Here is a 71439-nt window from a genome sequence, read left to right as displayed (position 1 = left end):
TCAATTTAACAACATCATCATGCATTATCAAATCCAACAATCAATTCAATCCAACCTATCCTATGGGTCACTAGCCTAAGTGTCCAGAAATATTATATATTACATAGAGAAAATCGAAACCATACCTTGGCTGATTCCCAATATGCACAAAATCACCAATTGGTCACACCAAGCTCAAACCAAGCCACCAATTCAACTACAAATGCTCCCAATTATCACAATTTATCAAGCTATGCACAATTAATTCATAAAATCAATACCTAGGATTTCTAAATACACAATTTCACAAGGGATAAGAGCAAGCTTACCTTTTTCGATGGTGTTTGGAGTACAAATCACTAATAGCCCAACCTTAGACACCACCTAAACAATTAAAAACACAAAATCTATTCAAAATCAAGGCCTAGATTTTTGAATTTTTGGAAGGAAAGTATAAGAGGGAAATCGAGATTTTCTTACCAGTTTGTTGGGTGGATTTTGTAGAGCTCTTCGTGCTGATCGCGTGGTCGCAAACAATGTGGCCATCGGAGCTTCGTAGCTCAAGTTATGAGCTTGGAAAATTTGAGGCGAATGGTGTCAATGGATGGTTTCTCTCCTTCTTCCCATTTCAGTTGCATGTGTTGTGTTTTGTGGCTGAGTGAGGTTCATTAATTGGGTTATATGTGTTGGGCTTAGGTCCAACTTGGGTCTAATCCAACCCGTTAGCATTTTTGGCCTAATTTCTGGCCAAACCTATAAAATTAATGCCTGGTTTCCAATTCTAAATGTTTTCCTAAGGTTTTCTACTATTTTTATTATTCTCGCACAATACCGGACCGATTTAAGCCGGTATTGCCGGTTAATTTATCGGTTCGCATTTTTATGCGGTTTTCACAGAAAAGTACATTTTCTAACTTAGAAAAATCTACTGAGTCCGAATATCATATTTAAATTTCCTAATTAATATTCTAATCCTATTTTTGGGCAATTAATTTAATTTAAATTAAGCGGTTAATTAGTCACGGTTTTTACAGGTGCCTTTCACTACATCCTGGAGTAAGCGGGATAACGCTTCAACCCTTGCATCTACCTAGGCAGGTGCCTCTCACCACATCCCGGAGCAAGTGGGACAACGCCTTAAAATCTCAACTCGGAGCAAGTAGGGCAAACCACAACCCTTATGTCTACCCAGGTGTCTCAAACCTCAACCCAGAGCAAGTAGGACTAAGTCACAACCCTTGCATCTACCCAGTCAGGTAATCAATAATCATAATCAAACTCAAATTCATAATCATAATCAAAACATAAGTCTTTATATCCCGTCTTTATCCTGATTTAAAATCATTCTTGACTCATTTACTTTCAATAATAATATATATTACATCATGCCAAGAATAGTTTTCATATCTCATTTCAAAGCTAAAAATCAATTCTTTAAACGTCATATGGGTTTACAGGGGATCACAAGCTTGCTGGGAAGGTTGAACAATCAAACACGGAGTTCTTTCAAAAAAATAGGATGTGTGCTGCAAAATTTCTAAGTTTCAATTTTAAAGCTCAGTTTTCAAACCTTCATAACTTTGTTTCAAACTGTTCTTCGAACGTCATAAACTTGTCAAACGCAGTTTTCATTCAAATCAAGTTTCACAATTTTCGAAATTCGAGAGCCAGGTTACGGCCTGTCAAGTTTAATCAGAAATCACTTTTTGCCCAAAAACTTAACACTTTCAAAATAGACTCCTTTCCAAATTCATTTTTTTTTTCAAAACTCCAATTTTCTTACATCACACCATTTAACACTTTTCCTCAAATTGTTTCCCTTTAAAACTAATACCACCTTTTATAACAGTTTTTGGAACCTCCAAAGCAACTTTACTTGAAACCCGTTTCTTTTTTATAAAACTCATTTTCACTCAACCAAAATCCCTGAATTAACTTCAAAACCATTTCAAGTTTAAACCTCTTTCATTTTTAAATCAATCACTTACTTAAATCCAAAGTTATAAAAATTTTAGTAGCACCTCTCCTAAAATCCGGACCTTACCACCCTTCAAGGGTTCCATCCAAACCACATTTCGGTATAAACATTCAAATCAGCTTTCCAAATCAATTTTCATCAACAACCACACAACAACTCAAGCAATCAATAATTCAATCAAGTAAACAGTCATATTCATCCAAAACAAACAAGTCAATCCATAAAACTCACATAATTACCTAATATATATTTTTCGCATCAATATCAATTTATAACAATTCTGTAATATAAAATAAGTTTTAAGAAAAACCCATACCTCGAATAGTCGAAACCCGTAAGCCATAAACGTGTCAAAACTCTTTTTCTCCCAGCCCGCAACAGCGGCAGCCGCAACCACAGCTCCCTACTACTTTCGCAGCAACAATAGCAACTTTAATTACGATATGTAACAACCAAAACTCAACCTTATGGAAATAATGCCACAAAAACTTCAGCAACATATAACAGAACAGCGATTAAAAGGGTTTTAGAGCAAAACAACTTACTGTACTTAGAGAAGAACCAAAGAACGGAGTAACAACAGCTCCAGTGATGACAAAAAATCTCAGCGGTAATTGCAGCAACAACGTAATGACAATAACATCCCAGAAATCGAAAGAATGGAAACCAAAAGTAAGAACACCCTTATCAACGGCAGCAGCGCTAACTCAGCCAGTTCTGGCAGTGTTTCTCGGCGATCACAGTGCCATTTTCCGGCAACATAGGCTTCCCCTCAGCTTCGCAGGTGGTGATGGCGACGGCCTGGCTTCAACGGCGGCAAAAGCGGCGAGGATGAGCTACTCCTCCTCCTCGCATGTCAACGATGACGGCGACAAAGATCCCTCTTGCGGTAGCGTGCAGTGCGATGGCGATGGTAACAGAGCTTCGGCAACGAGGCACGACGGTGCAGGACGCAGCTTCTTCTCCTCTTTCTTCGGCACGCCTTCTTCTGTCGGTCTCTCTCTCTCTCTCGCTCTCTCTCTCTCTCTCTCTCTCTCTCTCTCTCTCTGCGAGCTCGTCTCTCTCGGATGCATTTCTCTCTCTTGGTTATGGCCTCTCGACGGCGAGGTAGCAAGCTCCTCCCTCCTTCTCTCCTTCCCCCTCGAGCTCTCTGTCTTCTCTCTTCCTTTCTTTCTTTCCATGTATGGTGAGGGTGAGTGAAAAATGGGGGGGGGGGTGGCGGCGGGTGTGTGAGGGAATGGGTGAGGTGAGTGTGTGTTTGTGTATAGATAGGATTAGTGTTTTGATTTGTGGAAAAAGGGTGAGGGTAGGTTGGTAATTTCTAATAAAAATAGGAATAATGTAGTAATTGAAAACCAATTTTAATCTACAAAATAATCTTTAAAGAAAATAATATTTATTCATCAATTTATAAATTATTTTCAAATAAATACTCTAATTTTAAAATTAGAGATAATCAAATAATTTTTTTTAAAATCATAAATAAATATCATAATCTAATTTCTAAAAATCCGGAGTCTTATAATAATAATAATTATATAAACAGCAGTAAGGCAAAAATTTGCCCCTACCCGCCCCATTATCATCCCTGGTAGCAGTAGCTCTTTGCCTTTCGCTTATCTTTTTTCCATCTTTCTCTTTTCTCCTTCTTTCTTCCCTTTCTCCTTTTCTCTATGGTTATGATTATGCCTTTATCTATCCTTTTTCTTTCTCTTTTCTTATTCTCTTTTCTTTGCCTACTATTTCCTCTTTCTTTCGTTCTCTTTGCTTTCCATTCTCTTTTTATCTGTGTTCAGTCTCTATTTAGAGACTTAGATTTCAATAACTCTTTAATGATTAATTTTTTTCTCTTTTATAGTGTAATATTTCAGTTTTATAAGTATTTTAAATTTGGTTATACATGTTTTCCAAATTTAGAAAAATATTTCAAGAGAGAAGTTTTTTATTCAAGGATATTTTTATAAATCGAATAAATATTCAAATTTACTTCTGAAAAAAAGGAAAAGTATCTCATTGTGTTATAAATTTAAAATATATTTGTGTAGATTTAGAAATAAAAGAAATTCGGCTTATCTTCTTGTGTAAGTGTTTTGGCGATTTTTATGATAAAAGTTAGGGAAGTTCTTTGATGCTGATAATGAAAGTAAACATGTGATGTTTACGCTACGTGTTTAGGTGTTAGTGCAATGCGTGTACGGAGACTAGTAGCTCACAGGACACTGTTTTCAAGTTGACTGTGGAGCTTCGTTAATATTCGTGTTTCTGTTTGGGAGGAGCGCGATTAATTAATATTAAACACATTGTTAAGAGTCGGAATAGTGTGAGCTAGTGAGTGAGACAAAATAGTGGAGTTTAGGGCTTGAGCCCATACATTAGTTTCTCTTATTGGTATAATATGAGTTTCCATATTAAATCCAAAAGAGAAGGGTAAGAGAACTTTAAAAAAATATAAGAACAGAATACGGACGTGATATTGGAAAAAAATAACATGTTAAATTTTTTAATATTTTTCATAAATTATTGATGTGGTTAAATACGTAATCTTTATTTTTTTTCTTACTAACATATTATCTGGATAAGTATAGTGTTATTAAAAAAATTCACTCTTACTGTTTTAATTGTCACAAATTAAAATTATTTTTACTATTTATCATACCTAATTATAATTATGTTAAAATTATTGTTGTACAATATAAAGTAATTAATACATACTATAGAAAGAAAAAAAAATAAAAGAGAATTATTAGTAATAATTTCAAAGATAATATTATTATTTAAGTTGTTGATCTAATTTAAATTAGCTGTATAAAATTAGTGGTAAAATATTAAAAAATTAGTGTAAAATCAAATAAATAAGCATTGTCATCAAATCAGATGTGAGTAAAATAAGAATAAAATATTGATTATAAAAAGAAACAAATATATATTAGTCACATAAAAAAATGATAAATATTAATTTTATAGGATTAAAAATATAAACTTTACTATTTACTCTTTTTAATTAATTTTCAAACTTAAAATTCTGATATTCATTTTTTTGTTCATTTTCTCTATATTTTTGTTCCTACCATAGTTTATACAATAGAAAATTATGTTGTTCAATCAAAATAAATTTTATTTTTTGACTATCTTTTCTCTCTTTTGTTCTAAATAATGACGACTACTAAAATTTATATCTTGCAAAAAATAATACAATCTAAAAAAATCATTTCTCCTACTTTAGCCCACCTAATAGACTCACTACCTAGGCCCCTCTAATTTGTCCAAATATGTCCTATACATCAACACCTAATCATAAATTAATATCGTTAATTTTACTGGTCAAAAACAAGAAACCGAAACTTATAACCACTTCACAATCAATGCATTTTATATGTGTTACAATCCAAATTTGACAGGTAATGTCAATATCACATGTTTATTTTCGGTGTCCTTACCAAAAACATTTTCCTAAAAGTTATTTCTTTTGCTTCACACGCCTGCAAGATTTGTACAACCACCCTTGAAAATCCAGATATTACAATCACATCCCAAAAGAATAACAAATTACATAAATCCAAAGAAAGAGAGAAACCACAAAACAGCCCCAAATCCAGCGATCAACAAAAATTAGAAAAAAAAAACACCTTTGTGTTGGGAAACCCAAGATTTTGGGCCATAAAGACACACGTGCAATTATAACTAACGACCCAATCCAAAACCAAAACCAAAACCAAGATTCTATCTTTCTCTCTCCCTCTTCAATTTCTCTCTCTCTATACACAAACAATAATCTCTATCCACAGTTTTTGCCTGTCACACTCACTCACTCTTTCGCAACACAGATTCTTCAATTTCCGTTTCCCACTCTCTCCAAACCCCATTACATGTTCTCCGCGGAGGTTTTCGGCGTCTTCACCGTCCATGGCGCCGATGTATCTCCGGCTCCCGCCACCGCCACGAACACTAACTACACCAGCTGCTTCAAAAAACCCGCGCCTTCTTCTCATAGCGTGGTGAACACTGTGAGGTTCCCAAAGGCTTCCTCCGCCACTCTCTGTCGTTGCAGCGTTGACTCAAAGTCCGCCGTCGGCGGTGAAGTTTTCTCGGTGACGCCGTCCGGCAAGTCTGACGTGGACTACCTTGGTGAGAGCACCAAAGGCGATTTGAACGTTAAGTTGGAACACCTCGAAGCTTTTGGTAAAAAGAAAGGAAAAATAAAAAATTTTCTCCTATTTTGTTCTATTATTTGTCCTTTTTAAGGTGTGCATTGTTGTGTTAGTTGAAGTGAATAGCTTTATCAGTTTATATGTTAGATTCTGCTATATCATGATGGACCCAACATTCTCTTTTCGTCATATGTTGTAACATATATATGTAAATATTGAACATTCCCACCAAAGGTTGTAGTGTTTCTCGGCTTTTACTAGTTTACTACAATTCTTGTTGACTCCTTTGTTTGGTTGTAATGAGTTATTGGTAACGCTTGTGGTGTTTTCATAAATACCGGACACTATTATATTGAATATGGTTTTTCTTATAAATTTATGTTGCAAACAAAGTGGATAATGGTTTCTCCCTCGTAGGAATTGATGGTAATGGTGCACTAGAAGGTCCAATTGAGGAAGTGGCTAGGGCAGAAACTATTGAAGCAGAAGATTTGCTGAAAGACTTGGGTATTCCGGTACGTAAAGCCTACCGATTTTGCTTACTTGCTGCGTTTTATAGTTTATGATATGTTTGCCAAGAAAGAAACTGTGGTCTCCTTCACCTTATGGGTTCTATTAGTTGATGAATGAACGTGTGATCAATATGATAGCAGTGTGCTGCTATCTGGACTTTTGTGTGTATCTATGTCGTTACTCGTTATCAAATCCATCTCAACACAGGAATAAATTGATAATGTTGGTTACACATACCATAAGTTCATAAGTATGGTTTTGTGAAGATCCACCTTTAATATTTTCAAGTAGGATAGCATAAAGGGGTGTTGTTATAAGGTAAGTTACAATATCCCTGCCCCTAGGTTTGCAAAACCTAAGTGAACCACCTGATTACATTTACAGAGTGTACATGCTTTTCTGATAATTAGCTCCAGTTGTATATCAAAGAAGTCCGGGTCCCTATGATGTGATTAGCTTTTTTATGGTTCCTACTCATGGGAGTATCAACCTTCCATGTGCTCATATTGGATAAATATCAACCTTATTACGAAGGCCAACTAACTTCTTCATTACTTGATATTGTCTTATGTAATCATTGTTTCTGATCGGCACACTGATTTCTTCTCTCTATATATTTTTTTTCTCTTCCCATGGGATGTTGACTGGAGTTATCCTGATTTCGTAAGTAACACTTTTTTTAATCTTCGTGCAGAGTCCTTCTTCAGCTAGAAATTCACCTCGTGGAATATTCTGCAGCCGTACGTTGAACCTGCGGTCAATTAGTGCCATTGGATATGACATGGACTATACCTTGGTCCATTATAATGTGATGGTATTCATCTGTTCCATATTAGTATATCATATAATCTGTATGAACTTACAAGTTTAGCTACTTCCTTTGTTCAATTATCAATTGTATACCATTGCTTTACCATTGTAGTTGAGAGCATAGAAGTAAGAAAAAAGGTTCTGTACTATTTGGTGTCTTGTGCAACTGTAGGTTTATCTGCATTAAGGTTTATGGACCTCTCTGATGACTGATATTGACCTGTGCTGTTGCAGGCTTGGGAAGGGCGGGCTTATGACTATTGTATGGAAAACCTTAGGAACATGGGTTACCCTGTCGATGGGCTAGCATTTGATCCTGATCTGGTAAGATGTTATCTCCAGCATCCTGAAGGCATTTGGCAATTGATGTTCCCTCTTGTTTGTACAAAATGATCTTACATTTCGCCATAAATTGTTCAGGTAATTAGAGGTCTGGTCATAGACAAAGAGAAAGGCAATTTGGTTAAAGCTGATCGATTTGGTTATATAAAAAGAGCTATGCATGGCACTAGAATGTTATCTACTCGGGCTGTGAGGTAAATGTCAGGCCTTGTAATTTGTTTTATGATACTGATAATCCAATCAGAAGCTTCTTGCTTTCTTGTTAGCTGCTTGCTTGTTAGCTTCTGTCATCAAACACTGCTGTAACTTATTGAAACACACATCAGTTTTGCATTCAAGATAAGTGAATATGTACATAAGTTATTAATAAACAATGTAAGTTGACAACTAATTAAATATCCAGAACAATACAGTAATGGTATTTCATTAATTTTCTGTTAATTGTGAAAGTCTGACTTCTGAAATAACTGGAGATTTGTAGCATATCATGATTGATTTCCTTTCAGCACAACTCTTGCATACGTAACACACACATACACACACATGTAAATGTACTTATTTATAGCTCAGTAGATTTCATTTATCAAAAACTGGAGTAATAGTTTCTGTAGTGCTTCTTAACTTTATATGCAATGGAAGTGAGATGTACGGGAGGGAACTGGTGGACCTGCGAAAGGAGAGTCGGTGGGAATTTCTCAACACACTGTTCTCTGTGTCTGAAGCTGTGGCCTACATGCAGGTATGTTGCACTCGCTGTTGAAAATCACTCAACTTTCAGTTTCAGTAGAAGAGATGTATCATCCCACAATATTCATTTTGCACTAGTATTCCAATTTTAGTTTTTGTGGCTTTGTCTTATCTTGGCAACAGGTAATGGGTTCTATTCTGTTGGTGTGTTTATTTGATTGTTCAAGCATTATTAACTGTGTCTTATGAACCTTAATCGGGTTATAGGATAGTGAATGTTTATGTTCCGGTTTCCACTGTTGATTCTCTTGTGGCCATTTAGGCATTCCAAAATTTAAGTAGGTAGTAGAACACAAATGGGAGTTGGGAAATGTTAAGATGTGAGGTTTGAGCATATGGAAGCTCAGATAAACTGCCTTACTCAACCTTATTCTTACTTAAAACATGAATATCAGTGTTTCCCTCACAATAAATAAGGATGTTCCCCCTGTATTTAATGTAATTATGTCTTACTGTGATGAGACTACATTAATGATATATATTTGCTTTCAGATGGTTGACAGATTGGACGATGGGACTATACCAGCTGATCTTGGCCCCCTTGATTATAAAGGGCTTTATAAGGTAATATGGTGCAAATATTTTAAATTTTATTTATCTTTGATTAGAGATGTTTATTCCTTACAATTAGCATAAATCTCAGGCTGTTGGAAAAGCTCTCTTCTGGGCGCATGTTGAAGGTCGCCTTAAGGTGAACACCTCGTGCCAGTTTTTCTTTCCCCTGTATGGTGCTTTAATGGTGAACTTTGTTAACTCCAAATGACTTGTGGAATTTATGCAGAGTGAGATCATGTCTAAGCCAGAACAGTTTGTGGAGCCCGACCCAGAGTTACCGTTGGCACTTCTGGATCAGAAGGAGGTATTGCCTGTAATGTGTTATTGTTTGCATAGACGTGATGCTCTTCTACTACTTAGTCTGTTCTTGTCATGAAACAGGCTGGCAAAAAACTTCTGCTTATTACCAATTCAGATTATCTTTATACGGACAAAATGATGCGGCATTCCTTTAATAGGTTTCTTCCCAATGATATGGGTTGGCGAGATTTATTTGACATTGTAAGTTCATGTTGGTTACTTCTTCCTTAATTCTTTTTGGTACATTGGCAGCAGTGAGGTCTAAACCTAGGATCTCATTCTCATACTACTACTACTACCCATTACCCTCACCACTAGACCATTCCTATTGCTTTTTTCCTGGGATTTTGTTCTTGAATAATTTACAAAAGAAATTATTGTCTTGACATTGGAGGAAAGAAAAATACCGTTTTCTTCATGTCTTGTCTTATTATGAAATAAATTTTGCACTAATGGATGTTTTCCTTTTTGATGGTTAGGTAATTGTGTCAGCAAGAAAACCAGAGTTTTTCCAAACGTCACATCCCATGTATGAAGTGGTGACAGGCGAGGGTCTGATGAAACCTTGCTTCAAGGCTCAAACAGGTAATTAGTATAATTGGTAAACTGTTACATTCTTTTTATGAAGTGGCTAGGGTCTGATGAATATTCCCATTGTTTTATGAAGTCTGTTACATTCTTCAAAAAAGGAGAAAAAGAAAAAAAAGTCAGCGTTAAATAGACACCTAGTCTTATATATTTAGTTATATACTTGTACTGATTCTTGTAACACAGCCAAAATCATTATAAATTTTGGTCACAGATGATCTTTCGGTCAACTGTTGTTTCCTTATGTGTTACAATAAATAGTCATGGAGCATTAGTCATAGAATGTGGATATGTTTACTATTTAGATCACAGTCATTCATTGAATTATTGATGTGCTACATTTACGTTCCACATGATTTGACTACATGTACATGATCTCATATCTTCTGCAGGTGGTTTGTACTCGGGGGGAAGTGCACAGATGGTTGAAAATTCTCTCAATATTCATGGAGATGAGATATTGTATGTTGGTGACCATATTTACACTGATGTCAGTCAATCCAAGGTTCATTTGCGATGGCGAACAGCATTGATTTGTCGAGAATTGGAAGATGAGGTTGGTTCAATCAGTTTATGTTCTGATAATTTTTCTGAGCAAAGAAAGTTAAACTATGAAAGCTTTCCTGATCTTATTTCTCTATGGAAAAGAGCAATAAGATGAGCATAGTGTGGCTTGACTGGATCCTATTATGAAATGTCATGATTTGGTTTTCAAATGTTAAAACTGCAGTACAATGCCCTCATTGGGAGCCGGATACATAGAGAATCATTGGTGGAACTTATAAATCAAAAGGAGGTTCTAGGGGATCTCTTCAACCAACTTCGACTGGCTCTACAAAGGCGGAGTCATGACAGGCCTGCACAAGTAAGTTTTGGCTCTATTCTCCTATTATGTGTTAAACTATTTAAGCTTCATTTTTATTAATGCTGAGTACCTCTTGACATTGTTGAAAAATGAAAGCACTAGGCATTTAAAATCTTCATTTGCGTTATATAGGCATTGTTCCTAGGACCTATGTTGCAAACCTCTGCTCCTACTACTAGTTTGTTGCCTCAATCAATCCCCTTGACCTTCGTAAGCTAAATATGATATCCAATACAATGACTAATCTTCTCAAATATCCCTATAATTAATCCTAGTATATCATAAAAACTTGTGACATTAAAAGGCCAAATTAATAATTATCTATGATTTTGGGATGTTTTGTCCTTTACATGTCTACAAAGCTTTTTACCTTATCCCATATTATTTTTAAAGTGAGCCATTTTAGCTATTTTAATAATGGTAGTTAGTTTTGCTATGTACTTGAAGACCCTTGCAGCAACTAATATGAATGATGAGGACCTTACTGAAAGCATGCAAAAGCTATTAATCGTTATGCAAAGGCTAGATGAGAAAATTGCTCCAATGCTTGAGGCGGATGGAGAGCTCTTCAATTCAAGGTGAGCAAAAATTATTGATATTTGATTCAGAAACTCTTGGCTGTACCTTCGTATCTGCTTGCTTCATGGCTAAATATGCAAACCTTGCTTACTTTTGCAACTGACTTGCCATGGGAAAGAATTTGACTGGTAACTCTGTACAGTCCTCAGCTTAAAATAGTCTGCATCTATAAAATATCAAAGATCCTCTGTCATGATGTTATGTTATCATGGAAAACATAAATGGTATGCAAACTAGTCCAACGGAATCCTGGCTCTATGCTTTCAAAATGCTGTAAAGAAATTGGCACCTTTTTTATTGGGCATTTTTTTGTCTAATTGTGCAAGGCAAGTAAAGGAGAGTCTTTCTTCTACCTTTCAACGCGGATGCTATTAACTCCATTGTATTTGTCTGCAACAGGTGGGGTTTTATATCCCGTGCTGGTCTCTGGGATAAAAGTCACTTGATGAGACAAATTGAGAAGTATGTACTTTCTTCTTGATGCCCTCTTCATCTATATCATACTGATTTCTTAAAAATGAGCATTAATTTATTTCAATTTCAGGTATGCTGATATTTATACCTCTAGGGTGTCTAATTTCTTATATTATACACCCTTCATGTATTTCCGCTCCCAGGAACAGGTATCCAGATCATCTTCTCCCTAAAGCATTATGTTTCTGTTTCGCGTTTCAGCTGACTCAAATGTGTTTCTGTGCTGCAGAACCTTGCGCATGATTCATACTCACACTTATGTTCACAAACTCAATATTAAGATTTCTTCCTAGGGAGAAATGGAGGTAAAAATGGTGGATAAATAAGAGAAATAAGAATCTTCTGCTGTTGACATTATGAGCATGTGTACTATTCATAACGATAGCAAGCCCATGAAGGACTTCAGCAGCAGTTTTCCCTTGACCAAGTGGTGTTTAAGTTGGCCCCTATGATTGTAGGAGAGCCGCCCCATGCAAAGGGTAAAATAAATTTGCTAAGGGTTTATGTAGTTATGCTTCCAACTGAATTCTTATTCAGGCTTTTAATCTATATCTATGGTGTAATATCCACAGCTTTGTGACTTGTGAGGAATTGTTATCCAAATGTCTCCCTATGGTTTTAAGTAAATTATATAACTACCATGATGGATGATAGGTGTTGAGGATTTCCTTTGTTAGTGACATTGTCCTTTTCTCTTTGGGAGCATAAATAAGTAAATTATTGCTTGTTTTATGTTGTTCGTTTGGCTATTTCCTTTTCCTATTTCTTTTTCTTTTTGCGCTTTGAGTGAGTTGGAACAATTTAGTATAGGTTTTTGTTAAAAGTGATAGTTATTTTGAAATGAATGTAATGTTTAGTAAAAATATATTCTGAGAACATCAAAAATATTTTAATTTAAAATTTAAAAAATACTTTGCAAATATATATCAATACTTGATTTTCAACTTAAAAGACTAGAATGTGAATAAAATAGACGTCAAAATGCTACTGATCCATACATTGCATTTTTGGATAAAGCAAATCCACAATTCTCATCAGAATTGCATCTTCAAAAATGGTAACCACCCTAAAAGCTACATCTCTAATCTAGGCTCCAGCTCAAAAAATATCAAATAAATGTTACAAAATCAGGCCTATGATATACTCAGAATGTTTGTTTTGCTTTCAAAGTTTTTATTATTAATAGAATGGAACCTTGCATTTTCTTATGGTATGATGTCTACCATAGCTGTAAGCAGGAGAGTCTGGTGGTGGCAACAGGTGACTTTCATCATAGTTGATAGAAACAAGACAAAGCCCGTGAGGCGGAGCTGACAGAGAGTATTTCGCAAGCTCCTTTCGATCTCTACTTGCCAAAATATGCGGAACAATCCCAGGAGGAATAGCTTCCTTGCCAATTTGAAGCAACAAAGCCACCTGGAAAAGTCATTGCTGTCATGAAACTTATCTGAATACAATCTCTCTTGCCAAGTTGCAAGAATTAGTCACAAGAAAGAATGTTTACCATGTTTCGAACTTGTCTATATAAGAAACCTGAACCTTCAACTTCTACCTGCAAAAGAGCTCCCTAGAAATAGATATTGAAGTGATCAGCTTTATAAGCCTTAAAATCTTCACATAAAAGTATCAGAAGCCAGAGGAAACTGATTAAGAACAAGATGAGTACCATTTCTTTCACCTCAAATCGGAAAATGTGCTTTACAGGATCCGGCACCCGATCATTGTGGGATGCATTGGCAAAAGCAGAGAAGTCATGCTTCCCAACAAAATATTTTGCAGCTTCTTGCATGACAGCGCTATTGAGTTTATACACACTATGGTAAGCAAAATGCCGCTGGAAAGGATCCATGATGCTATCATTGTATATCTTGTAATGGTAAATCTTACTTTTGGCAGAAAATCGAGCATGGAATTCAGCTGATGCAGGGCTGATCTCTCTAACCCGGATATCAGTAGGAAGAAGACCATTCAAAGCCGCATGAATTTCTTCCAAGTTTTTGTAGTTAAATGGCGTAAAGAAATGCGCAACCTGCAGCATGGTAAGTTATAAAATTTTCAATGGTTTCTTCCACTAGAAACCACATGAAAGGAACAAAGTCAGACCTGACCCCAGGCGTGGACTCCTGTATCGGTCCTGCTTGCACCAACCAATCGCAGATCCTTCCTTTCAAGCTTTGTTGCTTTAATCAAAGCTTTTTCCACAGTGCATTGCACAGTTGGGGGAGATTGCTGATATTGCCAGCCTGAAAACATAACCATCACTCTATCAGGGACAACAAAGAATTCATGTTTAAATTACATATTTTATACATTAGTACTGGAAAATTGCACCTTTATATACAGCTCAAAACCCAGGAAATGAGGATTTGATTACTGCTATGATTACATCAAAGATCAAAACTTGATTAAAAAGTTTGGGACTTTCAACTTGTATTATTATGGGCATAATGTTTGAAATTATTGACATCAACTGAAATTGAACAATTATTCACAATGCTTGAGACACTGTGTCCTTATATCTTACAACTAGTAAACAAAGCAATCTTATTGGCAATGAGTAATGCAATAGTCACAGAAGAAAAAGAGAAAATGAGAAAAACAAACACACACAAGCAAAGGGTACAAAAAACAGAACAACCAGGTTCAACAGGACAGAGAAACAGAAAAAAAAAAACCTAAGTCAAAACTGTTTTCAAGTTGAGAGCTTTATGGATGAAATGGAATACCCAGAATTAAAAAATGAAAAAGAATGAAGCAAACCTGCATAGTGAGTCCCATCGTAAGCCAAAATAAGGCGCCATTTATAGTCTGGTTGAATGGGCTTCACCCCATTTTCCAGCTCCACAGGAGCAAACGAATTCAACTGAGATCCAAACAGAGAGAAGAAAACAATATCTTACTATGAACAGAGAGACGGAGAGAGAGAAACATAGAGAACGAGATGAGAGAATATCATACCGAAAGAATGGAAACCGGAGATGGTGGAGCAACCAGAGCTGCTACTGCATAGTTCATCTCTCACAATCAAACACACCTATTACCCCTTTATCCATTTTATTTTTGTAGATTTTTTCCTTTATATTTTCATTGTTCTTCATATAATCATATGCTTATTTTTCACATTAGTTTAATTTTGATAATTAATGGTATAAAAAACTTGTATACTATAATTTAATCTGATTTACTCATTTTAATAGTTGTATAAAATATAAAAAGTATCATATTCATATAAAAAAAATAGTTATTAAATTAACTATTATATATTTATGTATACATTAATATATATTTTATATAGATAATCAATTTGATGTTTCACTCGTTTTTTTTGTCGATTCCGATGGATAGTGTCAAAACGAGCTTGTATCAAAATCTTATTCGGAGAGCATATACGTCTCCTCTCTTAAAAGAGTGAGCTCGACTTGGAATTTACTTAATCAGTACTTTTGTTGAATCAATAGATTACAAAGCTTTCATCGATAAACTTAGTACAAGTAAAGAACTTGATAATAATATGAAATAACCAATAAAATTAACAATAATGAAAAGTGCAATGATAATGAAAAAATGAAACAATGAAATAAGTTGCAATAAAAGAAATCATAAAACAAGTGAAAAGAAAATACGAAAAAGAAATGAAGAAAATAGGAGAAAATTTAGTGATGACATTCAACACTCACATGTACAAGCACTCCATTCTTTCGTGCGTCAGTGTGACTCAGAATTTTGCAGAATTTTAGTGTTTAGAGTAGGTTGCAATGCATGCCTATGTTGATTTCAATCTTCTTATTTATAGAGACAGCTCTTGGTAGTTACTTCTTTCTTTTTTACGTTCGTCTTTCAACTTATTCCCCAAAATTTGCACCATGTTCCCCACTCTAAGCTTGAGAGTCAAGTAAAAAATCTTGATGCTCAACTTAAAATAATCGCTGGTCAACTTTTTTCACATAGTCTTTGACTTCAACTCTCCTCCTGATCGACTTAGTTCACAATCGAGGCTTATTCTAGTCAAGGAACTCATTTTACTACCAAAAAATTGCCTTTTAAAATTTGTTATTTTGTTTAAAAATACAAATTTTATATGTTTAAGGTCATGTGCTTGGCACATGTCTTTTTTAAAAAGATATTTTGGTTATACCATGCTAAAACGGCACGCTTTTCTTGGGGATACATAACGTTTCCTTCCCTAATTTCAAAGCCAAAACCATATCTCTCTTCTCTAAGCGACAATTCACCCACGACTTCTCAACCCATTCTTCATTTGAGTACTGCACCATCCATGACTGTTGCTTCTTCTTCCTTGGCAACCATGGCTACTACCTTCTCTGTAGTGGCCACCTCGATGGCTCCTATATCGGCAACTACTACTTCATCACCTGTTCTTCTGTCAGCCACTGTCATTGTAGCTACTTCTTCCCAACCTTCCGAAGAAGATGACGATGTTGTGATTATTTCTCCTCCCCAATTAGTGGCTGGAGTGACTGAATTTTACAATGATGGTGGATTTTGAGGGTCCCAAATTCAAATGTCGAGACCTTTGAACTTGGGCACAGCTAGGTATTCCTTCCATTCTCAGTCAATGGAGTATTGCATTCTTTCCTAGGTCCCACAGCCACTCCAGAACAAATCAAATCCATTTCCTCATTCTTTCTATCACCCCCAGAACATTTACCATTGATTTTCTGTAAAAATATTAAAACCTCATATTTTGCTGATCATTTTTTTAGAACTACTCTCCCTAGAAATTTGAGTTTTTACTTTTCATACTGGATGTTCTGACTTGCACCAGTGTATAAACTTGTTTGGAAAGCTATCAATATCTTTCATGCCCTAAAATTAGCAACCTTTGATCTTTCCTACACGGCTCCTTTGCTAGGGGCGAGTCTATGTTTTTGGTGTATTGCTACCAACAACTTTCATTTTTCATATGGAATGATGGGTCCGACTTTGATGGAGGTTTTAACACTGACCACTTTTGCTGACTGATGGTGAGTTTGTTTCATGGTCGACCGACTATCCAAAAGATGATTTTAATATCAGCTTCAAGTCTAATTCCATTTCGAGTTTCATTTGAAACAACATGGGTTCCGAGGGAGACCTTGTTTTCGACAGTGAACATGTAGCTCTTCCTCTCCTTTGGCTCAATTCTTTTTGTATTTTGTTCAAAATTGGTCCAAATTCAGAAAAACAACTACTTGCTCCTGGCCATTATGCTTCATCATAAGAAACTCATTGATCTCCCTTCCTTGATTCTGAGTCATTTGTATAAAGTCCTTTCTTTTATTGTTGTTGAGATTCGTCGAGGAGACTCCTCGATCAACCCATTTGGTCCTCTTTAGGTTGTCAATCTTTGGTTAAAAGTTACTCTTAAACCTCGATTCACAGCTTCCTCAACTGAGCTTCCTAGCACCCTTATCGATGGTATTCGTCTTTCTCAGCTTTCCTAGACAAAACCCAAAACTATGTCTTCTATAGGTACTTTTTGACACTTCTTCTCTATTCTCTTCAATATAAAAAAAGATTACAATGTCTCATAGTTTCCTAACCCTTTTTCTTTTCGACCTAGTACTATTCTACACCTGAATTCCTTCACTTCTTCTCAGCCAGCAAACCAAGCAATAGTCGATGACTTATGGTATAGGATATTAACTCCCCAAGTTCTTCTTGTTAGTCTACCGCAAGAATCGACCTAAGCCCTAAAAAAAAACCTTGTCACCTACTCCCCTCAGTACGTTGCTCGATAATTTGGGTTAGCTCAATCATTACCTTCACCCTTCTCTCTTGACCCTGGAGCACAATTAGTTCAGTATGAAGTGTCAGAGGTGGAGGATCTGACCAAGATGTTGGACCTGAACCATAAAAAAATGTCGATCTGATATCGGCATTTGGATATCATCCGCTGCTTCCTGTCGACCCCTAGTTTTTATGACTGGTGGTTAAAGTACTTTTACTCTCATTGTGACTTTGTCGAACAAGCTTTTGTTAATTTGGTCTCTTTTACTATTGTGTCGACTGCACCAGCACTGAAGAAGACCAGAGCTAAACATATCACTGAAATCGTAAAGTTTGAGAAGTACTATCAAGTTAAATGGCACTTTAGGAAGGTGAAATGGGTTTTTAATGAAGCTTTAGAGGTATGGAAAAAGAAAAGGGAGGTACACTTTAATAGGTGTCTCGACTGATTTTTTTCAAAGCTCCCACTAAAGATCTTTTGGCCAAAAAAGAATCCTTTATGCGTCCTTTTAAAAACTCTTCTTTTTCCAATGCCTTTTTTGCCCTTTCAGATATACTCCCTGACCCTCATAAAGGAGCTTGGTGCATGGCAGAAATTAGGCCAATTAAGAGATTGTAATATAAGAACAACGTTGCGAGTATAGCTCTTAACCAGCTAAAATCCGCCTTATCAATTTAGAAAGGTGTCACAAAATTTAGAATAAAAAATACTGGGAGTATGAGTCCCATGTCGTCTCCCAACAAGTTGCAAGAAAGGGTACTAATTTATTAATTAGGAGTTTCCAAGAATTTTGAGAGTTGAATAACAGAAATTAAACAATTGTAATTTAGTGCAATGAAAATTAAAAAAGATTTATAATATTCTAAATAAAAAGCCTTGACTGGGGGAATGATTAATTGGAAGTTCTATCCTTGTTGGGATCTCTTAAGTGTAGTATCAAAAAGGTTGTTGTTTTCACTTAGATAACCCTTACTAAATAAAGGAAAGTCAAGTGATTGAGCTAACTCTTATTCGCAAATCCTAGTCCTCTCCCTTAGGAAGGTCTAGCGTTAGTAAATACAGAACTAGCCAACAACTTCCAATTTTAACCATTACTTAAGCCTTCCAACTCAAGTGTCTCCTTTTAATCAACCCCCATGTCAAGTATGGAGTCTACTCCATTGACATGAATATAACGCTCATAGAAATATAAGAAGACATGATAAATTAAATAAAAATAGGGATTGAAAATTAATTAAAAATAAAAGTAATCCTTTACATTAACAATCCATGAAAACAATCCAATTACCACTCTAAACAAGAATTAAGAATATGGAATAAATAAAAGAGCAAGTAAGGAAAAAAACTAGAATAGTATCTTTAATGGAGGTGATGACTCTTCAATATCCAAAAGCAAAAGCAATAAATTAATAAACTATGAATGTAAACAAAACCTAGAGGAAGAGTAATTTCTCTCTAGATTCAGATCTAAAACCTAAAAACTATCCTAATGAGAATGAATGAATGTGTGTTGAGTCTCTGCACGTTCCCTGGCTTTATTCTGTGTTTCTGGGCTGAAAACTGGGTCAAAACGCGGCCCGAAATCACCCCAGCATTTTCTGTTATTTCTGTAGATCGCGTAGGTCACGTGTACGCGTCATCCACGCGTGTGCGTCATTTGGCGTTTTTCCTTGTCACGCGTACGCGTCGTTCACGCGTGCACGTCTTTTGTGCAGACTCCAATGCGCGCGTACGCGTCAGGCACGCGCACGCATCGCTGCAATTTTCTCCATGTCGCGCGCACGCGTGAGCCATGCATGCACGTCGATGCTCGCTGGTCATCTCCTTAGTTTCTTGTGTTCCTTCCATTTTTGCAAGCATCCTCTCCAATTTCTAAGCCATTCCTGCCCTATAAAGCCTGAAACACCTAACACACGGATCACGGCATCGAATGGTATAAAGGAGAATTAAAATATACAAATTAAAGATCTCTAGGAAGCAAGTTTTCAACTATAGAATAAAACTAGGAAGGAATTGTAAAATCATGCAAATCATATGAATAAGTGGGTAAAGACTTGATGAAACCACTCAATTAAACACAAGATAAACCATAAAATAGTGGTTTATCAGAGCTTTAGGGGTAATTTATGAACTCCAGAAAAATGATCCAAGGACGTGTGGAATAACTTCAACTAATCTCGAGTATGGTCGAGACACTCATCATGTAGTGAGCGGTTGGACGAGGATCCTTGATATCCTCCAGGTACTTCATACCTTTTAGATTGATTATTCAAAGTCTCTTATTATAACTTCTTTCAACGCAGGTGCTCAACTGACCATCATTAGCGGAGTTGCTACCGAGCTTCCCCAAGTTGAAGAACTCTAGGATTTGGACGAAGATACCGCTCCACCAAGCGCCAAATCTGGTCGAGGTGGTCAAGGAAAAGGTCAGTCAAAATGTGCAACCTTTACTTCAAAGAAACATGGTCCCATTGACATCTTAATGAATGTTGAACCACCAAAGAAGAGTCGACCCACCACTTCCTCCAAGTACATGCTTTAGTCATTGCTTTTTTGCAACTTCTTTCATCATATATTTATCTTTCATATAATGATTATTTTTCAGTCGAGGCAATCTCAGTTGAAGCAATCCCAGAAAGGGACTTCTTCTCAAATCACTGATGTTGACACCCCTTCTTCCTAGAGGTTGACCAACCTATTCATGCTGAAATAGAAATTCTTTAGCCTCCATCGATCCCTATTTCGACTCCAACTCAGAATCCACCCTCAACTGCTGCTTCACATACTTTGACGACTTTTCCTTTGGTACGTTCTTTATTGATCGAATTTGTTGAGTCAATCCTTATTTGCTATTTGACTTGTTTTTCTTTTCGGGAAAGTTACAATCCTATTCCAAGTGGTGCGGAAACTCACCAAGAGTCCGGTCCTGCCCATGGGTCCGGATCGACTACCGCAGTAACTGCGGTTTCTCATACTCAACCATCGACACAGAAATCTGTCGATCAAGGTCTAGAAGCACCTTTCACTATTCCTTCTCCAAAAGCTGGGGATTTAAACTTTGATGATGTTGACTTTGATTTGGAGAACATGCTCAGGTCTAGTGTTGAGTGCTACCATTCCACAAGTCAAAGAATCGATCCCTGAGGAGCTGCTTCAGGAAAAGGAAGTCGTAGAGGAAGTCATTTCTCCTGCTCCTACAGGCCCCGACCTTCAGATCATCAAACAAGTCAACATCATCCTTGATTGTCTGAATCATCCTTTGGAGGATATTAATAATGATGCTAATTTAAAGGTTCGACTTATTAATGCTCTTGCTTACCTTAGTCCCCATATTCCTTCTTACACTCATTCAGCTCTAAGTTCCTTTATCGAAGATGTTTATGTTCATCTATAAAAAATTCAAGATGCCGATGATGAGATGAATCAGTCAATCGAGGCCTTAGCTAAGCATAACACACAATTGAAGAAATACGAGAAGGCTAAGTCCCAAGTTTCTGAAGTTTTGTCAGAATCTTGAACAAGAAAACAATAATTGGCATTAAAGATTGCAAATTCAGAAAAAGAGTTGGCTGACTTGAAATCTGGTAAGAACAAGGTTTCAGCAACTAATACTGCTCTTTCCCTTCAACTTCAATAGATTGAGCAAGTTCACACTACTAGTGTTAATGGTCGACAAGCTCTGGTCGAATAGTCACTCGAGCTACTAGTGCCAGTAATACAGCAGCTCAGGAAACCACAAACTTGGGTCAGCGTCAAGAATATTTGAAACTTATGTTTAGGACCTTATTTTGATCTACTTGTTTATATTTTAAATTTCATCATCTGACTCTTGACTATTTTTGTTCTAGTGATTACAATGGTACTTTTCGAGATACTTCCCATTTACATGTATGCTTTGATTACTGATTATACCTCGTATTCTGTATGCACGTCATCAAACACTCTTTCTATTATAAAAGGTCCTTGACATAAAGGTGACCACTTCCCTTTTACCTATTCGGTCGGAATTACCATTTTCAAGACTAAGTCATTAATTGCAAATTTTTTGCTTTTTTCCCTTCGATGGTATGACTTAGCTATCATTTCTTTTTGCTTGAAAATTCTATCTAATGTCATTAGTCGAACTTGGTCTAAATAATCTAATGGGAAATTATAGTGTACAGATGCGAGGATATAGATATTCCTCTTGGAGTTATCTCTTGCTGACAAGTGTCCAGGGGGAGCCGCTTTTGATTGTTTATTGAACGGTGTAACGTGAAGCGACCACGTAGCCGAGTAGCTCATGCTGGAAGGGAATTGGCTCCGTTTGGAAAGAAGGTGCTGCACTTGGATGTGAGAGGATTGGGCCCGGGTTGAATGGACTCCATATAAGGCCTTGGATAAGGGTGGGCCGCGGGGGCATCATGGTTGAAAGGGTGGAATGAGTTAAAAGCATACTGCAAGATTAAGTAATTTTAGGTTGTATGACCCTTGACCAAAAAAAAAAAAGGTTGTATGACCCAAATGAACCCAAACAAAATAAAGGAAGAGAAAGAATATATGCAGCTGGACTAAATTTTTGGTGAACACTGTAGACTTAGTTTATTTACCAGGAAGTAGTTGTTTTAGTGCTGTACTCATTATAGGTTAATTTTGTATAATTTAAAAAGTAATGAATAAAGATAACGAATATTAAATACCTGAGTATGGCACTACTAGATTAATAGTAAAAGTATAGTTCATACAGTATCGCCAGGACGTTGAGATGTAAAAATATCTTAAAATAAATACAGTTTAGATGCAGTTAAATGTGTTGATTCTATTTATTTATTAGAACATTGAGTAAATAATATAGTACAAGATTCAAATATGTAAATATACTGGTTGACGCCATAATTACCGAACATTGTATAAGACTAATCTGGAGTGTTCCGGTGTAGGGTTTGTTGACTTCTGACTGTTACTATTAATTAAAAGAAGGCAATAGAAAGAGTCACTTTGATCAGTATAGATGTGGGTATGCCTCCAAAGTGGATAAAGTCTTGGTGAATGGCAGTGTGTAAAAGCAGCAAGCAGTTGGTTGTTAGGGTATTCCGAGTTTGCAGCGAAAACTGTAAAGAGCTATTTGGATCGGTCTGGAGGAGGAAGGACGTTTTCGATTTGGTCGAAGCTACAAAAGAGTAGAAGAACGTAATAATGAGACAAACTGAAGTTGAGTTGCATGAATAATGCAATTTGATGGTTATCAGTGGCTAAGAGAAGGCGGGTTGAATCTTGGCTTCCTTTTTGCTGAATATTACTTTTGCCTTTTTAAAGAGACTTCACGAGATATTTTCACTTTTGTCTCATAACAAGTTGAAAGACATTTTTCATTTTGTCTCCTGAGTAACAGAAACAAAAAAGAAGTAGAGAAGAAGAAATTTCAGCTACTAGGTGCAATGTAGCCTACATCCAGTCTCCATCACAACAGTGATGAAATTTCACCATCTTTAGCAGATTACAAACACTAATTCTTTTCACTAGGATCTACCCAATCCTATATGGGACAAATCCAGATTCTAACCCAATCTGAACTTGACTAGGACTCATCCTAGCTTTCAACAGCAATGTGCTCACCCAACTTGCAAGGGACTAAGACTCACTGTAGCTTTCAACTGCAAAGTGCTAATCCAATTTGCAAGGGAATCCCCTCAGGACCATGACAATAAAACAGAAATACATTCGAAGGATTTCTGAGATAACTATGGATTTTTCTCAAAGTTTAAGTCTCTGCCTTTTTTGACTCATTGGCTTTTTCTCACAAGACCTCACATTTTGCCTTTTACTAACAAAACATAGACAGAGTAAATTGAGAAAAAGAAATATTCTATGAAGACCATGAAGGAGAAGAATAATATGGGAGCCCAAACGTGTGCTCTCACTCCTTACCTTCAACCCTTGGCCATTCACCGTTAATATAGAAGAGTGAAGCTTCCAAGGTTGAATCACGTTCAACCCTAGCACTGTCTTCTTCTCCAACATCAGATTAGCGGCAGCTTCATCAAAGGAGAGAGAGAGAGATAGCCCGAATCTGTTACGTGCATCTCTCTCATCCTTTTTCATCCATCTTCTTCAATCTTGGCCGTTGATCATGACTTTGGCCCCAAGAATAAATTCTAAGTGTTGATGAGCTTCTGACCCAAGATAGCTTCAAGCTTTTCATTTTTGCTTCTTCCCTATCTGAGACTCAGGGGCTATCTTCTTCTTGATGGAACAAAAATGGAAATGAAGTTTTTACCAAGGAAGATATGCTTCCTGCCAAAGCCGATCTCGTCCTTTCTTGGTAACAAAATCTTGAAACCTTTCTTCAAATCTTTCCTTCTGAAGCAAAGATCTTTCTTAGCCTTTTTTCATAGACTTTTCCTGTGACTTCTAATTTCTTCTATCTTCATATCTGATAGATTGAAGTGACCAAAAGCAAGAGAGAGGATAGAGAAGAGAGACAAAACTTTCAAAGGAAGCATTAAATGGAATACAACCAAATTGAATTTCCACTTCCGTTACCCAAGACATAAAGTAACATGTAAAGCTTTTAATGTGGCTAAATCAATTTGAATTTTAGCTTCCAGTTACTAAGGCATGAAGTCATGTGTTAGAATTTTTCAATTTTTAAATTTTTAATTCTGGTTTGTTTCTTATTTCTCACTTGATATTACTCAAATTTTAAAAGGTTGATGGTGGTGATTCTGTTTATTAGTTAAAAGATTTTAACATCCCCTCTCTCTCTTTCTCTCTCCAAATTTTATTAAATAATTTTTTTAGGTCAGACTATTTTTAACTTTCGCTATAATAAGTATTTTTTAAATTATGTAATGCATAAAATATCACATCTTTTCATATATCACATCATAATTTTAATTAATAAAGTAAATTAATTTATGAATTTATATTAAATTATTAATTTTAGTTACACTTAAATTCGAATAACACTTTAAAAATAATTTTAAAAAAAAATCAAAAACCTTATTTGAATCAGCATATACATAAAATACTATGTGAAATTAAGACTATATAAATTAAGACTATTTTTTTCCTTGTCTTTATCTGTCTACCCTCTTTATTTCTTTTAAAAATCGCTTCGTTCTTAATTTTTTATGTAAGCTATATGAATGCAAAAAATCCATACTCCATCTACTTTCAATCTGTCTTTGACTGTGCCTCAATCCAGTATAAATAAACAGATTTATTCTGCCAAGAATTGTTAAAAGGTTATAACTACTTTTTTAATAGTTATCATTAAAATATTTTAAATAATAATTTACTTTTTTGACCTTTTTTAAATTAAAAAGTTATATCATTTACTCTTTATTAATAGCGTGAACATGGGAAAGCGAAAATTGGACACTGAATTTCCCTCTTCTCTTTACATATTGTTATATATAACCTCTAAAAAGAAGGTGGAAATTATTCTTAACTTATTTTTAATTTTTAAAAAGGATTTCCTATAATTATGTTTTATTCTTTTTTACGAGAATGTTATTGTTTTCTTCTTTACAAGTTTGAAAACCTAATCCCAACATGAAATCCTATGTCTTATAAATTCTTACGTTTCTTTCATGAAAATAATTTTTTATACTTGCATGGATAACATTTTTTTCAACATATTAACGCAGGTATTGCAATAGTCAAATAACAAGGTCTTAGTACGTGGCTTTGCATGACGTCGTTGCATGCTTCACCAGCTCTTGTCCAAAGTAGGGTCCGATCCGGGTTGGCTCGCGGACAGGGGAGCGCGGCATGCACATGTCGTTTGATGCCTGTAGGGTGGCCCGCAGCATATGCTTCCGCTACAGTTGCACGTGCGTTGCATTGGGAAGCCATTCAGCAAGACAAGGAAACTTAGCGTTTGCCCTCGCGGGGCATGTACAGGTATAAAGGATGCATGCACTGGAGAGCCATGATGAGCCTACATTCGCGTACGGAAGCGGTTGTGTTGGACAGCATCCGGCCCCCCGCCCCTTCCAGATGACAGTCATAATAATGGCACCGTTAGTATTGTTAACACCCTCCTGTGCAACTTACGGTGTCTCCTCCTGAGAGTTAATGGATCGGGGTACCAACCCATATGTGGATTGTCGTGCAACGGTGAGCATTTCGACGTCCACTGTTCATGCTTAGCTGTGTCATGATCTTGCCGTGTTATAGCGTATAATATGTGTCTCTTCTCACGAGCTATGCCATCAACGTAGTGATGAATTATTTTTAATGTATTAACCATGAACGAGACAAGAAGATTTGTCGGTGAATATCGACCAGAGGCAACATCGTCACAGTTCAAAAATGGGTCCGGCCACGATAAAAATGGTTGAGTTCAACCAAGAGTACGATTTAAAGGGTCAGTGCATCACGGGACATGTACATATGATAAGAATGGTTAATTAATTTGTACATACATATGGCCGCAGCCACGATTCAGCATACATGAAAACAAATTAAAAAAATTCGTTGAACGGCCAAATAGTGAAAAACATATACTAGTAATCACCTATTTAGGCAGACAAAAGTAAACAGTCTTAACTCGAGATACACCAAGAGATTAATATCGGCATCAGTTGCTGTTCTCCAAGATCACTCACGAGAGGTGCCAACTTATAGTAGGGAGTCACTAAACTTGCATTCATTGTTGCTAGATACATTGGTAGAGCGGTAGTCTTGCAAGTCACCCCGGCCTTCCTAAATGTGAAATTTGCCGAGGTGCGCACCCAATAATGGATCCGACGTAACTAGAAAGCTAACTGAGTCATGCCTTTGTTCCCAATGCTACCCAATCTGAAGAAAACATGGAAGGGGCTTATGTTACTGCCTAACAGGTTTTTATAACGTGTGCGGTGTTTGTTTAGTGGGGTGAGGCTCTCCCCAATATGGAGTGCCATGATTTTGAAGGTCCGCTAAGGTTGTTTTGTAGTCTAACCCTGAACGGGTTTGTGTGTTGTTGTGTGATGTGGTAGCGGTAGAGGGATATTTAACAACGACGCCATGCATTATGCATCTCAAATAAGCCAACCTCCAAATGCATGTAGGATTCAGTATAGTTGCGGGGCCCATAAGGTCCTACACGGCGTCGTCTTGTGCGTTGTGGTTTTTGTTAAAGCAGGTATGACGCGATAGGTTGATGGACAACACAATGGGTGTACTGTAGCACGCATGGGGTTGTGATCCCTGTAGAAAGACTATTTTGTCCCCCGCTATTATGGTTTCCCGCCACGAATATCAAGACCTCATGGTCATACTAATTCGATGCGATTGAATGCGTCGAAAATGCAAGGGGTTAGTTCCATCATAGGGCAACTCATGTAATGACTATGTGAGGCTGGTGTGAGGTAGCAGGAGTGGTGTGGGAAGATCACAATACTTCTACGAGGCATTGCACAAACGAAAAAGAACTTGTGCCTGTTAACCTCCTCCACAAAAATGGCTTCCATGTTGGCGAATGGTAGTGTGCGGGTCTAACGCTATTATTCCTTCGCCACTGTTTCTTGGCATGCGGGAATCTTTCCATGGAAGAGGACAAAACAGAGCAGTCTCGCTTTGTTGGGGGGTCCATGAATGGAGTCCTGAGTGGCCAACATGTTCCTCATCCGTCTGCAGAAACCACATCAAATATTTGCTCGTAGCTCGAACCCATGTGAGTTGATTCCTTCCAAACTTAGCTATGTTCTATTTCTTCCGTACCATTATGATTTCAATAGTGTCAATGCACTCGGGTGCCATACCCACGTCTTTCCCTTCAGAAGCTATCCCTAGTAAGAATCTCGCCGGTATTGGAAACTTGGTCTTTTCAAAATAGCTTATTGTCCCCGTTTTAGTGTTAGGGTTCCGTGACCATGTGTGACCGGGTTGGACGCTTTTTGCGTCGTATCGTGCCTGATGTTGAGAGGAATGTATTAATGCGTGGACGTTGCTATTCAGAACCGGGTCAACCAAAACCTGTATTTTTACGTTTGTCGCCGTTAGGCTTAGTCTGCCATGAGAGTCCGTAGTTGCCGTCGTTTTGCCTACAAGGGTATCTGGGAAGAATGTTGTTTGCAATATTTTGGGGGCTTTTGGGGTAACATGTAAGTAGGACTGGTTTCAAAATTCTCTTACTGTGTGAACCGTTACACATAGGGCCCGCTTCGTAAGAGATGGGCCTGTGTTGAATCAAGTTGGCCTTATGAGGGTTGTCATTGCTGCAGGCGCATGCATGTGTGGCCCAATAAAATAGGAATGTCTAGAAAGCAACCCATCTAGGCTGTGATTATGAGAGAAGGTGTGGGCCAGCAGGTTTTATTGGACACAAGCATGTATCCCTTCTTTTACTGGGCTTGGCAACATGATCTCCGGCCCGGAAACCTGACCGGAGAAGGGGGTGCACAACAGGAACCCTCCATGGTGGTTTTTGTATGACTCGGGTGTATGACTTGTTGTCCTAGGCTAACTGGTGAAATTCTTGAGTACTGTAGGCACTCCCGTCGTTTGTCCTTCAGCGACAAGTCGTTTCGGAAAGTTTGCGACAGCCCGCTGCCCGTATCGGGACCGGTGGCTGGATTGAGTTCCAAATGTTCCTCGTCGTGTACAAGGAAGAAGTCGTGTCTTAACACTAGCAGGTAATTAAAGATATATGGTTTTTATTTAAGGAATTCCATAAGCAATGCATAGAATATACATGGGATAGTATGCTAAAGTTTTCTTGTCACTTGACTTTTGCAGGGGCTTTGTAGGCGGAGATGACGATCAAGTCGCATCATCTGGAAGTTGCCGATCCTCCCGTGCTCCAAAAAACCAGGTATGTCTTAGTAGGGTTCTTTTCCTTAGTAAGCAAACCGTCACGTATTTGGAAGTACAACATTCTGTGATGTGGTACGATTTACTGTCGGGCAACAAAACCATCGCGATGAGTATGGTGACAAATGTCTCCGGGATGCAAACGGAGCTCAGGAAACTTGCAGCCATGTTGTCCCGGCATGATGCCTTTGTACAAGAAATGAGAGATGCCATCAAGCTACTGAGAAGAGACAATTCTGCTGTGTCATTGAACCCGGTTCCATTTGGGCACTGTGCCACTTGCAAGTGCTGGAAGGGGGAGGCCATTGCGATAGTCCCTTCACCTACTGTGACATCAAACAAGAGGATCATCAACAGCCAGCTACTGACTCCGGGGTAGGGCAAGGGTCTGGCATCCCGTCCTACCATCGACACGACGTTCACAATTAACCATATGCCGTTCAGCTCTCTGTGGAAGAAGAAATCCGCAAGAAAGAGCCTCTGGTCCCACACAAAGTCCCCCGCAAGTCCCTCGCCAAAAGTGGTTCAGTCTTCTAGGATAACGGGGTTTATTCATAGCATGCATATGCGAATTCCATGAAACGTTCGTTCCAGATAGCCTAATAATCCAGTTGATTCCTGCAGGTCGATTTGACTTCCGAGCATGTGTGGGATAGCCCAAAATGCAGGAATCCCCCTGAAGAAGGCACTAGATGCATGCGTTGCCCCACAAGGGTTCAGAGCAATTACTATCTCGCTGAGAACGAGGACGTGCTCGATGGTTGCCAGGGGGTGGGGATGAAAGTCAAACACATTCTCCGGGTGCGTCAGTCAATCTGTTTTTAAACTACCAATTACCAACTCTACCCTAGTATGCCAACTCAGACTTGCTGGTAGTTCTTCATTTGTGACACTTTGCATGGATTTCGTAGACCATGAACCTGGCATTCCAGCCCCAGAACGACATGAATCTGTCTCCAGTTGAGCTGGCTGTGGCAGCTTACGTCTTCTGTAGGGATCTTCCCCACAGGTTAATAACATGACGTGGTCTTGCAATAGGCGCTGTGTGGTTGGAATGTTTTACGATAATCGATTTAAGTGACATGACTGCATGGTTTCCTGACAGCGAACTGCTAGTGAATGTCGGCGACTGCATCACCAGCAGGGCAGCCCTGATGACCCTTGTTCTGAGAGCGGAGGTTGTGGATGATGTACGTGCCTGTATTGAACCGCATAGTATAACATTGTCTTAATGGCATGCCTTTATACCCGCACTGATGATGTCACACTGACCTTATTCTTCCTTGATCACTGTTTTCGATGCAGGTCCTAAATGTGGTCGTCTGGATGCTGACACGGACTTCAAAACATACTCAATGGTTCCTCCCCACAAGCATCATGGTATGTAATGATCTTCCTTTTGACGTTGTTGATCACCAGTTATTTTATTGAGAAGACACAGGTGAAGTTTCTGTTCTTGACTTATCTCAGCAAGCCGTACTCGAAGGCCGTACGCTTACCTCAGGCACTGTCACCTCGCTTCGTAACAACTACATGCGGTGCAAGGTGGACAGGGTCACGAGGGTATGTTCCTTACCTAACCCAATTACTTTCGAGTGTATCGTTTCACGTTACGCCTCAATTCTGATATCTTGTTCAATTTATGTCTAGATACATCAACGATGTAGTGTGATGGTCACTAGTATCTCATGATAATTGATGTGCCCCGCATGAAACTCATTTACCTGGACTCGCTTCGAGATCCTGCTCAAGCATAAGCAAGGAAGATCGGCATGACGTGCGTGGTGAGTATCCGATTTTAATTCCCAACTTTTGGATCGTATCCCCTTTTTTTATTGATGTTGATGCTGGGTTCTTGATCCTTGTCATATTCTTGCTGTTCAAGTAGGCATTGTACCTTGAAGGGCTGACGTTGCGACGGTCTTGGCTCTCCGGCAACTGCTCCATTCGACCCAGGTTTTCTACATTCGATTTCGAAGAGCCTAAAGTGCCCCAACAGGATCGGAAATCGTGAGCTACCAATACCCCATTCACATGTCGCTCAGATGCATCCATTACTCAACAAATCCTTGAGTCGCTACTCATAGTAAAAGTGGCATCTCCTTTAGAATACAAACTAACATGTGTTTTGTGACTGTGCAACAGAATGGACTGCGGTGTGTGTGTGGCACAGTGGATGATTAGGGACCATCTGTGGCAGGATTATAATGTTCAGGTATTTTCCTCTGTCACTAGTTCATGTCATGATAGGTTTTCCTCTCGTTAACCTCCTATGTATGTCGAGTTCGGTTTTCCTATGTTATAGAACGTTAGCAACGCAACGCGTATGCGCTTGGCGGTAGATCTGGTGATGAAGTTGCACAACGACATGGCTAGGGACATCGTTGCCAAAGCCGTTGCTCACTGGCAAGTGGAGGCCACGTAGCCATCGCCTTTGAAAAAGGTTCCGGTCTTATACTGTGTGCGTACCCTTTTTTGGTGCATCTCCAACAAGCGTGTGGCCATTTTGGAACAACATGGAGCCCCCACGTTAGGTTCATATTTGGGTTGCATACAGCACTTTTGGAGGTCAAATGACCAATTTTTTGTTCCAAGCTCTTGACCTGGCATAGAAAATGTACTTCCACTTCTGACTTCTGTAACGTGTCTCGGCCAATAGGTCAGGTGCCTTTGAAGCCATGGAAGACTTATAGCACCACTTTGTTTGAAGACATTATGCAACTCTTATCATTTTGTATAAGAACATTATGTAACAGCAACAATGTTCTTAAAATACATATTGTTAAAAACCAAACAATGGTCAATAAATTAACATCAAGACTCATATCTATTGTATTAGTATATACTATAAGTATTTACTGAGAAATAATATTAATAGATATCATACACTTAGGAAAAGAAAAATTAAGTAAGTTTATAATTTTATTTAAATAAAAATATAATTAAGTTAACAATGAGTGAGTTAAGAACTAAAATTAAAATAACTTAAATACAAGTAAATTATTGGCTAAAAGGTATCTACATATATTTTAATTTGCACATATATTGGTAACAAGGATGTTAGTCTGGTGATTCTGACTACCATTCCTCTCCTTTAGGAGGGGGTTCGAACCCTTGCTTTTTCATTTTGGGACCCGGGTAGAAAGGCAAAAAAAAAAAAACGTTATTGTTGGCCCATCAGACCCAGCAGTTACGATTGGCCTTAATGCAACAGTACTCATTACATGGATTTGGCCCTTGGCAACTCAAACATTTCCATGAATCAAAATAATAGATGTCTTCGACTCCACAAGGCACATTACCTGGAGCAGCCACCATTCAAACAAGTCCTCATTTGTTGCCCTCGTCGGAGTCGACATACTGCCGTGGCCTTCGTGCGGCGGCGGTTCGCTTTGGTTCCCAGAGCAAGGTTGGGATGCATAGAATTGGTGGATGTGTTGGCCCCCAGGGAAGAAGTTTCCCCCACTACCCCTGCCACAGAACAGAGCACGCCAACATGGACTACCTCTCTGATTCACCATGGAGGATGTATTCACAGCTGAGCTAGACACGTTATTGAGACCAGCTTCACCGTGAGGCGAGGTATGATCCTGCAAGCATGTAGGCCGTTTTAGAATTTGTTCAAAATATAATCCGCTAGCAAAAAAGTGATATTAGTAATTAACTTCAGCAAGCAGGAAACAGCACAGCCTCCCATGTTCACTTAAAACGAGTTAATATTTTTACCTTAACTCTGTTACTTGTCTCAACATATACCACCGTTCCAATCACGACACAGGTAAAACAAATGACAAGCTACCGGGTTACAACTTAATATGTTCGTGTAACATTGCATCCTGAACAATAGTTTAACAAGCACTATCCACTAAGACTGATACACTTAGCCAATTATTATTCTCTCGGGAAAATGCAAGGTTTAAACAACTCCAACTCACAAATAACATCTCAAATGGTCTTCTAACCCAGGGAATAACATGCAATATACTCAAAAGTAAGGCATCTACCAAATTATGTCGCTCTAAAACAAGGCTAAGGTCTACGGCATGATATGAACCATGAAACTAATCTCACAATAGCACACAAACGTGCAACTAGAGAAGTAACCCATTTATCTGGACAAGTTGATGGATAAAATTACCTCATACGCATCACCGAGCTTTGTCGGAAGCGACGCTGAAGCGGCTGCAGGGTCGTGCTGCGAACCGTTGCCAAACGTGGGCGAGACCCCATTACCTACCCCAGACACACTTGGTGCACAGTTCCCGCTGCATGTCCTCTTCGTATGCCCTGGAATGCCACATTTGGTGCAGCAACATCTCTTCCCTCGGACGTTGGGTTGACAACTTGTGTCGAACTTCTTCGTCCTCTTAGGGGCACCTTTTGTTCTTGCCACAACCAGGTCCTTCGTCGCGCACCACGCCGACATCCCTGGCTGACCGCCTGCCCTCACATAAACTCTGTGACGTAGCTTTTCTATGAGACTCACGATGCTCTCCCTAGTGAATTTGAAGTCTTCGCCCTCCTCCGAACCAAGTCTTGCGACCAAGTTTGTGGCCGAACAAAGTGCAGCATACCTAAGCATGCGACCCGCATGTCCAGGTCTCGTAGTCACCGACATCCGTCTGGAATCCTTTGCATCTTTGCACCATCTTCTCATTATAAGACTGTTCGGTATTTGTTCCAAACCCTCGTATTTCATCACGCAGAATATGTGACTACATGGAATTCCCTAACTATTCCACATCAAACAGTCGCACTCAATTTTCTTGTCATCGGGGTCGAACAAAACCTTCTGTATCCTACCAAGAGCGCCCATCCTTGAAAACTTGTAGACAACCGTTGTGCAGATGCTGTCTCTCCCACGAAACAACAAGGTCGCAACACCCTTAATTTGTTTCTTCACCTCTCTAAAAACTGCCTGCGTGTATAGTTTTGATGCAAAAAGCTCAATAGAGTCAAGCCCGATAGTTAACAGGGGCTATAGTACGTAGAATAGAACTGCGTCGTGACCTCGTTGTTTCGATAATCCTTTATAACGCGATCTAAGCTGTGCACCAGCTCCAAAATGCTATCAGTGGATTTCAGGAACCCCTTTATGTATGCATTAATCCCCTCACATCTTGAGGTTGTCCTGTATCCCACACAGAACGTGCCCCGGAGATATGCTGTTGCCCAAATTTCTTTGACCTCGTATGTGCTTTGAACCCAACTATTATTTTGTAGGCCAAGTGACTCCACCGCCGTCTTCCAATATTCCTCAAAGTCCTCCACCTTGAAGTTCGCATAGATAGCCTTCTTAAAGACCTTCCGGAATTCGGTATCCTTAACCCTTTGAACACAATTTTTCTCCAAGTGCCACCCACACAGCCGGTGCCTAGCTGCTGGGAACACCTCCGTAATAGCTGCGCGCATCACTTTGTCCCCATCCATGACAACAACACACGGCGTCTTCTCTCCCATTACGTCAATAAGATTTAATAGCAGCCACCGGTAACTACGAACTTCCTCGTCCTCCAGCAGCACAAATCCAAAAATGGTTGTCTGTTTGTGGTGATTTGACCCGGGAAACACTACAAGCGGTTTCTTGTACTTATTTGACCGATACGTCGAATCAAAAGCCAGAACATCTCCAAATAACTGATAGTCCGACATCATCTCACCGTCGACCCAGAAAAGGCTCCCCAGCCGATTATCGGCAGTTCGCGTGTAACGTGCGATCGTCGGCATGTCGGCATTCGCCTTGCCCTCCAAGTAATTAATCGTTGCTGCAGCATCGCCATCACTGATTCAGGCCAGTCTTTTCCCATGAACGTAATTATACAAATCACGCTTTGTAAATCGCAGCATTCCAGACCCTTCAGATTGACCAGCCATGTAAGCCATTATCTTTGAGGTTGGTATCCCAAATTGCTTCATGCTATCAACTTGCGCTTTGTCACCATTACTCATCTTCCGATGGCTAGGCAGGAGGTAGGAAAACATGGCCGGAGCAAGCTTGTGGTTGTGCTCATCGAAGATGGTCCTGACCTTCCACACACTGCGTTGCACATCATAGTAAATCTTCAACTTTGCCTTGCAGTCGGTTCGACTTTCCAACCTCTCCTCCCTAACTCGCTCAGGAAGGTCATAGTGCTTAGGATGTCTTGTGCCTTGTCGATGGCAGAAAAAGTCTCTCCTGACCAAAACCCCGTCAACACGCCCACATCGCCCTTGTGTAACACCCTAACTACCAAAGCTCACGCTTCTGGCTGCGCGACTCTGATATCTCGGACATTACGACGACACTTATACTATTTAATACTAAAATATGAGCCTGTTTAAAACTTTAAACCGCAATACCGCTCCCAAAAATACATTCGTTCGATAACGTACATCCATAAATACCATACAACTTACAACAACTCATAAAGAGTACATCCATATATTTATATATATATATATATATATATATATATATATATATATATATATATATATATATATATAAATAACTTTACAGGCATTAGCCAATACAATTCCTATCCCTCTTACAGAATATATCAAGATAATGGCGAGGGTTCAATAAACCATAACTAAAACAAGACAGAGCATCTCAACAACAACTAAATAAAATCTTCGTAACTTCTGCGCCCATGTCCTGAAAGGGGAAAAATGTAGGGGGTGAGAACATCATCCTCGAAAGGGTTCTCAGTAGAGGGTTTTTGGGAATTACTGTAATAGGATACGTGAAGATAAACAGTATCAGTGAGTAATAACCGTCTTATGCCTCTTTTCAAAAACAACGGTTTACAATAAAAGTAAAGTCGGAAATCTTTTCTAAAAGAGGAACCGTTCAATTCTCAAAAACTCAAAAGCCTTTCAAAAGGGTTTATCTATACTGAACCAAAATAGCCTTTCATATTTTATTCCAAACCAGAAACACAAAACCGAAATCAACCATCAGTTCATCTCATTCCAACCATGGCCCTAGGCCCAAACAATCCAACAACAACCAATCACCACAGTCCAACAGAGTCCCAGTAGCAAACACAAATAGGAAGATGCAAGCACAAACAAACAGTTATTGCAAGTAGAACAGTTAGCAATTAATCACATAGGTAAACCAAGTATAATATGCACACCCAAACAATGTCACATAAATGCATATGATGCATGCCTGTCCCTAGTGGCTGATGATATCATCTGTCAGTTATATAGCCAATCTGACACGTCCTGGTAGCTAACCATGGACAGAAATACCCATCGTGGAGCAAGTAGGTTTGAGCTACAACTCCATTGCTACTACCCGCTCAACCCAGAGCCAGTGGAATAACCACTACTGCGGCTACTACCCAGGCGGGTGTTTAAAAGCTCAACATGGAGCGAGTAGAATCACCACTACTACCGCTACTACCCAGGCGTCACAGTCTCTTACCTGGAGCAAGTGGGACGAACCACAACCCTTGCTACTACCCAGGTATCTCAAGCATATATTCATTCAGTCCCAACCATGGATCAACATCCATCACAGCCATCCGGCTTAAATTCATAATTCATAGTCAGCCATACGGCCTATAACTCATTCGACAATCAGCCATAAATCAATATCGTACACAGCCATTTCGGCTCACGGTTCAATCCAGAACCAGCCAATATTCATAATCATACACAGCCATTCCAACCCACAATAAAACAGCACTTCCACCATTCAACATCATCAAATTCATAAAACCGGCAGTTAAGCCATAAATCACTTTTCTCAAGCCATTTCACTTTGAAATCAAATTTCAACTCTTTTCAGCCTTGGCTTTAAAGATCTCATTTCTCAAATCATCTCAGGCTCATAAGCCAAATTTACTCAGCATCGGTGGTGACTCAGCAACACAGGGCAAGCTAACAGAGATTCCAGCAACTATCCCCATAAATGGCAGTGGCGATGTCACTTACTATAACTATTTATTAAACACAACTAGTTTCAGTGACAGCTTCAAAGTAAGAATGAATTGGCAGAACTAAGAAGAACCAGAAACAGGGCAAGGCTCACCAAATCAATAGCGGTTCTAACGGTAGCTTCCGACGGCAGTGGCGGCGGCAGCTCAGCAACGTCCCCTTCCCCTGTGCGCACACGCGCGCTCCCTCTTTCTCGCGTCGGGCTCCTGCGTCGCATCCCTCACGTTCGCAGTTCTGGTTTCGGCGCGGGTCAATGGTGATCGACGGCGGCTCCCAGACCTCTAGCGACGACGGCGAGTGGCGGCGGCCAACCAACGCCTCCTTCCTCTCCCCTGCGCACTCCCTTCGTGCACGAGCTCTCTTTCGCCTTCGTGATACTCCTCAGGCGACGGAACGGGGAGATGGGTAGCAGAACCGCGACTGGTCGGGGACGAACGGCACTGTTTCGGCGGCGACGCTCCTCGCGGCTCCGGCGACAAGGGTGACGGCATCTCCCTCCTCTCTGAACCTTTCGTCTCTCAGATCTCCCTTTTCAGCTTCTCTTCTTTCTCATTGTAGCGTTGCTGCTGCTTCTGAGTGTATTGTGTGATGAGAGGTGAAACTGAAGGTGCAAGAAGGGAGAAACGCCGCTGCTAAGGGTTTTAAATTTTGTGAGTTTGCTGAGGGTGAAAGGGAACTGGGTAATTGGGTTAGGGTTTTGTGTGTTGGGTTTTAGGATTAGAGGCAATATAGTAATTGAAGCCCAAATTAAATCCAACACTATTTGTACATAGAAAATACTATTTGCTCATCAATTTTACAAATTATTTTCAATAAAATGCCCAAATCCAATAATTAGAAATAATATAATTAAATCGTTTATTTTCCAAAGCAGTGGTATTAATATTTAAAATATTAATTATTTAATCCAAATCATATAGAAATCCTTATTATTTCACAACTACCAACTTTATGATTTGAATATAGAAAATAATCCAATAATTGTGAGATTGGATAATAATCATAACTTATCTCAAATCTAATAAATCAAAACTTGCCTTAATTATCTTTAATAAAATAATTTCTGAAATTAAGGCTATAAACAACCATATGATTTGAGACTTGATCATAAAAAGACTTTTCAAAGGTTCTGGGTCTTATACTTTGCGGACCCCAAAACCCCTCATTCTAGCAAACTCCTTGTATGCAAGATAGGCATCCTCCTCCCCAACAAACTTTCTGCCCAGAAATTCCTCTGCGACAACTGGACGAATTTTCCCGTCATTGATGACAAGTCATCTTAGCCTATTTTAACTAGTCTTTTTCTCTTGTTTTCATTAGAATTATGCACTTTCTTGAGCCACAAGCAAGCCAATTAGGTAGATTTTAATGTTTCCCTTGATTGAATCAACCATGTATGAATTCATGCTATTTCATGAGGTTTTATACTATAATTGTCACATGTTATGAAAGAATGAATATCTCATGATTTTAAGCATAGCTTTGATGTGTTTGGTTAATTAATGATAGGTGAAGAAAGCTTGGAGAAAGGTTGAAGCAAGAAGGAATAGCTAGGAGTAAAGAGAAGATAATGGAATAAGTGAAATTGAACCAGGAAGCAAAAAGCTGGACCTAAAGTTAGCCTCAAACTTTTGCACAAACTTTTGGGTGAAAAGTTAGCCCCAACGTTAGCCCCTAACTTGGAGGCTAACGTTGGCACATGAAAATCACCCCTGGGCACCAAAAGTTTGCGCCAACGTTAGCCCCCTAACTTTGAGGCTAACGTTGGCATGAAGAAAACCTCCCTGGGCACCAAAAGTTTGCGCCAACGTTAGCCCCCTAACTTGGTGGCTAACGTTGGCACATGAAAATCACAAGGGGAGGAGCAAAAGTTTGCGCCAACGTTAGCCCCCTAACTTGGTGGCTAACGTTGGCGCCACAAGTGCACAAGGTAAGGCCAACGTTAGGGCCAAAGTTAGACCCCTAACTTTGGCACCAACGTTGGTATCAGATGGGTATAGCTGCTGATATGAAAAGTTTGGGCAAAAGTTAGCCCCCTAACTTTTGCTCAAACTTTTGGTCCAACTTTTGCAAAACTCCAACCCGGTTCAATTGGTTCACTTTGGTTCTTCTCCAAACTTCAAGAGCAATCAACCAAGGCCTCTTTCAACCCAATTCCACCAAGAGCAAAGGCCCAACTCAAGGCTTGAAGATCATTGGAAGAAAGTGTATAAATAGAATAGAATTCAAGTTCTTCGGGGAGCTTTCTTTTTAAAATTTTCAGAATAGTTTTCGGAGAGCTTTGGATATTGAGTGATCTTTAATTTCTTTGTCTTGGGGAAGGAGAATTCACTTCTCTTCCTCTAAGTTTTATTGCTTTCAATTTCAATTACAATTGTCTTGGATCTTGGGTTGGAGAATTGAAGAAATTCTGTTTCAATCTCATCCTTGGATCTCTCTGTTTCTTTACTGCTAATTGAATTTAATTTCTGTTGATTGTTCTTCATCTACTCTCTTTACAATTTACAATTCCCTTGCAATTGTTCTTGTTGGATCTAGGAAGGCATTGAGATCTAGACTTGGCTTTCTAGTCTCTGGGTCCTGAGATCTGATTTCCCATTTCAATTCTCTATTTACTGCTTTATATGTTCATTTACTTTTCTGTTTCGGATCCGATTCAATCCCAATTCCCTTTTACTCTTCTGTTTAATGCAATTTAACTTTTCCTTGTTTAAATCCAAGCCCCAATTCCCTTTACAATTCCAGCCGTTTACATTTCTTGCATTTTAAGATTCCGCTATTTACATTTCTTACATTTTAAGTTTCTGCTATTTAATTTCTTGTTCTTTAAGATTCAGCAATTTAATTCCCTGTTCTCTTTACTTCCATGCAATTTAATTTCTGCAAATCACAAAACACACAACCAAATCTTGATTCTCTTGACTAAATCAACCACTAAACTAAAATTGCTCAATCCTTCAATCCCTGTGGGATCGACCTCACTCCCGTGAGTTTTTATTACTTGATACGACCCGGTGCACTTGCCAGTTAGATTTGTGTGTTTTGGGAAAAATTTATTTTTCACCAAAATACTCATCAAGTTTTTGGCGCCGTTGCCGGGGATTGATTAGATTGACAATGATTAAGTGAGGTGGTGATCTAGATCTAGCATTTTTATTTTCTGTTCCTTTAATTTTCAATTAACCCACTAACTGTTTGAATTTTTGCCTAGGCTAACTAATATTTCACTTCAGCCATGGATTGAAGTATTATTGCTTTTCTGGTATTGTGTGATTCTTGTGTTTTGATTGTATGTCAGATACAAGAAGAGAGATCCCTACCTTTCATGAAACTGACGAAAGAATCCTCCGAAAGCTAAGAAGAGAAGCAAGAGAAAAAAATGTTGCTGGAGAGGAAGAATCAGATGAAGAATATCATGAATTGGAGGAACACTCAACAAATCCAACAAATCCACCAGTGAGAATGGCCAACAACAATGGTCAACCCCAGAGGAGAGTCTTGGCTTCCTATACCTTTGCAAATGCTAGACATTGTGGAAGCAGCATTCTCACCCCTAATGTCAATACAAATAACTTTGAATTAAAGCCACAACTCATCACTTTAGTCCAAAACAATTGCTCTTTTGGGGGAGGACCGTTGGAGGATCCAAATCAACATCTATCTACCTTCTTAAGGATTTGTGACACTGTCAAGTCCAATGGTGTGAATCTTGAAACTTACAAGCTTCTGCTGTTCCCGTTCTCATTAAGGGACAAGGCCGCACAATGGCTTGAAACTTTTTCCCAAGGAAGCATCACTAGTTGGGATGACTTGATAACTAAATTTCTAGCCAAATTCTATCCACCTCAAAGAGTCATCAGGCTGAAGACTGAGGTGCAAACATTCACGCAATTGGATGCTGAAAATCTGTATGAAGCATGGGAAAGATACAAGGCTCTGCTGAGGAAATGTCCACCAGAAATGTTCACTGAGTGGGACAAGCTACAGAACTTCTATGAAGGACTCACTCTAAAGGCTCAAGAATCACTTGACCACTCAGCTGGAGAATCATTGCAACTGATGAAAACAGCAGAAGAAGCTCAAAATCTTATTGACATGGTGGCTAACAACCAATATTTCTTTGGCCATCAGAGACAACGCCAACCATCACTAAGGAAAGGAGTGTTAGAAATGGAAGGGGTTGACATCCTCCTAGCTCAAAACAAGATAATGCAGGAGCAGATTCAACAACAATTTGAGCAGATGGCTAAAAAGATTGATAGCTTGCAAGTTGCAACAGCGAATACAAGCCAACCATCAACCAAATGGGGGCAAAATGAAGAAAACCAAGAAGATCAGCAGCAGGAGCAACCTCAATATGTGCATAACCAAAGCTCCGGCCAAAATGAAGTCTATGATGACACCCACAATCCATCCTGGAAGAACCATCCAAATCTCAGATGGGGAGATAACCACACCCACAGCTAGCAACCGTGGCAGAAAAACTCAAACCAAAACAACTCAAGAAATACAACTTACTCAAACCACGACCAGCAAAACACTAATAATAATCAATACAAGAAACCACAAAATACATATCAACCACCCCACCACAATCCACAAACTCATCAAAATAGCATTTCCGCACCAACATCTAACCCCCAAAACTACCACACTACCCCTACAAATAACTTCCAGCAACCACATTTCACCCCCATCATACCACCAATAGACCATCATGAAAGTAGAATTTCAAGTCTTGAGGCAGCCATACAAGCAATTGCTCAGTCCACTCAAAGCTTGGTCAAAATGCAAGAGAGAAATGAAGCTACCATGAAGAGCCTTGAACGACAAGTGGGACAATTGGCCAAACAAGCTGAACGGCCAACCAATGTTCTCCCAAGTGATACAATCTCCAATCCAAAGGACAAAGGAAAAGCTACAAAGTGGGAGGAGTGCAAAGCAATCATAGTGGGAAGTGAAAAGACTAGGGAGAAGGAAGCCATCAATCAAGAAGAGTACAACAGAGAAGTTCCACAAGAAGAGACAGAAGAGAGAAGTGAAGAGGATAGAAAGACCAAGAATGCAAAAAGCTCAAAGAGAGATAAGGACATCCCTGAAACACAAATACAAGAAAAGAAGGAAGGGATGACGCCATATATCCCCAAACTTCCATATCCTCAAAGATTCAAAAAAGAAAACGAGGATAAGCAATACTCAAAGTTCCTGAACATATTCAAGACACTCAGCATCAATATTCCTTTCTTAGAAGCACTTGAACAGATGCCATTATATGCTAAATTTATGAAAGAAGTGCTAACAAAGAAAAGACCCTTGAAGGAAGGATAGATTATTGAAATGACAATGGAGTGTAGTGCTATTCTCCAAAGAGGTCTACCAGAGAAGAAGGATGATCCTGGAAGGTTTTATATACCTTGTACCATAGGAAACATAACTATTGAGAAATCATTCTGTGACCTTGGTGCAAGTATAAACTTGATGCCTCTATCTCTTATGAGGAAGCTTAAAATTTTTGAGCTGAAACCCACTCGAATAACTCTTCAAATGGCTAACAAGTCCATTCAACAAGCACTTGGAGTTGTAGAGAATGTGCTGGTAAAAGTGGGAAAATTTCTTCTCCCAGTTGATTTTGTCATCCTGGATATGGAGGAAGACCCTAACACTCCCATCATCTTGGGGAGGCCTTTTCTTGCTACGGGCAGAGCATTGATAGATGTTGAAAAAGGGGAATTGTTGCTGAGAGTGCATGATGAGCACCTAGCATTCCATGTTTTTAAAACCCCACATGAGCCCACTCAAAAAGAAGAGTGTGCAGAGGATAAGGCCAGAGATCAAAGTTTGAAGGAGGTAGTCAATGAGTTAACTCCAAGACTTCTACATCCATGCTTGAAAGAAGTGGAGATGGTGCAACAGACCAAAGAAATCAAGGAGGAACTAGATCCAAAACCCCCAGATGAGAACCTCAACATTCCAGATAAAGAACCACCAAGGCATGAATCATCTCCTAAGAAAGAAGAGAAGAAGAAGAGGCCAAAAGGGTGGAAAAACAAGAAAATCCCCACTGAAGGCTTTTCACCAGGGGATAAAGTAGTGTTAAACACACAACCAATGAAGATGTCTCCACAATTATTTGAATATTACACTGTGAACCAGGTCCTTTCACTTGAACACTTAGAGATCATCAAAGAGGAGACTGGAAGGAAGTTCACAGTAAGAGGAGAAAAGTTGAGGCACTATGATTTTCAGCCCCCATGATCAAAGAATGAAGGATGTCAAGCTAGTGACATTAAAAGAGCGCTTGTTGGGAGGCAACCCAACCTGAGGTAGTTCTTTTTTTTATATAGCTAGTTCAATAAAAAGGTTAAGTAGATTCACCTGTATTTTAAGGAGCTAAGTTTGGTGTTGCACACCAAAACAATTTAAGGAAGAATGAAGGATTCTAAGTTTGGTGTTCCACCGAAATCTCATTTACAAACACATTCTCACCTTCTGCATAAAGGGTTGCTAGCTCCAAGCAATCAGATGAATCATTTAATCATTGTCTGTTTCTAGTTTTTAGTTTTATTGCCTTTAGCAAAGACACAAGGATTTCACATGTGGTTAACTTGATGCATCAGAGGCAGTGGCGAGGGACTAAGTTTGGTGTTCACACACCAAAGTAAGTTCAAAAGCCTATAAGAAAGTCTTGCACACTAACCAATTACCTAAGGGCTTGAGAAGCAAGCAACTTTTGAGAATTGTGCAGGGAATTCACTACCATTTGAAGACACTATGCATCATAACTCAAAAGGGCACAGCAGAAGGAAGGACAAAGGAACTGCAAACCAATAGGTTGTATCTACACTTAACTCTTGCTGTTGAAAAATGCTTTGACTTGTGTCTTGCTAAAGTGTTCATCTAGTACAAGTAGAATCACTCTTAAAATAAGTAAGTTAGTCTAAGTGTGTGCTTGTGTGTTTACTTTCACTTGACAAAAAGCATGCTTTATCCCCTGCATTTTCAATTCAATAAAAGAAATGTTTGAATGTGAAGTGAGATAGTTCTCTGTTAGATAGAAGTACAATAAAAGTAAGTGGTGGTATGTATGTGTGATTGTATGATAGCTCACTTTTAGTGAATAAGAGAACTAGGATGTCTCCTCTTAAGTAGAAAGTAGCTACTGTCTATGAACCTCAATCGAATAAAAATCCTTGGTTAGAAAGAAAAACAAAAAGAAAGAAAAAAGGGAGAAAAAGAAATAGCCAAAGAGTGGCAGAACAAAAGAAAACAAAAAGAAACAAAGCTGGACACCAATAGCTTGAACTTTAAAATATATGCCTGTGGTGTCTTTGTACTAGGATCTGCTTGGATTAGTAAGCTCTTAGGAGTGCATCAACACTCGGTGACTTGGGTTAACTAATCCGGGATCATCAGCTGAAAGTCCACTATCAAGAGCAACCTAACTACAAGGCATTTAGTAACCCAAAGAGGTGCTGGGCATCAATGTTTTAAGAAGGAATGTGAGCCAAGTGTCTATGGTGAATAATGTGTCAAATATAAAGAAAAGAAAATGAACTTGCTACACATGACACTCAAATAAAGCTTATGAACAAAGTAATAGCCAAGGATAAAGGAATAATGAGAAGTCATAGTAGTATGTCACTTGAAGCTTGAAGGAGACTTTCTAGGCCTAGGAGTCAATAAGAAGTGAGTATTTGCATATCCACACAAAATCCCATGAACTATCAATAATACTTTGCTAGCATGAACATCCTCTTCCATTTCATTCTTTCTTCTCAATAAATCTTTTCTTGCTTGGGGACAAGCAAGCTTTAAGTTTGGTGTTGTGATGACAAGTCATCTTAGCCTATTTTAACTAGTCTTTTTCTCTTGTTTTCATTAGAATTATGCACTTTCTTGAGCCACAAGCAAGCCAATTAGGTAGATTTTCATGTTTCCCTTGATTGAATCAACCATGTATGAATTCATGCTATTTCATGAGGTTTTATACTATAATTGTCACATGTTATGAAAGAATGAATATCTCATGATTTTAAGCATAGCTTTGATGTGTTTGGTTGATTAATGATAGGTGAAGAAAGCTTGGAGAAAGGTTGAAGCAAGAAGGAATAGCTAGGAGTAAAGAGAAGACAATGGAATAAGTGAAATTGAACCAGGAAGCAAAAAGCTGGACCTAAAGTTAGCCTCAAACTTTTGCACAAAATTTTGGGTGAAAAGTTAGCCCCAACGTTAGCCCCTAACTTGGAGGCTAACGTTGGCACATGAAAATCACCCCTGGGCACCAAAAGTTTGCGCCAACGTTAGCCCCCTAACTTTGAGGCTAACGTTGGCATGAAGAAAACCTCCCTGGGCACCAAAAGTTTGCGCCAACGTTAGCCCCCTAACTTGGTGGCTAACGTTGGCACATGAAAATCACAAGGGGAGGAGCAAAAGTTTGCGCCAACGTTAGCCCCCTAACTTGGTGGCTAACGTTGGCGCCACAAGTGCACAAGGTAAGGCCAACGTTAGGGCCAAAGTTAGACCCCTAACTTTGGCACCAACGTTGGTATCAGATGGGTATAGCTGCTGATATGAAAAGTTTGGGCAAAAGTTAGCCCCCTAACTTTTGCTCAAACTTTTGGTCCAACTTTTGCAAAACTCCAACCCGGTTCAATTGGTTCACTTTGGTTCTTCTCCAAACTTCAAGAGCAATCAACCAAGGCCTCTTTCAACCCAATTCCACCAAGAGCAAAGGCCCAACTCAAGGCTTGAAGATCATTGGAAGAAAGTGTATAAATAGGATAGAATTCAAGTTCTTCGGGGAGCTTTCTTTTTAAAATTTTCAGAATAGTTTTCGGAGAGCTTTGGATATTGAGTGATCTTTAATTTCTTTGTCTTGGGGAAGGAGAATTCACTTCTCTTCCTCTAAGTTTTATTGCTTTCAATTTCAATTACAATTGTCTTGGATCTTGGGTTGGAGAATTGAAGAAATTCTGTTTCAATCTCATCCTTGGATCTCTCTGTTTCTTTACTGCTAATTGAATTTAATTTCTGTTGATTGTTCTTCATCTACTCTCTTTACAATTTACAATTCCCTTGCAATTGTTCTTGTTGGATCTAGGAAGGCATTGAGATCTAGACTTGGCTTTCTAGTCTCTGGGTCCTGAGATCTAATTTCCCATTTCAATTCTCTGTTTACTGCTTTATATGTTCATTTACTTTTCTGTTTCGGATCCGATTCAATCCCAATTCCCTTTTACTCTTCTGTTTAATGCAATTTAACTTTTCCTTGTTTAAATCCAAGCCCCAATTCCCTTTACAATTCCAGCCGTTTACATTTCTTGCATTTTAAGATTCCGCTATTTACATTTCTTACATTTTAAGTTTCTGCTATTTAATTTCTTGTTCTTTAAGATTCAGCAATTTAATTCCCTGTTCTCTTTACTTCCATGCAATTTAATTTCTGCAAATCACAAAACACTCAACCAAATCTTGATTCGCTTGACTAAATCAACCACTAAACTAAAATTGCTCAATCCTTCAATCCCTGTGGGATCGACCTCACTCCCGTGAGTTTTTATTACTTGATACGACCCGGTGCACTTGCCGGTTAGATTTGTGTGTTTTGGGAAAAATTTATTTTTCACCAAAATACTCATCAGTCATCCCCTGCATCACTGGCACCACCTGAGAAATTACCATGTTCATCTTCTCTGCGAGCTGTTGGGTCACCAGAACTCACCACCTTCATCCTCGTCACCTTCTTCATCACTGGCATAATAACGGGCACAATATCCATTAGAGCTGTTCTCATCCGAGTCTTCCGCTTTGGCTCCGAACATCTGCTTGAAATCCATCGGAGTTATCGGTTCACAGTTCAAGCCTGAAAACATGAAAGCGTGCAACAAGTTACGGTCAATCACTCTGTCCATGAAAGTTCTTGTCAAATTAAACTACAAATTTTAAAAAGCCAAACAACCATGAACACACACCACTGTAACGGACAACACCCTAATGTCTCATGCACAATCAACTACATCATAAGCTCGGGACATCCGTTTCCCTCATGATTAGATCTTTCCTTCCAGTTTCAACATCGTGGAGGTTTACAGAGCACTTAACACATTCAAATCCCACACTAAATCCCCCAACAACCACTCAGGACCACTATTTGCAAGCTTGACTACGGAAATTGTTCTTCTAATAGCGGTTGCCACCGGAAAAAGTTCACAAAATATTTGCACACAATTCTTTCACCCTACCATCTCAACTAACATCACAAGCTGGGCTCAACTCAGCAAATAGAAAGAACTTGCGTACGACTAAAAAATGCAACCGAGAACTCAAACCTGAATAGTGGGGAGCACAATCACCGGCCAGATCTCCACATCAGACGGCACGGAGGGCTCACTGCATCCTTCAGCGTGGGGAGCTCGTGCAAGGAACCGGTCCTACCCCTCGGCTTCAGATCACACGCACCCATGTTCCACAATTTACACAACGGCTGCAACACAGCTTCAAATCTCCGTTGCGTCTGTCACACGGCACCCAGACCTATGCAACTGTCGGCGGCAACGACCACTCTTCGAATCGAGGAAGCAGACGCGACAGCCGCATTTTCTACGGACAAAGTGGGTGGGGCTTTGGTTACGAAACTAGTGCTGCAGACTGTTTCCCTGACCATGCTCGACCGGCTGAACAATTCATCCCTTTTCCCACATTAACTCATAATTTTTTTTTGGAAATTGGCCCAAAAATCTTTTTCTTCCAAAGCCCACAGCCACAATGACCCACCCATCAATCCAATCCTGATTCCATATCTCTTGTTAATGAATAGTATCGGCTAGGCTCACCCCTTCTAAGCCTTCTAAGCCTACACCAAATCCCACACCCTCAAAGCCTGTTCCATTATAAACCGAACATCACACGTGTCCTCCCTCCAGGCACAAAAAACAAAATCTATGTACACCTTCCCCAACTTTCATCTGTACACTAGACCATCTCTAATCTAATTCATCTATCATGCTCGACCAATATTGTTCGACTGGTAAGTTATTCTGCCTTACTACCCTTACATTTCGCAAGTTAATTTCCAATGGCAATACGGCTTTATACTCATATACTAATTCATAAGGTGTGACTTAATTGATTCTCTTGGTGAACATCTGTAAGCCCATAACACTTGACTTAGTGTATTATGCCAATTCCGAGGCTGTCTCTCTATATGCTTTTTGATTAAATTTATTATGATTTTATTTGACTGCCTTGACTTGCCATTAGTTTGGGTACAATAAGGAATCGAATGTACAATTTTAATACTTCATAATTCAGCATATCCTTTAAAAGTAGCATAGAAAATATTATTTTAGAATTACTTGTTTTCTTTTATTGATTATAATTAGTTTTTAAAATTTTTATCAGGATTTATATTTTTTTTTTTTGCAATCTTGAGGACAATGTTGTTTTGAATGGTAGGATAATGATAAGATTAGTATTGGGTCTATAGTCTAATTAGAGAATTATGTTATAAATAGGAGTATGATGTAATAATGTGAGGTATCTATGAGATAATTAAAAACTCTACTTTTCTTCTTTGACTTTAATTTTAAGAATTTCTATTCTATTCTCTTTGAATTTCTACTTAATTCTCTATTTTATGATACAAATTCGTATCAAATATTTAAATACTCTTGTAATTTTTTTTAAAGACCAAAATACCTTTTGTTAAATTTAGTAATTGATTTATATAGATGAACAACTAATCAAATAACAAATGATATCATTATTAGTAATAAAATTTAATGTCTAGAGTAATTTTAGTGGATTGAACCCTAAATTTAATAGCTCTTTTGAATGAATGTGAAACTAACAAACTTCATCTCAAATTACTTGTTAATTGAAAAAATAAAATAAAATTGTTAACTTCTTCTAACTATTTGATATTCCATAATATGCTAAATTAGTAAAGAGCACCTCATATTAAAATTAATATGATGAATAGACAAAATAAAAAATATTAGCAATAATATATTGACAAAAAATATAATTATTTATGTGACTAAATTTATTTATTATAATTTATCAAGTTAATCAAAATATAATTTTAGTTATTATTGCTAACGTTATGATAAGCATGTTGTTGGGTAACTTTCTATTTTACATTTTAGATATTCATATATTACAATTAAATTATAAAATAAAGTTAGGAAAATTAAAATAAAGCCTGATGCCTAAATTATATGTGTACAATTATACAAATATAAATTTTATGTTGATGAATAAATTATTGAAAGTAAATGCACCATATATATAGCATAATTTGTGTTTGCAGAGAAGATAAAATACGGAAATAAATTAATTTTTTTAGTATGTATTAATTATTTAACTTATATAATAATAGAATATGTTAAATTCTTAATAGTAATCATAATTGTCATTTATTGAAAATAAAGATTAAAAGTTATAATTAATGTGTTTGTAATTTTATAAAAGAAATTCTTAGTGTGTATTAATTGCTTAATGACCCTACTAATACATATATGTTTAGCCAAATTAACGTAAAATCAAAATGTTGTGAAATAAATAAATAAGGAAGAGAAAATAAATATAAAATAAAGAGATATAAATAAATAAATTTAGGGGAAAAAGATAAATATGTCCTGACTTTTTAAACTTTTGACAAATACATCCCTCACAAAATTTAAATACAAAAAAGTTCCTGACTTTAATAAACGGAGGACAATTTAGTCCTTCCGTCTATTTGCCTCTCATTCACCAAACGGAACTGGCTGACGTGGCTGAAACGGTGTCCAAGTGTCCGTTACGGTGCCACGCTGGAAGGGGAATAAAGTTCGAAGGACAAATAAGTCCTTGACGTCATTTTACAAATAAAGTTCGAAGGACAAATAGATCCTTGAGAATTTTTTTTTTCAAAATTAATAAACTTCTTTCCTAAATTCTCTCATCTACCTTTCTCCATTTTTATATTTCTCTCTACTATTTTTACTCTATATATAATTATATTTTATATTAGTAATTTGACAAATTAAAATATGTCATTCGATATTTTTTTACAATTAAAATATTTTAAATGTAAAAGTATACACATTAAATTATTTTAAATTTTAGATAACAAATGTTAAAATTAATTATAAATAATTTAACAAAAAATTATTCTCGTAATATTATTATGGATAAAAATACTAGTTCTAATATAATACACAAATGCACTAATGCTAACTTAATACATGAATGATGCACAAATGAACTAATGCTAACTTGATGCATAAATGAACTCATGCTAACTAATGCCACTGGTATGATGAAAACTGAACTAATGCAATTTAACATATTCTAATATAATACACAAATGCACTAAAACTGAACTAATGCAATTTAAGAAAAAAAAGTAGAACAGAACAAGCCTAATTTCTGCAATTTTAATACAAATAATTTAAATTATAGAATACAACAAGTTAACTAGATTTCAAAATACAAGCAGTTTATTCAATCTATAACATAAATATTTTTTTTACATTATAATATAGATCTAATTTGAATATTATTTCAATCTATAATTTAAATTGCAGAGTTCCATTACCATTAATGGGTGGCTCCGCGATTTCTTATGAGCGCAAGCCTCCCAAGTAATTCAGTTTTATAGATTTTTTTTCAGTTAACATAGTGAATGGAATTACAACTATTTCAACTATTTAATCAATTACTTCTTGGAAATGCTAAAAGTATTATTCAATTTTTTTATATGATACCGGGATTGATATTAAGAATATCAGCCCAGGTGTTAATTACACAACCTTGACTATCAACTACAGATTGATTGAAATTGAAACCATTTAAATTGAAAGCTATAGTGCTAATCCATTTTTGGATAGGCGCCAATATAAAATAAATACTCAATTCGACCTATACGAAATAATTTTTTTTATAAAAAAAACCAACTTTTAGCCTACATAAACTAAATTCTCATAATAAAAGCATAATAGAAGTATAATGAAAAAAAAATTCTCAAGGACCTATTTGTCCTTCGAACTTTATTTGCAAAATTACGTCAAGGACTTATTTGTCCTTCAAACTTTATTCTCCTTCCAACGTGGCACCGTAACGGACACCTGGACACCGTTTCAGCCATGTCAGCCAGTTCCGTTTGGTGTATGAGAGGTAAATAGACGGAAGGACTAAATTGTCCTCCGTTTGTTAAAGTTAGGGACTTTTTTGTATTTAAATTTTGTCAGGGATGTATTTGTCAAAAGTTTAAAAAGTCAGGGACTTATTTGTCTTTTTCCCTAAATTTAGTATTAATGTTCACCACAATTAATATCTCAATATAATAAAAATGATTCATATATATATATTACTAATATATGTAGTAATATATATATATATAAGAGAAAGAAGAGTGTTTATATATTATCATAGCATGTAAAGAAAGAGAAGAGTACTTTGTTATTGTTGTGTATATTTCCCGCCTCCTAGTTATATACGTACAATAGGTTTACATTTTCAAATCTCTTTAATGCACTTCATCCTTGAGAATATGAGTCACTCATAGTAAATGAGCATCCACATCCCCATTCTTATCACAATACAAGATGAATTTTTAATAGAATTTTAAAACTCCAAACAATAAGAGAGTATTGTAAAAGCCACCGTTCTTCCTAAGACTACCTTGTTCTCTGAAAAAAGAATTTTATAAGGCAATGATTCTTCTCTTTCTAGCAGCAGAAACTCAAGTTGACCCGGGATACGTGTTACCTCCGTGGCTTCTCACATTTTGTGTGTTGTATCTCAAGTTACCTTATTATAGAGGGAGAATCATATCTAACATATATCCCCAATTTTCTTTGGGGTCTTATTTTGGTGCAAGAAGGTGGTGCAATGGAAATATATATCGTACAGCAGAATATTCTTATACGGGAAATATTTGCCTGCTGGACAAAAACTAATTGCATAGAAGAAAACTGATGGTAACTTGTTGGCCTCAAACGAATAAGTGCTGCGGCATGTAAAATAGAATGCCCCCAAGCTGAAGTTGGGAGATTTATTCTCATAGGTAAAGGTCTAGCAATTAATTGGAGGTATTTAATAAGTGATTCTGCTAACCCATTTTGTGTGTGAACATGAGTTACTGGATGTTCAATGCTTATTTTGTTAGCCATACATCAAAGGCTTGGGAAGCAGGGACGGATCCATAAATGTTATCGTGAGGGGCCAATAACATATATAATATTAAAAAAATATGTAAATAAATTATAATGTAAGATGCATTACAAAAATATACCGATAGAGAATATATTTAAAGTACAAAAAAATATGTGTACTTTTTACTAACGAAGTGGTACACGTCGATTCTTCATATCATAAAATTCGTCGATAATAGAATCGGTATCAAATCTTTCAGCAATCTTCTTCTCAATATAAATCAAAAGATAATTAGCAAGAAATTCATCTTCTATTTTGTTTCTGAGTCTATTCTTCACAATATTCATAACTGAAAAAGATCTCTCAGTTATAGCAGTTGAAACAGGGAGAGTTAATACCAAGCGAATCAAACGATCAATCAAAGGATATGTTAAAGACTTTCCTGTCTTCGTTAATCCTTGACATAACTCCGAAATTGTGCACAAGTTAGTTAACTCAACATGATTAGGAACATCAAGTTCATAATGTTGAGCTTGCATTCTAATGTGAAATTTCTCTTGGTCACTGAAGTCGCCTGGATAAAATCGTTCTACTAATTCACATACTTTGTTGACACTGAAGAGCTTATAATTTTCTTTGGGATCTAAAGTTGAACTTAAAGTAAGCAATTCCACCATATTATCATTGAATCTTCCATTAATCTCTTGCAACTGTGTATCAATTCGAGCCAGAAATAAATTAACACGGTAATGATGCTCCACTGAAATTTGGTCAACAATTTTGCGAGTTCGGCCTCTTCTAGGAATATGCATTGCATTCATATCAGGAACTTCAACTTCATGTTTCTCACAAAATAATATAACTTCTTTTATGAAAGCTTCCCAACTTGATTTTCTCATTCGTTGGATTAAAGTCTTGGTAGTAGAAACCAGAGTTAAAGTATTCAATATGTCTTGATTTTTTCGTTGCAAAACTTGACAAAGATTATGACTAACTTCTAAAATTTTTCTCATCAAATGCAAAACAAAGACAAATTCAAAGGATGTGATAGCATCATAAGCAGCACTAGTATCACCACGAGTGGAGAAATTACCTTCTTCACTGCTTTTTTCAAGAACTTCACAAGTAGCATCAAACATGCATAGCAAGCTACGTACAGAATTCAAATGAGACCCCCATCTAGTATCTCCAGCTCTTTGCAAAGTACCAATTTGATTAAGTCCACTACCTGTCACAATTTGATCATTGGAAATTAAGAATGCAACATTATTTGCTTGAGCAACCCTTAACTGATCATGACGTTTAGGAGAAACAGTCACAACATTCGCAATTAGGGTAAGTTTTGAAAAGAATTGATGAACATAACAAACTTCTTTGACTGCAGAAATAAGTGCTAATTGTAATCGATGAGCAAGACAATGAATGTAATAAGCAAAAGGGCAATCTTTCAAAAATAGAGCTTGCAATCCATTCCATTCACCACGCATATTACTAGCTCCATCATACCCTTGTCCCCTAAGATTTTGAACATCAAGATTATGACAAGAAAGAACTGATGAAATTTCTGTTTTCAATGTCAAAGAACACGTATCAGAAACATGTATAAGATCAAAAAATCTTTCTTGAACACAACCGTGCTTGTCTACAAATATCAAAACCACAGACATTTGTTCTCGCTTTGACTCATCTCTTGCTTCATCAATAATTATACAAAATTTAGAATCACCAATTTCTTCTCGAATTGTTGCACGCATTTTTCTAGCAAAGATATGCAATATATCTTTTTGAACACTGGGAGATATATATTGAGCATTTCCAGGAGCATTTTCAAGGACAACATTATTAACATTCTGATTACATGAAGCTAAAAGCTTAATTAACTCAATAAAATTTTTCCTATTTAAAGATTCAGGACTTTCATCGTCGCCTCTAAATGCACATGCTTGAAATGCAAGCCATCGAATAGCATCAATAGATGTCTTCAACCTTAAGCGGTTATTTGCAATAGTTTCATCACTATGCCTATCAAGAACTTTGTCTATATGCTTAGAAATGAGCCATTAAATTATCACAAGATTTCACACATAAATTATGAAAAAAATTAGAAATAGAACCCTCGTGACATACAAATGCACAATTCACTCCATTGTTTACTTTCTTCCAATTACTAAATCCTAACTCTGAAAATACATTTTTTCCATGATTGCAAGCACCATAATGTTTACTAAACAAGTAGCAAGGCAAACAATAAGCAGCATCTTTTTCTGGTGAATATTCTAACTAACTTGAAAATTTCTTAAATTAAGAAGATTGAAAATATCGACGATGATTGTTATTACCAGAAGCTGGATAACTAATATTTGTTGGTTGGTATGGCCCAGCTATTATGTATGCTCTACGAATCTTATTACGTTCATTGACATTATACTACCAAATTGGACGTCACTTTTCTGGATCCCTTTCTAGTAAAGAGATATCAACATCTCTTTTTAATCTTAGAACTTTGGCTTCATGTTAATGTGTATTTTGAGTAAGACTAGAGAGTTCACTTACTTGAATCTTGTAAAATAAGATTAGAGGGTTGACTTGTTTGAACTCCAACATTATCAGCAGTTTTTCTCTTAAAAATTACATCAATTTTACTTTGCTTTCTCATCATAAAATGTTCTAGTTTTTTTTTATCTGAAAAAAAAATTCAAATAATTATATACTTACATGAATAAATAAAGTCTAAATATTTTTTATTAATTAAATATCAATAATAAATTAATAATATTTTTTTACTAAGTCACTATCAATTTTACTAAAAATAAAAAATAAAAAAGCTACTAGATAAATTAATAATATACACAGTCATACAGTACACAAAGATATATCAACAAGAACAATAGAATCTCCATAGTAACTATTTAAGATATATAATAAAAAATTTAAAATTTATAATATATAATAAAATGTACCTTGTATGTAGTTGTACCGTTGTGAGACAGTGGTCAGTAACTCAGTGGAGTAGAGGGAATCGCGCGTGGCTATGGGCTATGACTTCAATTTCAAAAGGAATCCTAAACGTCAAAAGCCAAAAGAAATAAAGGAAGAAAGGTAATCTAGTATTTCTGTTTAGCCAATTTAGGGATTTAAAAAAATTTTAAAAATTATTATATTTTATGGGTTGGGCTTCTTAAATTTTACTACTAATTTTTGTTTTTTGTAAAAAGCTGGGGCAGGCCTCCACTTGCCCTCATGTATCCGTCCCTGTTGGGAAGTAAATTCACCAACATTATCAAGATGAATTACTTTGATTGAATTTTTTGAAAATTGTGCTTTTAATCGAATAATTTGAGTAAGTAATCTCGCAAATGTCAGGTTGCGAGAAGACAATAAGAACACATGTGAACATATCGAAGATGCGTCTATTAGGACCATAAAATAGCTAAAAGATCCACATGGTAGATGAATAGGTCCACATATATCGCCTTGAATCCTTTCTAGGAATTCAGGGGACTCAAATCCAATCTTTATTGGTGATAGCCTTAAAATTAGCTTTCTTTGAGAACATGTAGCACAACAAAATTCACTAGATTTAAGAATCATCTGGTTCTTTAGTGAATGTCCATGGAAATTTTCAATAATTCTTCGTATCATGGTTGTTCCCAGATGATCCAATCGATTATGCCAAATTATAAATTCATTTGGGCTAGTAAACTTCTGGTTTACAATAGCATGTGATTCAATTGCACTAATTTTAGTATAATATAACTCGAATGAAAGTGAGGGTAACTTTTCTAATACTCTTTTTATTTGAATCATGAGTTGTGATACATAAGTACTCATGATTTTCTGCATTCATTGTTTCAATATAATATCCATTTCGGCGAATATTTTTAAAACTCAACAAGTTTCTTAGAGACTTCATAGACAATAGTGCATTATTTATTATGAATTTTGTTCCTCTGAGAAACAAAATTATAACTCTTTCACAGCCTTCTATCACATTGCTTGAGCTAATAATAGTATTAACATATTCTTCTTTTGACACAAGATGAGTAAAATATATATTACTTTTGAGAATGGTGTGCGAACTTGCACTATCCGCAAGGCAAACATCTTCATTATATATCATTGTAATTTTCTTCAAAGACAAATAATAGTAATAAAATAAGTAGCAGCCCGTGGACAGTAAAATTGTATTCCTAATAGGAATTAGAGAAAATGACAAATCAATCCCTGACTTTTTGGTCTGTGGACATATAAGTCCTTGAGGATTTAAAAATATATTTAAGTCCTTGACCTCTTCAAAATCTGGACATATCGATCCCTGTGTCTAATTTGTTCCATTTTAAAAACTCTCTCGCTTGTGCATCCGTATCAACCAGGTCAGTACAATGGAAGTCACGTTTGATTTTTCCGTTGGGTCTGACAAATCCAAGTGAACATGAAGGATCGATATGTCTAGATTTTGAAAAGATCAGGGGACTTATATGTATTTTCAAATTCTTGAGGACTTAAATGTCTGCGGATCAAAAGGTCAAGGACTTATTTGTCTTTTTCTCTAGGAATTAATTTTCTAAGAAACACTGTATATAAAAATAGTGTCATATATTAAAAATTTTATTATTATTACTATTATTATTATTTTAAAACTTAGACACATTTAATGATTTCAAAATTCTTAAACATAAACATTAATATTTTATTAAACATTATTTATATACATCATACTTGAAATTTAAATACATATAAAATAAAACTTAACACGAAATTTCTTACATTATTTATTTACATAAATACTTAACAAACAGACATATTAAACTTTTCTATCATTGATTAAATGACTAATATTTTTTTCAGGATCCTCAAAGAAATCAGATACTTCATAATGAGTGGTGTAATTTTTAGCAACATTCTTTGAAACAAAATTCGTCTCCTTTCTTTTGTCATCCTTTTTCAAAGATGCTTGATAAAAATCAACTAGGTGTCTCAAGGTACGACAGGTGCGCGACCAATGGCCCTTTCCACCACAATGGAAATATTTATCCTCTTGATTTATTTTGCCTATTATTTCTTTCTTTGTCCCACTTCTTGTGAACATAATTTTTCTTCCTTCCATAACTTTTTTGTTTTGTTACCAAAACCTTGTCATTTAACTCTTCTTGGGTAATGATTTGTCGCATTTGCTTCATGATTTTTTAAAAGTAACTCATTGTTGCGTTCAACAACAAGAAGGTAAGAAATTAGCTCAGAATATTTTTTAAATTTTTTTCTCGACACTGCTGCTGCATGAGCACATTCGAGGCATGGAAGGTCAAGAAAATTTTCTCTAACATATCATTATGAATTATCTTTTCTCCACATAATTTCATTCGTGAATTCGTGAGGTAATTCGGAAAATTGCTGAATTGTATTCATTTATAGATTTAAAATCCTGTAGACGTAAGTGCGTCCGCTCATATCAGGCTTGAGGAAGTATCACTGTTTTTTTATGATTATAACTTTCTTCAAGGTTTTTTCACATATCTGTAAGATCTTTTAGTGTGAGATATTCATTTTTCAATCCTTCGTCAAAGTGACGACGAAGGAAGATCATGACTTTGGCTTTATCCTTCTAGGATGCATTATTTTCAGTTTTAATGGTATCTCCAAGATCCATTGAATCAAGATGGATTTCGACATCTAGTATCAATGATAAGTAGTTGTTTTCAGATATATCAAGAGCATTAAATTCAAGATGAGAGAGTTTCGATATAATAAAAATTTAGAGTAAAGTATCGTTTTTGTTTCCAACGTTTGGGGTAAGTCCCAAAGTTGTCCCTAACGTTTCAATCATCCTATTTAAGTCCCTAACGTTTCAAAACTGACTCAATGTTGTCCTTCTGTTAGAAATTCGTTAACAGAATTGATGGCGGGACAAAATTGAGACGATTTTGAAACGTTAGGGACTTAAATAGGACGAAAACATTGGGGACAAAAATGATACATAGAAATAAATTTTAATTTTATCCTTCAATAATATCAATTTTTTACTATACATAGTATTCAATTATTTTTTAATCACATCTAAGTAAATTACACTTAATCATATTACTTTCATTTTAACTAAATTAATTTTTTTTTATAATTTTACTCTTAAAGATGTTTAGTTATCATGAAATGTTTGTAGAACGACTAGTATATAAACTTGCAGAAAAGAAAAAAAATAATATATATACAATAAAATATAAATTATACCTTTTGTCTCTAATGTATCAAAATTTTTCAAAATTATAAAAAATAAATTATTTAAAATGAAAGTAATGTGATTAAGTGTAATTTATTTAGATATAATTGAAAAATAATTGAATACTATATACAGTAAAAAATTAATATTATTGAAAGATAAAATTAAATTAAAATTTATTTTTATGTATCGTTTTTATCCCTAACGTTTTCGTCCTATTTAAGTCCCTAACGTTTCAAAATTGTCTCAATTTTGTCCCGCCGTCAATTCTGTTAACAGATCCCTAACGGCAGGACAACATTGAGTCAATTTTGAAACGTTAGGGACTTAAATAGGACGATTGAAACGTTAGGGACAACTTTGGGACTTATCCCAAACGTTGGGGACAAAAATGATACTTTACTCTAAAAATTTATTACCTGAGCCTTCCTAAATTTTGATTAGAGTATCGTATTGATAACGTGTTGTGAAATAAATAAATAAGGAAGAGAAAATAAATATAACATAAAGAGATGTAAATAAATAAATCTAGTATTAATATTCACCACAATTAATATCTCAATATAATAAAAATGATTCATATATATATTACTAATATATGTAGTAACATATATATAAAAGAGAAAGAAGAGTGTTTATATGTTATTGTAGCATGTAAAGAAAGAGAAGAGTGTTTTGTTATTGTTGTGTATATTCTCTGAGACTTAGCCTCCTATTTATACGTACAATAGGTTTACATTTTTAAATCTCTTTAATGCACTTCATCTTTGAAAACATGAGACGTCCACATTAAATGAGCATCCGCATCTCCATTCTTATCACAAAATAAATTTTTAATAAAATTTTAAGAGAAATGCTAGGGGCCAGCAATTTTGGTGTTTTGTAACCATCAATTGGCCATCAAGAATGTTTTTAATGGTGTGAGATTGCATCTAACGGTGAGAGATTACTCACTTTCGTTTTGATGGTTAAGTGTTGGTCAAAAAACACAAAAGTTGCTGACTCTCTAGACTTTTCCAAATTTTAAAATTTCAAACAATAAGAGAATATTGTAACAATCACTGTTCTTCTTAAGACAACGTTGTTCTCTAAAAAAAGAGTTTTTATAAGGCAATGATTCTTCTTTTTCTAGAGACAGAAACTCAAGTTGACCTGGAATACGCATTATCTCCCTGCCTTTTTGTATTTCGTGTGTTGTCAATGCTAGCTCCTATTAACAAGGAGTATTAGTCCACTACTATTTAATATCAACCAAAATTACTAAATTACACATTACTAAACTCAAACTAATATAAAAAAAATAATTTATATACATTATATTTAGATACAATACATAAATATTAATTTTTAATATTTCTATTTTATTATTTTTGTTCTAATATTATATTTTATCTTATTTACAAAAACAAATACAATTTAAATAAAACTTAGATTGAAGTTGGTTTGAAAAAAATTTGGATGTCTATCTTGATTATTTGACTAATGACACTGGAAAATTTATTAATGAAGTCTTATAACATATTCCATCCAAAGTTCCGAATCAAACCCATATCTCCCTGTTTATATCACTGAAATAGCAAAACATTTAGTAATTAAAATATATAATTAGTTTCCCAAAAAATTAAATTTGATTTATCTGTTGAGAAAACAAAATATGGAGGTGGTTTTAAAAAAAGTATAGAGAGAGAATGAAAATACTAAATAATGTGAATAATGAATATATTAGATGTGTAATTCAATAGATACCCAGATAATTATGTTAATTTTTAATTGGATGATTTTTTTTTATTCGGTTTACTCGTACATAATTAATAATAGCTGAATATTCAATTTAATAGGTATGCAGATAATTATTCTAATATTAGAATTTAAGAAATAATTTAGGATGAAGTATTTTTTACTTTATTAAATCAATTTTAGAATCCATTTCTTATTTACAAAGTCATTATCTACCTAATAAAATCGATTTTCTAACTACAAAAAGATTCGAATGCTAATCAGTAGCCGTCAATAACTTAGTGGAGCCACTTTGCGGTAACATGTTGAAATCAACGGCTGATATTAAAAACTGAAAAGTACCATTTTGCAAAATCGCAAATACGACGTCGCATGAGTCTCTGATGCGCACACACTGATACTGTTACGGATTTGGGCGTGAAACAGAGGAAGCGCCTCCCTTTCTCTGTCTTTCTCTTTTTCTCCGAATTGGTTCGGCCACGCCCACAACCAAAGCCTCCAACTTCAAGGTTTCTCCGCAAACACCAACAACGATTGCAGCTTCCCAGGGTGCCTTCTCATTCTGCCTTCATTAGGGTTCTATTCTTCTTCTACTTCTTCATCCCATTCCTACTTCAATTCAATTACATTGTTTTCTATCACTGTTTTGTTATCCCCCTTTGGGGATGATACTAATTAGTTTTCTCTTGTTCCATCGCTGAAGCTTTTCCCCCTTTTGTAATGTTTTCATATGGGTATCTATGTTTTTTTGTTAAAGATTGAGCCTTTGTAGCAAAATTCCATCATGTGTTGTGCTGTATGTTGACCTTCCATTCTGGATATTATTTAATTTATACACATATTATTTATTGATACTGATAACAAAATTTTACCTGTTCGTGATTTGAAATTTAGAGTTGAAGAGCTACATGCAAACCATTTCACTGTTTACCTGTCTTAAAATCTGTGCTCTTGGAGCTACATATTCCTCACTTGTGTCAGGTTTAATGAGTAGATATATGTATTTGCTGTTTGATAGGCCATGGCTACGAAGAGGGTGATAACTATAGTTCAATCAGGTGGTGAGTTTGTGGCAGACAAAGATGGATCGTTGTCATACAATGGTGGGGATGCATATGCAATAGACATTGATCACCAGACAAAGTTAGCTGATTTCAAGTCAGAGATAGCGGAAATGTTCAACTGCAATGCAAACACCATGATTATCAAGTACTTCCTACCTGGCAACAATAGGACACTAATCACAATATCAAAGGACAAGGATTTGCAGCGCATGGTCAGTTTTGCTGGGGAAGCTACAACCGTTGACGTGTTCGTTATTTCGGAGGAAGGAGCGGCTCGAAATACGTCCAACATGCCTGCTAGTAGGTAGTTAAACTAGTTCTTGTTGTTTATTGTTCCATTTGTACATTGGCATATAATTCCCTGGACACTAAGTGGGATATGGTAATTTGATTGGCCCATAATTGGATAAATCATAGTTAGTGTATTGTTGTTATGTGTCAGCAGAGTTTCTTGTTGTCTCAATTTAAAGATCTGATTGTGGCCAAAATGAATAGCCATAGCATATATTACCGTCATGACTTAATTTGTGTATTGTTTTGAAAATTTTAGGGTGTACTTATCATTGCAGGTCAAGCAGGACAACGGCGTCAGAAGCTATCGTCCCTTGTGTTGCCCTTGTTGAAGCCCCTGCCGATGTCACACAACGCATGGATAACCTTGAGGTGGATGTAGCTATTGAAGCCATTTCATGTTCTCTTCCTTCTGGGGCCATTGAAGAGAGGCATCATAAAGCTGCACTACAATGGGAAAATACCATCACTGGAGTGGACCAGAGGTTTAATAGTTTCAGCGAGTTCCGTGACGCGTTGCATAAATACTCTATTGCTCATGGATTTGCTTACAAATATAAAAAGAATGACAGTCATCGTGTCACTGTCAAATGTAAATCCCAAGGCTGTCCATGGAGGATATATGCATCAAAATTGTCAACCACGCAATTGATTTGCATTAAGAAAATGAACTCAAATCATACTTGTGAAGGATCTGCTGTTAAAGCTGGGTATCGGGCAACTAGGGGTTGGGTAGGAAGTATCATCAAAGAGAAGTTGAAAGCGTCACCCAATTACAAGCCAAAGGATATAGCAGATGACATAAAGCGGGAGTATGGGATTCAGTTAAATTATTCTCAAGCATGGCGGGCGAAAGAGATTGCTAGAGAGCAACTCCAAGGCTCCTATAAAGAGGCATATACCCAGCTACCATTATTCTGCGAGAAGATAAAAGAGAGCAATCCAGGGAGCTTTGCTGCATTTACGACTAAAGAGGACTCAAGTTTCCATCGTCTGTTTGTATCATTTCATGCCTCAATATCTGGTTTCCAGCAAGGCTGTCGCCCTCTTCTTTTCCTTGACCAAACTCCTTTAAATTCGAAGTACCAAGGGGAATTATTGGCTGCAACAGCTGTGGATGGGAACGATGCCATTTTTCCTGTAGCATTTGCCGTTGTAGATGCTGAGACAGAGGATAACTGGCATTGGTTTCTGCACGAGCTGAAGTCAGCGATATCACCGTCTGAGGAGATTACATTTGTTGCACATTTTGAGAATGGTCTAAAAAATTCAATAGCTGAGGTATTTGACAAAGGCCACCATGGATATTGTTTACGCCACCTTGCTGACAAACTGAACAAGGATTTGAAGGGACAATTCTCTCATGAGGCCAGACGATTCTTGATTAATGATTTCTATTCTGCTGCTTATGCACCCAAATCGGAGACCTTTGATCGTTGTGTTGAGAACATAAAAGGTATTTCTCCTGAAGCCTATGAATGGGTTGTACAAAGTCAGCCAGAGCACTGGGCCAATGCATACTTTAGTGGAATAAGGTATAATCATATGACATCAAATGTTGGACAGCAATTCTACAGTTGGGTATCCGAGGCACACGAGTTGCCAATTACCCAAATGATTGATGTATTACGTGGTAAAATGATGGAAGCAATTTGTGCACGAAGGGAGGAATCTAACCAATGGATGACCAAATTGACACCATCCAAGGAGGAAATGCTTCAAAAAGAAACATCAGTTGCTCGTTCACTTCAAGTGTTGCTCTTACAAGGTAGCACATATGAGGTCCGCGGAGAATCCGTTGATACTGTTGATATGGATCGTTTAGATTGTAGCTGCAAGGGATGGCAACTCAGTGGACTGCCTTGCTGTCATGCAATTGCTGTCTGTGAATGTTCTGATAGGAGCCCATATGATTATTGTTCTAGATACTTCACTGTCGAGAATTATCGGCAAACGTACACAGAATCGATTCATCCCCTGCCAGATGATTTTGAAAAACCAGTTGACGGTGAATCGACCATGATAGTTACAGTGACCCCTCCACCAACTAAGCGGCCCCCGGGCCGGCCAAAAATGAAGCAAGTTGAAACGATAGACGTAATCAAACGTCAGCTTCAGTGTGGCAAGTGCAAAGGACTTGGGCACAATAGGAAGACATGCAAAAATGTATAGCATGGTGAGCAGTCCTCCCTCTCTCTCCCTGCATTTATGACGCATGTCTGTGCATGTATATATGTTTTTAAGTAAATGAATGAATATTAACAAGTAAAAAAGAAGAATTAGGAGAGGTGGATTTTAAGATTAATGATCTTTTTGCTGTGTCATGTGAGCTAGGCATCAATTATGAGTTTCTAACTTGCTTTGTATGCGCGCGCTTTTACAACATGCTTATGCTATAGTCCCTTCTGATGATTTTGCCTTGCTCTTGGCTGCTGATCTTTGATAGGCATTCATATGCATGCCATGAATGATCTGATCCTAGCATGTTTTGTCTACTTTTTGAATATTGAGGTCGATAGAGTTATGAACTAACCCTTTGTTGTGTTATGCATTGACGGTTATATAATTTCCTTTTTTTTTTTTTTTTTTGCAAACTGTATGGATAATGGTTAAAATTGGAACTCGCAATGCTGTAAGCATTTTCTATGGCATTGGCACAGGTAATCATCATTGAAGTAAACTACACATCCGAATTGTTCAGAACCACGGTAGAGAATTGGGCCAGGTAGAAACACATTTTGTGGCTGTTCCGGATTTGGTCGGATTCTTTGTCACCAAAATTCTTTTTTATTCGTTATCCAGTGATTATTGTAATATAACGAGGATATTAGTTAGTACTTTTTCTCCTATTTCTCAAATGTTATCTAGCAGATTAGAAATAGAAGAGAACAGGTTAGTCCATTTTGTTATATAAGGTAGACGCTAAATTATGACTTGGCACTTGGCAGTATAGGTATTCCCTTGTTCATATTTAGTACTTAATATAAATTTATTGATTCAATAGAATCTCCATTTCACTAAATGCATAGGTTAACCATATATTATGTAATATGTATCAATATCAAGTAATTATTTTTATTTCCCATTCCTTAAGTGGTTATATAAAGAAACAAAACTGAGTACTGGGGATGGCTCTTGATGAGTGTTGTGTCTCTTGACCAGTGTTGTGTTATCACTAATCTGTTTTTACTTTTTAACTTAAGGTATTAAACTATTTTATATTTGATTTTTTTTTATAAGCATGTGTGAATTCTATATCATAAAAATTGATTTAAAATTCAATGTAAAATTTGTTATTTCAATATTGATTTTATTTTAATTTAATGTTACATAATAAAATTATAATATTTATTTAATAGATTTAATAGATATACAAATAATAATATTTTATTAGTTTTTTTTTTAAAATAATACAATATTTTTTTATTAATACTAATATCATTTTAAAAATTATATTTAATATAAATTTTAATTTTAAATCAGTTTCGTTACGATAAAAGTCAAAACTGAAATCCAAAAATTATCCTATTAGAATTATTCTAAGGTTATTTACAAAGTATTAAAATTGAATATTCAAAGGTTATTCACAAGTTTCCATTAGCTATAGCTGTAAACAATAATAAAAGTGGAATGGTTAAGGATACTGAATTCCTTAAAATTTCATGACTATATATATTTAAATCAATCATTTATATATCTATATAAAATATATGTTAAAGATATATAAAATAATACATATGAATTTAAAAAAATGCATATAGAGTGACTAAAACTAAGTTTTGGTTTTCGTTTTCTCGAAAATCTTAGATCTCAGAAAGAAAGACAGAAAGTATGACGTATATAGTTTATGCTTGCAGATAGACCAGTGGCGGCAGGGGGCGAAGCTACATGTATAAAAAGGAGGAATGTTAGAGTCACTAATTTTTGTGATATGTAGTTATCAAATAGTCATTAATAATAGTGCCATCAATAATAATTTTAATGTTATAAAATTTTATTTAATGACTTATTTTTTTTGCTGATTATATACTGATCAGAATTTAATAAAATTATTGATTCTCTAGATTTTTTATTTAATTTTTTACATATAAATTATATATAAATTTTAGTTTAGTTTTTTTTAAAATTTTTATTTTAATTTTATTTTATTATGCAAACGTTTTTAATCTCCTCTAATATTTCATCTAGCTAGCTCCGCACTTAGTGGCGGTGCCTATAAATACATACATGGAAGAAACCAAACAAATCGAGAACATACCAGACCAGCCTAAAAGAGATAGAGGAAAAGAAAAAGAAACCAGAGTTCAATTTGCCACCTTTTTTAATTTTTCACCTAGGTTTGGGTGCATACCTGTTCCATCCATCCATTGACACGAACCAAGTTAAGAAAGACTTTGAAACCAAAAAACATGATTTCATATTTGACACCTTGCTCTCCCTAACTGACACGTGTAACTCAACAACATGGTAACCAAGCCACGTTGCATGAACTTAACCTACCATGTTCATCAACTCACTCCTTTATAATCCCCTCCCAAAACTTCCCTTTCGGAACCACCACATTACAACTTACGAACATTCAGATTCTGATTATTTGTTGTTCCATTCTTACTATCTCATTGTTGCAAAGTATTAATAGTGATGGCTTCAAGGATGGTGATGGTGATGGTGATGGTGGCTGTCGTGTTGGCTTGTGGCGTTGAATGCACGACCAAAGAGGAAGGGGTTGACTATCAGAAGGCCAAAGCCAAGACGACGGAGACGGAAAACAAGGCGGCGGAGACGGCCAAGGAAGGGAAAGAAGCCACCGAGTCATGGACTGGTTGGGCCAAAGATAAAATAACCGAAACTCTTGGCTTCAAGCACCCCGACGAATATGCCGGTGAAACTGCTCAGAGAACAAAAGAATACACCGGTGATGCGGCGCAGAAGACCAAGGACTATACTGGCAGCGCCGCTGAGAAGGCGAAAGAGTATGGTGATGATGCGGCACACAAGACCAAGGATTATGCAGGTAGTGCTGCTGAGAAAGCAAAAGATTATGGCGGTGATGCTGCCGAAAAGGCCAAGGAATATGCCGGTAGCGCTGCGCAGAAGGCCAAGGAATACGGCGGTGATGCTGCTCAGAAGTCTAAGGAATATGCCAGTGACGCTGCTCAGAAAACCAAAGAAAAGGTCCAGGACTATGCCTCTGGTTCGTACTTAATCCTAAATCCTAAATCTTTTACTGGATGAACACTTGTAGTGATTAGTTGTTCGGGACACGAATTTAGTCTATTGAAAGATAACTATTTTACAAATTGATTTCGAAAAAATTGTTAAATATTCGTCCTCAAAATCCCCGTTACTTGGATGATGGCGTGTTGACACGTTACCCTTTTTTTTCCGCTTGAAGGTTTAAACTGTTGCGCTTCTCAATTGTGGCATTAGACAATTTTTATGCATGAGAATGATGAAATGCATGAATACTTGTAGTGATGAGTTGTGTGTAATAAACAGGGGCTGGCGAATACAGTGCAGAGAAGGCGAGAGAAATGAAGGACATGGCGGCGGAGAAAGCAAGTGACTTGGCAAATGCGGCGAAGGAGAAAGCACAATATATCAAGAACGTGGCAACCAGCACCGCTGGCTCCGCCAAGGACAAGGCCTCAGAATCCATTGACGACGCAAAGGATAGAGCCGCGGAGAGAGTTGAAGAAGCCAATCAGAAGGCAAAGAAGGAAGCTGAAGAGAGCGAGAGAGAAACCAATGAGCAAATGGAGTGGGTTAAAGAGAAGGCTAAGGAAGGTTATGATGCTGCCAAAGATAAACTTGGTGCTGGTCAACGCAGAGATTCTGAACTTTAAGTCTCCATCAACATACCACGTATAGAAACTGTGTACTGTTTATTACATTAGTGCCATGGTAATGTCATTTTCCTTTTTCCTTTTTCCTTTTTCCTTTTTCATCTTGTGTGTATATATGGGGATGTTCTGTTCTCGTCTTGTATCTTAATGTGTGTGGTTAGTCTACGGTGTTTTAGGGTTTGACTTGTTGGCAACTACACACATCAGATGAAATTGAAATATTCGGTTTGTTTTCCGCGAAGTTAAAAAATAACATTGTTGCAAATGTAGCATTTCTTTGAATGAATTCACACTGTACCATTAGAGCCTACCATGTGGAGTAATGTTTGGTCTTTCTATTAGAGCCTATTATTTGATACATTTTTTAAGCCATAAAAAACTAATTATTTTTAATAATTAAAGTTATATCTTTGACAAAAATAATCAATCGGTCAATTTTTATTGATAATCCTGTAAACATCCTTCCCTTTTCTTTCCTCGTTCCATAACTTCTCTTTTTTTTCTTCATTCCATAACTACATCATTTCGTCGCATGCACCTCCTCACGCCGATTTAATAAATCATAATTTCCCCCTTGTTTATAAGCATCAAGGTGTTTGAGAGAGCAACGAGAACCCACATCCTTTGGTTTCTTAGTTCTTTTTCTGAGAGCGCGGATCTGATTCGGTTTGTGGTGAATGAGGAGGAGTTTGTTGCGGTAATCATTAATACCGGCCTTAAGACCTATGCCTATCAAGGAAGGCTTCCCCCGAAATCGTCCTCTATTGCCTCTATCTTGAATCTGATAGTACTTTTTCCAATTTTTGAAACCTTAACTAGAAAGAAAAGCAGAACTAGTAATCGCTTTTGCATGATTCAGGGAGAGAGAAATCAAATCAAACCAAATCAGAAGAAGAAAGAGAGCCATAGAGATAGTTGCGATAGAGAGAGAAAGTTATGTACAAAGAAAGAGAACGAGAGCGAGGAGGTACCAATACCAAATCGGAATCTGAGACTGAGTGAGGAGTCTGATGTTAGTGGTTCTGATGGAGATGACACGTCGTGGTTCTGTAATTTGAGAGGGAATGAATTCTTCTGCGAGGTGGATGAATGTACATCATGATTACATTCAGAATGATTTCAATCTTTATGGATTGAGTAATCAAATACTTCACTATGATTATGCTTTTGATTTTATTTTAGATGTTGAATCCTCTCATAGTGACACATAGGATGGTAGATTTTGCAGTAGAAGTGGTGGTGGTTATGGAACTAAGATAGGAAAAGAAAGGAAATGAGTATTTATAGAATTATTAATAAAAATTTAATGATTGGTTATTTTTATCAAACAAAATTTATTTTAAATGGGTATTGTATATATCTTGGTCCAAAATAAAGTCAGGTCCATTAAAGGTAGAGGTCCATCAAGAATGGCCTCGTTTACTTACCCGACTTTTTAAGAAATCGGATGCGATATAGAGCAGCTTTACTTATCTAAATAAGTAATTACCTTTTTTAAATCTCTCTTACTATCTCTATCTCATCTAGAGAGAAGATTTCAACAAACTTTCAAGATAAAAGAAGCGGTTATCTATCCAAAAAGGTGGAATTACTCAGAAAGATGGGTATTTACTCTACTATAAATATATTGATACCTTTAAGTATATTCAAGTCTCAATCTACTAAAAACCTACTCAAAGTTTTTGCTAATTTAAGCATCGGAGTCTCTTGCAAGTACCACCCCCATCTCCTCACAAGAAACTTGGACGGCGGTACCTCAGCTCCAGTACAAGTCGTACACTCCCTCTACAGGAGCTTGGACCTCACGTTCAGACTTAAAAAGCAACCCAATTTCAAGTAACCCTCGAATATTGGCGCCATTATCGAGGACCTGAAAGTCTACATCAGCTTGCTAGGGGTTAAACAGGAAGTTGGAGAAGCACTCTGAGACTACATGGAGAGATTCAACAAAGTCTGCTTGAAAATACAAAACATGCCTACTGAAGCAGTGACAATGGGACTTGTTAATGGCCTTAAAGAAGGGCCATTCTCTCAATCCATATCCAAGCGACACCTGACTTCCTTGTACGAAGTACAAGAGCGGGTAGAAAAATATAGCAACATGGAAGAAAATTTTCGACTTAGAGAGCCTCCCCCAAGGCCCAGCTTGTCTTACCCAACTCGGAAAAAGGAGAAAGCAGCTAAAAAAAAGGAGGAGTACGACTCGGAAATACCTCGAAGGTATCATAATTACACCCCGCTTCGAGTCTCTTTTGTAGATGTCTACAAGGAGATATACCACACCGAGAAACTTCCACCTCCTCACCCCATCAACCATAAAAAGACAGGAAGTCGGATGGAATACTGCGATTACCACAAGCTTTAGGGGCATTCTACCAACGATTGCTATGATTTAAAGAATATCATTAAAAAGTTGGCTAGAGAAGGTCAACTAGACAAGTAGTTAGCTAAGAGGTTAGACGATCAAAGAAAAAGGAAGAGAGATGAAGACGGAGGTCATCAAGAACGCCCCCTCAAACTCCTGAAGGACACACACATGATTAACGGAGGGTTTGCTACAGGACGAATATTAAAAAATCCTCACAGAAAAGACATCTTAAAGAGATGTACCAAGTCAGAGAAGATAACAAAACTCCCGATTTACCAACCATCTCGTTCACTAAAGGAGATGCTCAAGAAATGACACCTGGCCATGACGACCCAGTGGTAATAACAATAATCCTCGCCAATGCAAATCTCCACAGAACTCCGATAGATCAAGGGAGTTCGGCGGACATATTGTTTAATCCTGCCTTTGACAAACTTAGTCTAGAAGAAAAGGATCTAAAGGCGTACCCAGATAACCTTTTCGGGCTAGGGGACATGCCGATCCAACCTCTTGGATTTATCTCCCTATACACCACTTTTAGAAAGGGAACGAAGTCAAGGACGTTAAGCGTCGACTACATTGTGGTCGACGTCATGTCGGTATACAATGCCTTGATAGGTCGGACCACTTTATACCGACTAGCAGTAGTCGTCTCTACACCTCACTTGTGTATGAAGTTTCCTACTGCAGAAGGAATTGCCACCGTAAAGAGAGATCAAAAGTTGGTACGAAAGTATTACAATGAAAGCCTTAATCTAAAAGGCAACCAGACGGAAAAGAAGTCAATGCTATCAAGCTCGGTGGTGTTCGAACTCGGAAAGAAATATGTCCCCAACCTGGAGGAAAGGTAGAAGAAGTGCAAATCAAAGATCATGCTAAAAAGACAACGAATATAGGGGCAACCTAGATGGAGGCCTGAAAGCTCAGCTCGTTGACCTCCTACGAAGAAACTCCGACCTCTTCCTTTGGAAAGCCTTTGATATGTCTGGTATAGATCTCGACCTGATGTCTCATAAGATCGCCGTCTACCCGGGTTCCAGACCTATTCAGCAAAAGCATAAAAAATACGATCCCAAAAGAACACAGGTCGTGGAAGAACAAGTGCAAGCATTATTGGAAGCCGGATTCATAAGAGAGGTAAAGTATCCATTGTGGCTGGGTAAAAAAGCAGAATGGAAAAGTGGAGGATGTGTGTCAACTACACTGAACTCAATAAGGAAGTATGGGATGTGACTAAACCCCTCAAAATGCACCTTCACAGTAGAGGCCAGGAAGTTCTTAGGTTTCATGCTCACTCAAAGAGGTATAGAGGCTAATCCGAACAAGTGCACAACCATACTAGAGATGAAGAGCCCAACTTGTTTCAAAGAAGTCCAACAACTAAATGGAAGGTTGGTAGGACTATTCAGATTCTTAGCAAGATCAGCATTGAAGTCTCTATCATTATATTCAATACTCAAAATGGGGAATCAATTTGAATGAAACCAGGAATGCGAACAAGCCTTTCAAGGTTTTAAAGCATTTCTGGGCCAACCCCTATACTCACCCGACCTATTGCAGGAGAAGAGCTTGTTCTCTATTTGGTAGTGGCAACCCGAGATATAGCTTCTGCCCTAATCTGAAAAGATGAGAACGGGTAGCAACCTATCTACTTTGTCAGCAAAGCCTTACAGGGAGCAAAGTTAAACTATCAAAAGATAGAAAAGTTTGCATACGCTCTTATCCTCACCTCCCAAAGGCTCCAACCTTACTTTCAAGCTCACACTATAAGGGTTCGAACTAATCAATCCATGAAGCACATTCTACAAAAAACGGACCTAGCAGGAATGATGCTACAATTGGCTATGAAATTGTCCGAGTTCGATTTGAAATACGAAGCTCATACAACAATCAAATCATAGTACTTCGCCGACTTTGTAGCTGAATACACTAAAAGTTGAGGAAGCCCAACAACTTGGAGCTTATATGTAGATGGATCAGCCAATAAAGGCGGCAGTAGAGCAGGTGTCATCCTGAAAAGTGAGCAAAGAACTCAGATAGAACTCTCGCTAAAGTTTGAGTTTCTTACTTCTAATAACCAAGCAGAATATGAAGCCTTGCTTGCTGGCTTAAAGCTGACTAAAGAGGCGAGGGCAGAAAGGTTGATAGTGTTTAGTGACTCTTAGGTGGTAACTTTGCAAGTTAATGACACCTATCAAGCCAAAGATCCCAACATGAAAGGATATCTGGATGAAGCTCTGGAACAACTATCACAGTTCTCGAAAAGAGAGGTTTTCCATAAAACTCGGGAATCTAATGCCCAAGCAGATGCCCTCTCCAAACTAGCCAACACCAAGCTAGAGGGCAACAACAAAAGTTTCATCCAGGAAACTCTCCACGCACCATCAGTATCAAAGGGAGATGACAATTCAGACACAATAGCCATATCTAACCAAAATTTAGGATGGATGACCCCCATAGT

The 71439-nt window shown here is 37.1% G+C and overlaps 7 protein-coding genes across 11 annotated transcripts; 4 read left to right on the top strand and 3 right to left on the bottom strand.

Moving 5' to 3' along the window:
* Positions 1–5648: 5648 nt before the first annotated feature.
* Positions 5649–12610, top strand: LOC112722703 (uncharacterized). The gene is made up of 17 exons (XM_025773824.3): positions 5649–6136; positions 6523–6620; positions 7313–7432; positions 7663–7752; positions 7849–7964; positions 8410–8509; positions 9010–9081; positions 9161–9208; positions 9299–9376; positions 9454–9573; positions 9852–9957; positions 10353–10516; positions 10691–10825; positions 11273–11403; positions 11804–11866; positions 11949–12027; positions 12108–12610. The coding sequence occupies exons 1-17, from the start codon at positions 5824–5826 to the stop codon at positions 12156–12158; spliced, it is 1884 nt and encodes a 627-aa protein (XP_025629609.1). The 5' UTR covers positions 5649–5823; the 3' UTR covers positions 12159–12610.
* A 205-nt stretch (positions 12611–12815) lies between these two features.
* Positions 12816–14975, bottom strand: LOC112722705 (uncharacterized). Its single transcript, XM_025773825.3, has 6 exons — positions 14837–14975; positions 14639–14741; positions 13982–14121; positions 13545–13907; positions 13383–13445; positions 12816–13294 (listed from the first exon to the last, which is right to left on the bottom strand). The coding sequence occupies exons 1-6, from the start codon at positions 14891–14893 to the stop codon at positions 13058–13060; spliced, it is 963 nt and encodes a 320-aa protein (XP_025629610.1). The 5' UTR covers positions 14894–14975; the 3' UTR covers positions 12816–13057.
* Positions 14976–33120: 18145 nt separating this feature from the next.
* On the bottom strand, positions 33121–34118 carry LOC112721854 (protein FAR1-RELATED SEQUENCE 5-like). The gene is made up of 2 exons (XM_025772878.1): positions 33402–34118; positions 33121–33309 (listed from the first exon to the last, which is right to left on the bottom strand). The coding sequence occupies exons 1-2, from the start codon at positions 34116–34118 to the stop codon at positions 33121–33123; spliced, it is 906 nt and encodes a 301-aa protein (XP_025628663.1).
* Positions 34119–46027: 11909 nt separating this feature from the next.
* Positions 46028–53881, bottom strand: LOC112721853 (uncharacterized). The gene is made up of 3 exons (XM_025772877.1): positions 53870–53881; positions 51857–53503; positions 46028–46252 (listed from the first exon to the last, which is right to left on the bottom strand). Exons 1-3 carry the CDS (start codon positions 53879–53881, stop codon positions 46028–46030), a joined length of 1884 nt encoding a protein of 627 aa, XP_025628662.1.
* Positions 53882–59765: 5884 nt separating this feature from the next.
* LOC112722702 (protein FAR1-RELATED SEQUENCE 5) lies at positions 59766–63786 on the top strand. Of its 5 annotated transcripts, none has more exons than XM_025773820.3 (4): positions 59766–59985; positions 60428–60777; positions 61043–62940; positions 63425–63786. In XM_025773820.3, the coding sequence occupies exons 2-3, from the start codon at positions 60431–60433 to the stop codon at positions 62934–62936; spliced, it is 2241 nt and encodes a 746-aa protein (XP_025629605.1). In that variant the 5' UTR covers positions 59766–59985; positions 60428–60430; the 3' UTR covers positions 62937–62940; positions 63425–63786. The 5 variants fall into 5 exon arrangements, with proteins under 5 accessions (XP_025629605.1, XP_025629608.1, XP_025629607.1 ...); XM_025773823.3 differs by having other exon boundaries at positions 59769–59985; positions 60428–60773; XM_025773822.3 differs by having other exon boundaries at positions 59796–59958.
* A 1226-nt stretch (positions 63787–65012) lies between these two features.
* On the top strand, positions 65013–66920 carry LOC112722701 (uncharacterized). Its single transcript, XM_025773819.2, has 2 exons — positions 65013–65958; positions 66264–66920. The coding sequence occupies exons 1-2, from the start codon at positions 65406–65408 to the stop codon at positions 66608–66610; spliced, it is 900 nt and encodes a 299-aa protein (XP_025629604.1). The 5' UTR covers positions 65013–65405; the 3' UTR covers positions 66611–66920.
* Positions 66921–69214: 2294 nt separating this feature from the next.
* LOC140176215 (uncharacterized) lies at positions 69215–70211 on the top strand. Its single transcript, XM_072206140.1, has 2 exons — positions 69215–69825; positions 69875–70211. The coding sequence occupies exons 1-2, from the start codon at positions 69215–69217 to the stop codon at positions 70209–70211; spliced, it is 948 nt and encodes a 315-aa protein (XP_072062241.1).
* The last annotated feature ends 1228 nt before the right edge of the window (positions 70212–71439 follow it).

This window comes from Arachis hypogaea, chromosome 11 (genome assembly GCF_003086295.3).
Source record: "Arachis hypogaea cultivar Tifrunner chromosome 11, arahy.Tifrunner.gnm2.J5K5, whole genome shotgun sequence".
NCBI lineage: Eukaryota > Viridiplantae > Streptophyta > Magnoliopsida > Fabales > Fabaceae > Arachis > Arachis hypogaea.
Note: the sequence above shows the minus strand (reverse complement) of the source record. Positions and strands in the feature narration are given on the sequence as shown.

Coding starts and splice junctions, on each gene's coding strand:
- LOC112722703 (XM_025773824.3), top strand. CDS start 5,824: ATGTTCTCCGCGGAGGTTTTCGGCGTCTTCACCGTCCATGGCGCCGAT. Junction 8,510..9,009: donor AAGCTGTGGCCTACATGCAG/GTATGTTGCACT, acceptor ATTTGCTTTCAG/ATGGTTGACAGATTGGACGA. Junction 11,404..11,803: donor GGAGAGCTCTTCAATTCAAG/GTGAGCAAAAAT, acceptor TGTCTGCAACAG/GTGGGGTTTTATATCCCGTG.
- LOC112722705 (XM_025773825.3), bottom strand. CDS start 14,893: ATGAACTATGCAGTAGCAGCTCTGGTTGCTCCACCATCTCCGGTTTCC. Junction 14,122..14,638: donor CGATGGGACTCACTATGCAG/GTTTGCTTCATT, acceptor TTATGTTTTCAG/GCTGGCAATATCAGCAATCT. Junction 13,908..13,981: donor GAGTCCACGCCTGGGGTCAG/GTCTGACTTTGT, acceptor ACCATGCTGCAG/GTTGCGCATTTCTTTACGCC.
- LOC112721854 (XM_025772878.1), bottom strand. CDS start 34,118: ATGCCGACGATCGCACGTTACACGCGAACTGCCGATAATCGGCTGGGG. Junction 33,310..33,401: donor AGGATTATCGAAACAACGAG/GTCACGACGCAG, acceptor CTATACACGCAG/GCAGTTTTTAGAGAGGTGAA.
- LOC112721853 (XM_025772877.1), bottom strand. Junction 46,253..51,856: donor TTGATCGTTTGATTCGCTTG/GTATTAACTCTC, acceptor TAAAATTTGTAG/TTTAATTTGACAAGAACTTT.
- LOC112722702 (XM_025773820.3), top strand. CDS start 60,431: ATGGCTACGAAGAGGGTGATAACTATAGTTCAATCAGGTGGTGAGTTT. Junction 60,778..61,042: donor TCCAACATGCCTGCTAGTAG/GTAGTTAAACTA, acceptor TTATCATTGCAG/GTCAAGCAGGACAACGGCGT.
- LOC112722701 (XM_025773819.2), top strand. CDS start 65,406: ATGGCTTCAAGGATGGTGATGGTGATGGTGATGGTGGCTGTCGTGTTG. Junction 65,959..66,263: donor GGTCCAGGACTATGCCTCTG/GTTCGTACTTAA, acceptor TGTAATAAACAG/GGGCTGGCGAATACAGTGCA.
- LOC140176215 (XM_072206140.1), top strand. CDS start 69,215: ATGTACCAAGTCAGAGAAGATAACAAAACTCCCGATTTACCAACCATC. Junction 69,826..69,874: donor GTCCCCAACCTGGAGGAAAG/GTAGAAGAAGTG, acceptor CAACGAATATAG/GGGCAACCTAGATGGAGGCC.